The following is a 72,089-nucleotide window of genomic DNA, read 5'->3' as shown; positions in this document are numbered from 1 at the left end:
CAAGTCACGTGGGCAAGCCAGAGGCCAGCACGGGAAGTGAATGTCTTGGTCAGCGCTGTCCTCTTCTGTGGCCATCCTGCCTGGGAAGGGACACTCCCACTGCCCGGGAACCCTTCCCCCTGTAGATTCTGGAGGCGCCTGGCCTGGTGGGTGCCCCACAGGCATCCATTTTCCCCAAGGTCCAGAGGCCTGCAGATGATGGGGTGCCCTGGTGAGGAGGGTTTGGGAAGCACTCGAGTAAACAGGTGTCTTCTCCAGGAGCCCCTCTGACCTGAAGCATCAGCATCAGCCTTGAGGGAGGACATGGTCAGCAGGGTCACTGCTGGGGCCTTCCTGGTCAGTGTCTCAGGTTGCAGCTCCATGCCAGACACCCCTGGGGACCTGGAGGAGCTGTGTGTTGCCGAGCTGCACCCTGGGGTGGGGGTGGGCACAGCGTATGTGTCCACAGAACTCACTGGGGATTCAGCAGACACCTGTGCAGGGCTGCAGCTCTACAGGTGCCTCACCCAGCAGGCCACATGTCACCCATCATGTGTGAGAGTCAGCATCCCCTATGGGATACTCTCTGCCTCTCCATCACTTCCCTGGGGTCTCCCCCAACCCAGGAACGGGGAGACATTTATTGGCTGTGCCTCCCTGGGATGAATGACCTTTTCTCTGACCCCTGCTGCACCATGTGATGTGGCTGGCAGGGTGGAGCTCCAGTTGCCCATGGAGGCCACTGGCTGGACATCACACCTGTCATTGGCCACCCCGTCCCTGGTCCCCTCCTACCCCTGCAGGTTTCTCTGGGATCCTGCACCCTCACATCCTGGTTGCAGGCTCTGCTGCAGGCAGCTGGCAGGGTGAGCCATGCACCTTAAAGACTTGACCCCAAATAGCCAGCATCCTCTGAGGAATGGCAGTGTTGTTACCTCTGACAGCACAGGAGATGGGTCAGATGTGGCCCAGAGGAGGTTTTACCTGGACCCCAGGTGGTTTTAAAGTAGTTTAAAGTAGTTTATCTGGAATCTGTGTCACACATTCCACCGAGGACCCCTGGTGTGCACATTTGGCAAGAGGACCCCCCCCTCAGCAGGGGGGCCTCAGGATGTACTTGACAAGGGGCAGCTTATGAGCAGTGCTGGATAAACTGAGGCTCCTCAGGAAGTGAGAGGCAGCTGGGCTCAGCTCTGGCCTGCAGTCTGATGAGGCCAAGGCTGCCCATTTGCTCTTTGTGTCATCAGGAGCCCACCCTGCACTGGGACAGTGCTGGGCCAAGCAGGGCCTGGCAGGGCCAGGGTCTGGGGAGCCCCAGGCCACCGTGCAGGGGTGGGTGAGGCTGCTTTCAGACCTCCAGGGCTCACCTGCTAGGCTCTGTGCACACCACTCCCTAGGTGGGGGAGACCTCTTGCCAGGTGGCGCCCACCTGGTCCTCCAGGGCAGAGGACCAAGGGATGGCCAGGATGTGGCCCCCAGATTGTGGGGTTTCCTGGAAGACACAGGGGTGGATATGGGGGCCATGAGTCATTGCCAGCAGACAGAGGCTTTGTCTGCCTGACTGAGCTGCAGGCCATGCAGCCAGGGAGAGGGCTCTCATCGAGAAGCAGGGCTTTCTCACAGGAACAAAGTACAGCTTGTGTGGCCACAGGCTCGGTGGTGCCAGGTGGCGGCTCCATGGTATCAGGCAAATCCTGCCTTCCCCACAGCTGGGGCCAACAGCAGGAAGCCACAGGGAGGCTCGGAACAAAGGCAGGAAAATGGGCCACATTTATTCATTCACTGACTGGACAGGCCTGGCTGGCCCAGGGGCCCTATCTCCATGGTGACAGGCAGCCCTCAGGGCTCCGGGTTGGTGCCTGACCACTGCCCCTCTGCAGCTGCACCCCCGACACACAGAGACACAGCATCATGGGGGCAGCTGGGGGCAGCCTGGCTCACTCTGGGAATGTCTGAGACACAGCTATTGCCAGGGCAATGAGAGGAAGGCAAAGGCCCAAGCTCAGTGCCAGCAAAGCACCTACTGTGCGCTGGGCGGGCGAACACACACACAAAGTCTCTTTCATGACTCTGTGCCCATTCTGGTTGAGTTTCTCTAACACAGAGGCCCATGGAAGCCCAGTGACAGGGTCGGACAGGCAGGCTTCCCAGAGGAAGGGTCCTGATGCACGTGTGGGAGTTTACCAGGCAGAAGGTGCTGCTTGTGCAAAGGCCCTGGGGCCTGAAGGAATGTGGTGTGATTGGCAGGTCACCGCAGCACAGCTGCACTGAGGCAGGGATGGGGGTGGGTTGGCCCCCTGCTCTCGAACCTTGCTCTGGATGTGCATCATGAGTCTGGGAGGATGTGGGCAAGGGGACGTTTCATGCTCCAATGTTTGCAGAACACACTCATGCATTTTATACTACCTTAGTCCCACAGCTTCCAGGGCCTGCATAGGGGGGAAACTGAGGCCCGGCAGGGCCTGGGTCAGCCACCCATATCCCAGCCATGTTCCCTCACACACCCCACCCACAGTGTCTGCAGCCCAGAGACATTGGTGCCCTTCAGATGGGCTCTGAGATGCTGGACAGGGACTGGTGCCCTGAGGGACAAGTGTGCCCATGTGCAGTGCTCTGAAGTTCTGGAACAATTACGGGGATGAAGGCACCATGTTTCCTCCTTCCCAGCCCCTGCAGAGCTGTGTGGGTGCTGGGAGGGGATGGGAGTGGGCACAAGAGAGGCCCACAGTGGCCAATGGTCAGACAATGAGAGCAGGTGACCTGGGGACCCCGGAGCTGGCGGGAGATGGGTGCCACCAGGTAGAGAAGCCAAGACTCAGAGCCACACAGCAGGAGGCACCCTGAAAGCCATGAGTGTGAGCCCTGGGGCCCCCGTCTCTGGCCCCAGACCCAGTACTGGATCGGCCAGACTTTCACCAAGAGGAAGGGGCTACCCCTCCTCCACAGCCTGGCCCTGTGGCCATCGCTCTTCTGAGAGTGGTTTTGGCTTCAGCTCAAGAAGAAAAGAAGACAGTGATTCTGTCCAGGAGCCATACAGAGGCCGGTGCTATGGCAGTCTGCAGTGCCAGCCTCCCATATGAGCACCAGTTCAAGTCCCAACTGCTCCAGTTCCGATCCAGCTCCCTGCTAATGTTCCTGGGAAAACAGCAGAACATGGCCCAGGTGCTTGTGCCTGGCCTTGCCCTGGGAGTTGCAGCCATTTGGGGAGTGAACCAGCACATCAAAAATCTTTCTGTCTCTCCCTTCTCTGCTCTGTCTCTCTGACTTTGAAAATAAAAGAATTTTAATAGAGAGCCATTTCAGAGAGAAATGTCAAACATGCACAGCATAGGTGTGGCTGCCTCCACCTTGCACTGATGGCAGGCCATCACAGAACTCTTTCTGGCTCAGCATAGCCTCTGCTTCAGAATCCTTCTCAACACAGTGGGCAGGCAGTTTGCTACCAAGCAGAGCTGACGTCCAAGGGAACTCAATGTGTAACCCCTGGCCTGTTCCCTGGGCTCTGCACGGAGCCTGTTCACTACGGAACCTTGTTTTGTACTGGCGCATCAGGGCAGGTGTAACTAACAGGTGAGCCTGCTGAGGTCCAGAGCGGCCGAGTGACAGAGCTGCTCACGGCCAGGGCCAGAGTCCCAGAGCTGTCAGAGTGAACAGATTCCTGCATTCCTCTGCCCTTCTCCTCCTCCTCCTCCTCCTCTTCCTCCTCCTTGTTCTTTTCTTCTAGGCCCACTTTCCACTCCCTTGGCCAGGCAGCAAGGGCCTGGTGTCAGCCAGGGACACTGTGCATCACTAGATTGGCTGCCCCCGCAGCACCTGGCCTCGCTGACTTCCGGGGCACGGATGGACACCACTGACACAAACACGCTGTGACAGCTGCTGACCAGGGGTGGCCAGTGATGTGTGGGTAGTGCAGCTCCAGTGCCACGAGGCTCACCCAGGGTGGGCTCATTGCCCCCTGCCCCCTCCTCCACTGACTCTAGTTCTGGGGCATGGATGGCCTGGCTCTCTGAACTTGCATTTGCCCTTGGCTGCTAAATTTACCCGAGCCCCATTCTGAAGACCCAGACCTGTGCTGTGCCCTCAATTTTCCTTTGTTCTGTGCTTCCCTGGCCCCAGCCCAGCACCTCCTATGCACCTGCCCAGGTGTGTGTGTGTGTGTGTGTGTGTTGGGTGGGGTCGCTGACTGCCTGCCACCTGCTTGCCCAGGGCCTGCCATTGCTTGCTCCTAGGATGCTGTGCTCTCCCACTTGCTGACTGGGCCCCTTGTCCCAACACCCAGGCCCACCTGCCTGGCTTCCTGTCCCCCAACACCTGCACACAGGCATGGCTTCTCAGACACACCTGGCCTGCTCCATCAGGTTGGCATGGCCAGACCCTCACCCTCTTCTCCCAGGCTCAAAGCCCTGTCTGAGAAAGCAGCACCTTTGCAGTGGTCAACACCTGGATTAGCTGCTGTGTGAGGTGACACACCCTTGGGCCCGCACCTGTCTCAGGTGCTGGCTGCTGGCTTCTTTAATTCTGCGTCAGGTTCCATGGGCTCGGCTCACACCCATCCTCCACCTTCAGGGCAGTGGTGCTCACAGTGCCAGTGCGAGTTGCCTCATTCTGAGCACCTGCTCCATGCTGGGCCCTGTGAAGGGATCACCTGCATGGGCTCATTGCCTTGGCAGCATTCCAAGCACGGGGCTCCCTACATTACAGGTAGGACACACGAGCTCAGGAGATGCAGGGCCTTCACCCAGGGTCACCCAGCCCTGAGTGGTAGAGCATGATGGAAGTCCCAGCCCATGCTCTGACCACCATGCAGCATGACCCTGCCCTCAAAGAGATGATGCCATAGGTGGGAAACAGAGCAGCTTATGCCACCCACTGGGGTCTTTCCAAATTTCTGGTCTGGGGAAAAATGGCAAAGCGGGTTCCATTTCTCCTGCCAGCACTGATGGTTGAGTGGCACCTGCTTGACCAACTTCTCTGTGGATTGCATCGGGCAGCCATGAGCTTTGTTGGGGGAAAACATTCAGCCATCCATTACTAATGCCTGCTCAGGGTGCAGGGGTGGGTGGTGGAAGCCCATGGGTCCTAAACTTCATTGTTTTATTTCTGCACGGTGGAAGACATGTGCATCACAGCTGAGCTCCTCCAAATCAGACCAGAGAGCAGAGACAACTGCGGGCGTGGTAACAAGAGCCTGTGTGGAAGGAGGCATGGGGGGGGCAGTGTGGGGTCTGAGGCATCATGGAACCAAGCTGGGTTTACGGGGGTTTCATTCCACCCTGTGCCTTAGTTCCTCTTCTTTAAAGGGGTTTGTTCTGACAAACTGAAATCTGGAAGATTCTCTCTGGCCACAGCCTTCCCAAATGTGAGGGCAGAGTTGGCCATGCCCCCTCTCGTCTCATACCCGGCAATGCTTGGGCCTCCCAGCGAGCCCAGGAGAAGGCTGAGAACACATGGTGCCAGGTCTTCCCTGAGCCCTGCTCTCCCGGCACTGGGCACCCCCGTCCCACAGGTCATGGGCACATGGGAAGGGGTCATGTTTCTGAGTTCCAAGGTGGCTCTGGCTGCTGGGAAGTGAGCTCCATGGCCTATTTCAGGGGAGCAGACCGGGGCTTGGGTGAGGTCATGTGGCTTTGCCCAAAGACTCATGGTCAGAAAACAATGGGGCAACCTGGGGTGTACACAGGCTGACTATGGAGCCCCCGGACCTGCTGGGGCTGTACTGTGTAAACCTCCGAGGAAAAGCACCCAGCAGAGTTGTGGAGCTCTCCAGAGGTGGCCTCGTGTGGCTGCTGTCATGACTGGGCCTGGGTGCATCCATCAAAGTGCATCCACTGGTCTCCTTAGCAGCTGGCTCTGAGAGGCCAGGTGCTGGGTAGGCATTCGGCCACAGTTACGGTGATGCCTGGGCCACCCATGGCCCACATCAGAGAGCCTGAGTGCAGGCCCCAGATCTGCTCCAAATCCCAGCTCCCTGCCCCTGTGCACCCCGGGAGGCAGCAGTGGTCAGGAGCTGGGTCTCAGCCACTGACATGGGAGACCTGGTGTCCAGGTTCATCCTGGTTCAGCCCTGGCTGGGGAATGAACCAGAGTATGGGAACCCTCTCTCTCTCTCTCTCTCTCTCTCTCTCTCTCTCTCTCTCTCTCTCTCTCTCTCTGTCTCTTTATCTCACTGCATCTGAATAAATTAATTTTGAAAATGCAGGAGCACAAATGAACACTGGTTTGGGTAGTCATTTAGAGCAGAGGTGCAGTGAGGTCTGCAGTTATTTGGAAATACCTGGGGATGCCTAGACCATGAGGAAGGCTGGCCAGAGGGTCAAGGGGCAGCCCCGAGATGGATGTGGGCTCTGGGAGGTGCACCGGGCCTTCCCTCAGCCCCTCTGCAGGCTTCGGCATGTGGCTTCATGACATGATGTATGTTGCATGTCACATGTTGGACCATGGGCTCCATGTGTACAGCAACTCTCACCTGTTCTGTGACTGCTGAGGTGGGAACAGGAGGGCAGCAAACACCTGCTGAATTCAGAGTGAGGGGAGGCACCCAGCCTGTGGCTTTGACTCTGGACTCAGTATCTGTGTTACAGAGCCTCTGACAGGGGCTGTGGGCAGGGGGCGGGAGGAGGAACACAGACATGGGCAGGTGGGCAGGTGGGTCAGGTGTCACAGGGAGGCAGAAGATCAGGTGGGATAGGTGGGCAGGTGGGTAGTGTGGCAGGTGGGTAATGTGGGACAGGTGGGCATGGTGGATCAATGGGCACAGGGGATCAGGCCAACAGGTGGGCAGGTGGGTCAGGTGCACAGGTGTGACGGGTCGGCAGGTGGGTCGTGTGGGCAGGTATGACAGGTGGGCAGGTGTGACAGGTGGGCATGGTGGATCAGTGGGCATGGGGGAATAGGCTGACAGGTGGGCAGGTGGGTCAGGTGCACAGGTGCGACGGGTCGGCAGGTGGGTCATGTGGGCAGGTGTGACAGGTGGGTCAGGTGGGCAGGGGTCCACATGCAGGTTCAGCTACCTGCCCATCCCCGGGACTCTGCAATCAGAGCTGAGCTTTGTGCCCTCATGCGGACACAATGGATATTGCACTGGTGTAGGAGGGGGCCTCTGCCCTGGAGTTCCCCTTGGTGTAGTTTTCCAGATCCCCTGTAGCTCAAATGGGGCTGTAGGCACTGGTCTGCTCCGTGTCAGAGGTCCTCAGCTTCCTGTGCACACACGTGTTCATCAGTGTCCTCCCAGGGGGCTGGGGTCACGGCTGTCCTGAGATGAGAGGGAGGGGCTGTGGTCAGGCACCCTCTGCTGCTGCCCCTGCCCCCTGCCATGTCACTTGGTAATGGCAGTGGCTGGGCCAGGCAGACACAGGGTCTCCTTCACAAACAAGGGAGCCGAGTCCTGGAGACAGAGCCACAAGGCAAATCAGGGGACGGAGGACATGTGCATCCCTGGGTGCAGGAGGCCTCCAGGTTCTGAGCATTGCCTGGCCAAACCCTGCAGCCAGCACAAAGGCCCTGTGTGTGGGGGTGGCACCCACTCCTTCAATCCCCTCTCCACCCAGCTGTGTGGACCTGTGCATGGTCACTGGGCTGCTCTGAGCCCTGCCTCCGTGTGTCCACGCATATGAGTGTATGTGAAAGCATCAGCCTCTGCCTGGGAGAGGACCGGTGTGTGTTGTGTCCATTCCCATAGCCCTGGCCTGTTTGTGTGGCTCAGTTCTCAGAGACCAGCACCATGTGGGGTCAGGGCAGCGTTTCTGGAATCAGATGCCTGGGTCATCTGAGTCCTGGCGCTGCCAGCTCTTCCTCCATGCAATGGGCGTGATACCACATGCTCTGGGGGTCAAGCAGTTGAGTGGGCCAGTGCAAAGAAAGTGCCCAGCACATGGTGGGAACAGAAAGGGTTCAGAGGCTGCATCTGCCATAGCCGGCAGCTGTGTTCCAGGAACTGAGTCCCTGCTCACGTCTGCTTTGGAGGCTTCATCTGAATGCCCATGTTGGGGGCGTCCTCCTGGGCTCCTGGGTCAGCAGTACAAGGTCACATGGCCCCCAGCAGTGCTGGGCACAGAGAAGAGATGGGGCTGTGGGCTCGCCCTGGCCCTGCCCAAGGACCATGGGCTGCCAGAGCTGATGGGGACCTGGGTCTGGACCTCAGCTTGGGGAGCCATCCTCTTCCCACCTGGCAGCCTGCAGAGTGGGAGGTGGAGTCTGCTGCACATGGTGGGATCCATGGGGCTTCCAAGGCAAATGGCAGGTGAAAGCCATGGCCCCACCCTCTGGTGCTGGGCTGAGGCCCAAGGATCTGCATCCCTGGAGCCCCTGGCCACCCTGCACATCAGGAAGGGAAGCCCGTTGGGCTCCCTGAGCAGATGTCCCTTGAGGCTCCTCACCAGGGAGATGGAGCTGGCCCAGGCTGCTTTGCTGAGGGAGGAGCTGGACCTGCCCTGGTGACTGTGGCATGAGGCCCGTACCTCTGGCTTGCACCTGTTTGCCCCTTACCAGCACAAAAGCCGAGGAGCAGCACCTGTCTCATTGAGCCCCCGGCCAAGGTGCAGGTACACAGGAAGCAGTGCCTGCAGCACCTGGGGGGCACCAGCCACCTGCTCCTGATGCCTCCCAGGTGGACTCCATAGGTTCCTGGTCCTCTGATGGGGCCAGGCTGGGAAGAGCCACCTGCAACCCTGTTCCTTTCTCTAGTCTTCCTGCTGTCTCTTCATGGTCAGCACAGCAGAGTTGTGGGGACTTCAAGTTCCTGTCCCAGGAAGGCTGTGATTCCTGCCCTTTGCTGTGCTGACATCAGTTGAAGCCCTGGAAGCTACTGAGGCCTGGGTTGGTCCCCAGAGACCCCAATGCTGGCATTTGGGGCAGGCCTGTTCTGGGGTTCTTAAATCTCCGGGGAATTCTCCTAAGCCTAAACCAAGGTGTGGCTGCCCGCAGGGCACTGATGACAGTGAGGGGTTGGTGGGGGTGGGGGTGGGGCCAGGATGGGAGCTGCCAGTCTTTTGGATGCTGACTGGCTTGCCATCCAGAGCTAAACCTGTCATCTCCAAGGGTGGGATTTCTGACCTTGTCCCACCTGAGGACAGGAAACTGTTTTTATGCCCCTTGTAACCTGTACACTCAAGGGTATACCTGCAAAGGTTAATGGGAAAATGGAACTGGGGCCACCATTGTGGTGTAATGGGTTAAGCTACTGCATACAACAGCAGGATCCTATATGGGTGCCGGTTCAAGTCATGGCTGTTCCACTTCCCATGCAGCTCCCTGCTGTTGGCCTGGGAAAACAGTGGAAGATGGTCTGAGTCCTTGGGCCCCTGTACCCATGTGGGAGACCTGGAAGAAGCTCCTGGCTCCTGCTTTCAGCCTGGTTCAGCACTGGCTGTTGCAGCCATTTAGGGAGTGAATCAGTGGATGGAAGATCTCTGTTTCTGTCTCTGTATCTGTCTCTGTCTCTCTCTCTGTAATTCAGCCTTTCAAATAAATTAAAGAAAAAATGGCATTAAAAGATGAGTGTTTTGGAACAAAAAATCTAGAATCTGCATGGTTTTTGCAGAATACACATTTTTCACGAACTTTTTGAAGCACGCTGCCATAGGAGTGGCGTGCAGACCCTGGACACTGGGTCATGAGGCTGAGTGATGCCTGCACCAGGATCCAGAACACTGGAGGCTCTTGTCCCCATCACAGCTCTGGGTCCCATGTGTTTGCTATTGACCTGGGTCGAGGAGCTTCTCCCCTTGGAGAGGGGTCATGATTTCTGCTTCACAGTAGCATGGGGTACAGAAAGCACATGGTGGGGCAGCCCAGAGAGATCTGAGCCAGACCAGGACCCAAGCGAGTTCTGGACAGCACACACTGGGTTTTACCTTCTTTGAGGCAGGGGGGCAGGGGAAGATCCAGCCTCTGTCCAGGGAGACATGACAGGCACAGCTGCTAGAAAGTAAGTCATTGCTGGTTTAGAAGTCATTCTTCCATTGTAGGTTTGCTGCTGGGGAAAGTGGGAAAGCTAAAAATACTGCAAAACCTGATGTCTCTGTGGCCCAGTGCTGCCCTCTGAGGCGGAGTCGTAGTCTAGGAGGTCTCCAATGGCCCTGCACAAATGCTGCCCCTCGGAACATGTGTTCTAGAAGACCGCACACACGACACAGAAGTTGTCCACGAGGATGCTGACGGGTGAGAGGCAGGTCTGAGGTTGGACTCTCAGAGGGAGATCAGCAACGGCCACTTCTAGCCCCCATGAGCTTCCCTGCTCATTGTCCTCTGCACTGTTGGTCAGCACAAGGAGTGGAAGTCTCCAGCCCTTTAAGGTCAGATGGGAGCTGGAGGGGTCAGTGCTGTGGTGCAGCGGGTTAACCCTCTGCAGCACTGGCATTCCATGTGGGCCCCAGTACGAGCCCTGGCTGCACCACTTCCTATCAAACTCCCTGCTGATGCACCTAGCAGAGCTGCAGAGCATGGCCCAAGTCCTTGGGCCCTGCACCCATGTGGGAGACCTGGACGAAGCTCCTAGCCTGGCCCAACTGCACCTGTTGTGACCATTTGGGCAATGAACCAGCAGATGGAAGACCTTTCTCTCTTCCTCTGCCTCTCTGTAATTCTGCCTTTAAAATAAATGAATGAATCTTTGGGAGAAAAAAAAGAATAAGGGGGTTGCAGGAAGGAGATATCTGGGGCCCTGAGGTGCTGGCTCGGAGCTGTCCAGGCTGCTGGCCTGACCCTGGTTCAGGTTCTCTGTCCTTGAGGATGATTGTCTTATCTGTGGATCTGTGGGGTCTGCAGGCTCAGGGGGAGCTTGGCCCATCACCCTGGTCAGCACTCAGAGACCTGCATCCCTGTGGGTGGCTCTAGAAACAGACACATCCCTGCCCCAGACACACACCTCATGCATCTGAATGACGTCCTGGACAGAACTGCTTTGTTCTCTTCTGTCCTCTGCCTTGCTCTGCCCCTCCCCACACCAGGTCTGGCCTCTGTTCCCTCTCTCCTCCTTTTCCTCTCTCATGAGACCAAATGTCATCTTCCTCGAGGAGGAAAAGGAACACCCTTGGGTTGTCAGAATGAATGGTTCTTGTTGACTTCATTCTTCTCACATTTTGAACTTGAACTTGAACTTGAATGCTCCTGAGACTTTGGCCTGGAACCCTGATTGCTTCATAAGCTGCTGCGCTGTTGGGAAAGCCTCGGCTTGACCCAGAATGGCCCTGGCCCCATTTCCTACACCACTCCTGGGGGGCCCTGTTCCTGAGTCTGCTGGTTTGATGGCTGTATGCTGGGCCCTCTTTGAGAGGAAGGTGTTCCATGTGCCCACACCCGTCTCATGGGATGCCAGCCCTGGGTGCTGCTTCAGGTTCTCCTCCTGGTGGGGGTGGGGGTGCCCAGCAGAGCTAAGCTGATAAAGCCCCATGGGGCCAAGCATTTTTCTCTGAAGTCCTTTGCCTGCTCCAGGTGTCCGAGAGATGAGACAGAGAAAGGTACAGATTTGGGCCAAGGGAGAGAGGGTTTGAGGTCATCACTATGTCTGGGGAACCTGGCTTGTCCCCTTCCATTCACACCTGCACCCCGCGCTCCAGACTGTGACCTCTGTCTGACAGGGTCCTGGATATTCCAGGTGGGCACTGATGGCCATGGCCCATCCCCAGAGTGTCCTCCCCAGCTCTGTGCATGCAGCTGGGAAACATGGCGAATCCTCGGGGTCGGCCCTGGGCCCATGAAGATGAGAAGTGTACATGCTTCCTGTGAGGAGCCAGCTGTGGCCATTCATGCTGGGAGACAGCTTCAGGATCTCAGGGCAGAGGGGCCGGGAGTGTTGTAAACAAGCCAGGGGAGTCAGTTTTGTGGGAGACTAGATTTACCACTGGTGACAAGCACAGGGCCTGGGTGCCATGTCTCCAACATGGCACAAGTCACCCGCTGCTCGCCAAAATGAGGAAACTGACTTTCTGGAGTAGAAAGGACTTCCTGACACCATAGCACAAAGGAGCTGTGTGGACCCAGATCTCAAGCTGCCCTCAGGTCCAGCCCCCTCTTTCTCAGTTGGGATCTCCCATGGCAGCCTGTGCATCACTCAGAGTCTGAGTTCTGGGGATGCAGGCAGGACACCAGGCACCGAGTGGCTGTCTGCTTCAGGGGTCTTTCAGCACCCAAGACCCCTGCTGAGAAGGCCTGGGTGGCTTGGAGCTCCTGGGTCTACAGTGAGGCCCTGACACTTGCTGCTGGCTTTTCACAGAGAGACAAGGGCTGGGGCAGTGGGGGCCCAGAGCATCCAGCAAGCAGCCTTGTTTTTTGTTTTACTTACATTTTAATTACGTTTTTATTTTATTTATGCTGCTGCATTCTGACCTGGGGTGGGGGAGTGGGGTCCCATGGATTCCCATTCCTGATGCTTCCATAAGGTTTCCTTGAAGATCTGCTTTATGTGAATGAACAAGCTGAGTTGTTTTAAAGAAAAGTATTGGATTGAAGGAGGAGTGGGTGTGAGGCTGTGAAACGGGGGACGTGGGAAACGGGCAGCTGCTGCCCAGCCCCTGCATTGGGACAAGGGGTGGAGCTTCCTGCCGTGCCAAGGGAGCTGAGCCAAGTCTAGGTTTCAGTGAGGGACAGGATGGAAGAGCAACAGAAGGTTTGAAGGGTGCCCCGGGGGCAGCAGATCAGCCTTAGCCATGAATGGCAGGTTTGTAGGCAAGAGGTTTGAAGGCCTCAGGGGTGAGGTCAGGGGTAGCTGGTTCTGGGGTCAGGGGTGATGTCAGGGGGAGCTGGTTCTGGGGTCAGGGGTGAGATCAGGAGGAGCAGGCTCTGGGGTCAGGGGTGATGTCAGGGGGAGCTGGTTCTGGGGTCAGGGGTGATGTCAGGGGGAGCTGTGTCTGGGGTCAGGGGTGAGGTCAGGGGGAGCTGGTTTAGGGGGAGCACCATTGATATCTCTCTGCCCAGCCTGGCTGCTACAGCACTGCACCCACCGTGGTGCTGGCAAATGGCACTGCTCCAAGAGCTGAGGAATCTGGGTTCAAGTGAGTTGTTCCCCTCACTCAGGGACCAAGGACAGACTTGGTCCTGGGGCCCATGGGCTGGAGGCACAGGTTGTCAGGCCCCAGAGACAGAGACAGACAGAGACAGAGACAGAGAGAGATTGATCTCCCATCCACTGCTCCACTCCCCAGATGGCTGCATCAGCCAGGCTTGGGCTAGGCCAAAGCTAGGAGCCAAAGAGCTCAATCTGGGTATCCTAAGTGGATGGTGGGGACTAAGTGGTTGATCTGGTCCCTGCGGTCCCCCGGATGTACACTAGTAGGAGGTGGGGAGTAGGGGCAGAGCCAGGGCTGAAATGCAGATGTGTGCGAGACACCCCCTGTGCCAGACACCGGCCTCCAGCTTGGTTTCCTGTGTCTCACTCCTTTTGGTTATTCCTGGGCAACAAGGCTAATCTAAGAGGCAGATCCCTACTCAAGTATTATGGTTGGGAGCCTGCCAGCCCACCTCCCTGCACCCAATGCCCTGCACCCTGTGAAATGGAGGCCCAGAGAGGGGAAGAGGCTTGCCCACCTGGTGTTGGGGGAGCAGTCACGGAGGGCTGTGCAGAGAGGATGACCCTTGGGCCGAGTCTGGAAGGGAGCATGGGTCTGAACCAGTGATGAAGGGCAGGGGGATAGCAGCAGCTCTCAGCCATCCCAGGTGAGGCCCGAGGGGTGGGAGATGCCTGGGGAGTGCGGACTGGGTCCTGTGAGGCTGCAGCAGAGCCCAAGGGAGCTTGAAGCCACTCACTTGAGGCAGTGCAATTGGAGCGTGGATGTTGGGGCTCTAGATCTGGGTTCTCTGGCTGTAAATCCACCCCTCCCTCATAGGGGTGGTCACAAAGACAGCTGATGCTGAGTGGGAACCACATGCACGGCTGCTCCACAGGCCAACGATGATGATTGTCGACCTTTGCATTGTGCCTACTGCCCAGTCAGCTTTGGACAGTGTTGTCCAGCAGCAGGGCTGGGAACAAATGGGCAGACCAGATCAGGACTTCCGTGATGACCCACGTGGATGTGATCACCTGTGGCTCTCAAGCCAAATCCAGCCCAGTGCCTGTTGGAGTCAATAAAGTTTTATTGGAACAGGGCCACACTCATCTGCTGACACACAGGGCTGCATCAGGAGAAAGGCCCCAGGAACCCTGTGGCCCTCACAGCTGAGAAAGTTTCCTGGCTGGCCCCACCCCCAGAGAGCTCATGACCCCTAGCAGGAGAGCTATGTTGGTGTTCATTTGGGGTGTTCCTACTCAGGTTGTGTGGATCCTCTCCTGTTGCTTCATTGTTCTTTTTTTTTTCTTTCTTTCTTTTTTTTTACAGGCAGAGTTAGCCCGTGAGAGAGAGAGACAGAGAGAAAGGTCTTCCTTCCATTGGTTCACTCCCCAAATGTCTGCCAAGGCCAGCACGCTGTGCAGATCCGAAGCCAGGAGTCAGGTGCTTCTTCCTGGTCTCCCATGCCAGTGCAGACCCAAGCACTTGGGTCATCTTCCACTGCCTTCCCGGGCCACAGCAGAGAGCTGGACTGGAAGAGTAGCAACCAGGACAGAACCTGTGCCCCAATTGGGACTAGAACCCAGGTTGCCAGTGCCACAGGCAGAGGATTAGCCTAGTGAGCCCTGGTGCTGGCTGCTTCATTGTTCTTTTGCAAATTAATTCCTGCATCTTCAAATCTGCCAAGGAAAAAAAATATTGAGAGCAGCCTGTGACCTTTGGCGGCTTTCACTTTCTGCCCCCTTCATTTTTAGCCCCGACTACCCGCAGGACAGCATCTAATTATTGCGTGAACAATTGTGTCTCCTGGGCGCTGGGCGCTCAGGGCAGCTGCCTCCCCATTTTGTCTCTGTCCTGTTCCCAGTGCTTGCCTTTTTGTCTTTTCATCTGGGTTCAGCCAAAAATAGTCCTCAAATTGAGCCAGGACTTCCCTTCAGTTCACTCCCCTCAGGAAGCTCTTCGGTTTTGCAAATGAGGTCTCTGCTCCTGAGTGGCTGGGCCCTTGGGCCACTGCACTGAGCTTACCTGGAGCTTCCAGTCCTGTCTCCGACCCTGAAGGCTGAGGGCCTGCTGCAGCCAGGCTTTGTGGCTCTGGAGCTGAGGAGTGCTAGGTGAGCTGACCTTACTTCTCCTCCCCACCCCTGGTTAAATGGGGGCATTGCTTCCCACATAGGGGAGCATACTGGTGCATTCTCCATTTTACTGGTGAGGGACTGGGGTCTCCTGTTGGAAGAATAAACCAACCCCCTCCCCCCTTCTTGTCTCTGCTTGCAAAGTCTCACATTTTGGGGACTGAGCCCTTGGCCAGCAGCTTGCCCTACAGGAACCATTCAGAGAGGGACCCTCACAGCATCCCCCACACACAGCGTCTCTGCAGCTCACAGGTTGCATCCACACCTGGGATAAACTGGACCAAGGCATGGACCCATTTTACAGGTGAGGAAGGAGGTCCAGAGAGATGGACTTCACTCAGGGTCACTCGAGGTCACACAGTTGCTTGGGGTGGTGTCCCTGAAGACGCCATGTCCCTCCTTTTCCTGATCCTTCTGGAGGAAGTGTGATGGTGCAGCAGTCCCCCAGCCAAGACTGGCCCTGCCTGATCTAGGAGTCTGGACAGGATGGTCCAGTGTGGCCTGAGCTGTGGCTCCCCTGGAGCTGGGTCACTCTCCCCTGCCCTCTTGCTGCCACCCACATGCCGGCCTCCCCCAGAGGTCAGAGAGCACCAGGTGAACTCTGCACAGGGAGTTGTGGGGATGGAGTGCAGGCCATGCTTCTGCTACTCTGAGCTGGAGGCCTTGGGAACAGGTCCCTCTGAGACACAGGGTCCTCCATGTAAGACCCCTTAAGCAGGCATCCCACAAATTGACCGGACCCCAGAAACACAGACTCCACTCCAACCGATGCAATAGCAAGAGGATATTTATTAATACGTTTGCGCAAACAGGCTCCCCAGCACCTCAGGCAGTCCAGAGAGTGAGAGAGCCCCGAGCAGGGGTTACAGCAGTTTTTAAAGACAATAGCCACCTGATTAACATATGCATGTGGGGCGTTTGGTGATTGGCTATTTTGAAGGGCAAACTCTTGTTGCGATTTTAGTGAGGGAAGGGGTAAGTTTATACAATGGTCACAGAACCTTATTGCAACTCTGTCGGAGGCCACCTGACAAACCACATGGAGACACGCAGCACTCAGTCAATTCATCACCACGTTTATTGCCTCATCACGTTCCAAGCCAAAGTAGGGGGCCCGGCGATGAGGGACTGGAGGCAGTCTCCCTAAGGAAACCCTTCAGTCTCCAGCCCCGAGCACACAGAAAGACAAGGATATATACCCCAGACCCCATACAGATAACATTCATTGTGTGCAGTCATGCATAGCACAGGAATAGAGCAAGTTTACAAAGTAGCAATGATCAGGGTACAAGCTCTGCAGATAGAGCAAAGAACATCATAAACCTTCATCAGAAGTCACATCCTGCCTGCAGGAATATGGGATGAAAAGTCTTGGAAACAGGATTAGATAAGAGACAGCCTCAGCCTGCTGCATCTCATGTCGGGCCAGGGCCACTGGCCCCGACAGAACTCTTTTCCGGACTCCTGTAAGTGTTATCGCGTGAGACAGTTACACAGAGCAGTTTCACAAGGCAGTTTCCCAAGGTTATTCTGTAGGCAGGTGGAGACACAGTTATCTTAAGGAATGGCTACTATTAGCAGCCAAACTTTTAAACCCTTGCTAAAATTATTTTAATATTTACTTTTAGCAGGGGTCTTATATTCCCTCCTCTTCTTTTTGTACTAATTTTAATCTTAAAATTTTAGGGGACACTCGTGCTTCCGTAACCTGTCTCCGTGTTATCTTCTGTTTTTAGGCTCTGATATTGCTGGGTTAGTATTAGTGCCTGAGTGATAGACAACCTATCTCGGATGAATTGTAGAAGTCTATTGAGAATGCAGGGCCCGAAGGTTAGGATGAAGAGAAGTATGATTAAGGGGCCTGCAATAGTGCAAAGTAAAGTAGCTAGCCAAGGGGACTTATTGTACCATTCTTTAAACCATTTTTGGGCCGCATTTCGTTCCCTTCTCCATTGGTTGAGCCTTTCCTCTAACTTTTTCATGGTGTCCTTAACCACACCTGAATTATCAATATAAAAACAGCACTCTTCCCCTAAGGCAGCACACAAACCTCCTTCCTTTATAAACAATAGATCTAAGCCCTTCCTGTTTTGCAAGGCCACCTCAGACAGGGAAGTAAGAGACTCTTGTAGGTCCAAAACACTTTTTTTTGTAAGTTTCAAATGTCCTGGTCTACAGCCCTTTAAAGAGCCACCAGCTTAGTATTTCCCTGAATGAGTGCAGTAGTCCCCGTACCTACTCCCGCAGCCACCCCTCCAGCTAGCAATACTGCCACCGTTACCACCTCTCGGCGGTGCCGAGTTAGGGTGGGATCAAATTGGTCCTCTACTTTTTCGGGAGGGTGGTATGTCACTTTAGGGAGCACTTGGACTAGGACACAGAAATCATTAGTCTGACTCAAAACATGAGCTGACACACAGGAGGTGAGTCCCTGTGTGCACGCCCACCATAAACCGTCAGGCGGTATCAGGTATTTGTCTGAGTACAGTTGAGGCTGGGGGTTTTTAAGGAGATGGGTCTTGCTTCCCCACCTCTGCTCCTCTTGGAACAAAGGGCTTTTTGGGTGTAAATAGAAAAACTTCTCTTGAAGGTCTGAAACAAAGGAAGGGAGCAGGGTGTTTGAGATGCAGATGCATATAGATGTCTTCTCTTTAGGCCTGTCACACACACATAAGCTCATAACTGACTTTCTACCTAACATTTTTCCCTTAAGAGGAATACCCAAAATTCTTTTTGGGATTATGGATGGAGTTCCGTCTTCTGTAACTTCTTCAAAGCTGGCATGTGGGCATCGAGGGAGATTTGGGTATTTCCTCTTGCTATCTGTCTTATGGTGTGTGACAGTGGCCTTGGAAAGACTGTCCTGCTCAGTCCAGAGGGCTGCTCAGGTCGTCCAATGGAATGGGCTGGAAGCCTTGTCTGACGACCATTTGGAGTTTGGCAGCCTTTAGTCTGTTAGAGACAAAAGGAACAAGGGCATTAAAAACACACAGTCCAAAGAGAAGCAGCAAGATTACAGACGTTATTGGGCCAAGGAGAGGAAATAGTCAGGATTTCCATGACCAGATTTCAGGCCAGAACTCCCAGCCCTGCTTGGCCTGGCCCTGGAGCTGTTTGGAATTGTCCAGGAAAAGTACAAATTTGGGTTTGTACCTGTCCAGTCTGATTGACCCAGAAACAACATTCTTCCTGGAGCATGGCAGAGATACCCCCTGGAGCAGCAGTTAGCATGTTTAATACTTTTTTTTTAATAACCTTTTGTGACTTTTACACACCCTCTTTAACTTACTTTAAACATTTTACCATTTTTATTTTATTTTAGTTTAAACTAGCCATCAGGATAAAGTCACTCTTACAAACCATGTCCTTTTTTTATTTAGAAAGCTCTTTTCTTTTTAACCCTTTTTACCCACAATACTCTTTCCTTTTAAACCTTTTTTATCAAGTACGCATTTTTATACTTGATGTTTTTTATAGAGCCTGGTTGGCTCTTCTTACCTTACCAGAAGACTAAGGTCTCCATGCAGAGTGAAGATGCCTTAAAAATCCCTTGTGTGATCTAGAGCTCTGGTTAAGGCAATTAGTTTTGCTAGCTGAGCAAAAGTTCCTGGGGGCAGAGCACGTTTTAATAATGTGCCATGCTGTAACTGTTGCATACTCTGAGAAGCAGGTCCTGTCTGACAAAGCTGCTTCCATCTGTGAACCAAACTTTATTTGCATTAGTCAGGGGGCTGTCTTTTAGGTCCCTTTTGCTGGCATAGATCAAGTCTATAGCCTCAGTACAGGAGTGGAGGGGACCACTTTCCCCTGGAACTGGCATTAAAGTAACTGGGTTTATCTCATTTTTACCTGAGGGTTTTCTAGAAGGAGGACCTGATACTTTAGTATTTTACTATCTGTGAGCCAGTGAGAGCCCTTTTTCTCTAATAGAGAATTTATTTGATGTGAGGTATAAAGGGTGATATCTTGCCCCAGTGTAATTCTAGATACCTCCTGTCAGCAAGGCAGCTGCTGCCATTGTCTTTAGGCACTGAGGCCATCCTTGTGTAACCATGTCTAAAGTTTTAGAAAAACAGCCCACAGGTTGCTTAACAGGTCCCAGATCCTGAGTTAACCCTCCTAAGGCGGCTCCCCTGCCTCCCAGTGATGTACAGCTGGGAGGGTTTCTCTGGGCTTGGCAGTCCTAGCACAGGGGCTTTAGCCATAGCATCCTTTAGCTGAGCGAAGGCTGTGGTTTGCTCTTTCCCCCAGAGGAGGGGGCTCTGCTTTGGCTGTCTGTTAAGAGCCTGGTTTAGGAACTGTGCTATTTCCCTGTATCTAGGAACCTGTAACCTGATAGAGAAAAGCTGGGACTGCCTGAAGTTTGTGGAAGTAGGAATTTGCTGCATGGCCCATATCCTCTCTGGGGCTGGTTTTCTCTCCCCAGGGGAGAGGATAAGGGTTAAATAATTAACACTTTAATGGACTAGCAATGCTTTGTTTTCCTCCAGATACCTAATAGCTAGTTTTGCTAGGAAGTTAAGACTCTAGACTAGAGTCTCAGACTGGGAAAGGAGACAGACTACAAATCATTTACATTTAATTGTTTACATTATGGATTATTGTGCACTCCCCTCAAGAGGTAGTCCCTTTAAGTCCTCAGTGAGGATCTGTCCAAATAGGTGCAGGACTATCTGAGTCAGCTATTACTGAAAGCCCTGTTTTTAGGAACAGGCAGGGAGGGCTTTCTCTAAGCTTAATACTATTGGATAGATGTTTAAGGCGTGGCTGGGTGTGTGAGGCCCAGACCTATGCAGGGGGTGCTGGAAGAGAATTTTAAGAGATGTGAATCTCCGTTAAGGGAGGCACCCTGTTGACTTGCATTACCTGGCTGGACTAGGAGGAGAGCTTTAATAGGAGGCTAGTAGAAAGAGGCAACTTGTGTTTCACTGACCCTAGGCCATCCCCTCAATAGCAGTGGCTGGAGCTAGAAGCTGGGCAGAGCTAAAGGCATTTTAGCTTGGGGCCACAAGGTCTGTGGTTCTGAACCAGGAGTCCTTCAACACCCAGGGCAGTTCCATGTCCAGTGGCCATGCTCTTGGCAGAGCTGACAGAAGGCAGTTTCTGTCACGACAGCTGCTTGCCCAATGCCCTGGCTCCTTATATCAGCAACAGGTGCTGTTTGGGGTGCACTGGCCTTGCTGGGTCTCCTTGATGGCAGATCACCATGCAGAAAGCCATTGATTGGCCTGTTGCCTATCCTTATATCGCTCCTGCTGCTAGCTTGCTCCTCATTCTCCTGGTCTCTAATAAAGTGGACCAAGGAGGCAGCCTCTATGATGTCAGTCAAGGGGGTGCTCAACCCAACCCTGATTTCTTTAATATCAGGGTGAGCTAAAAAAACTATGGTCATGGGCAAATTCTGACACTTAGTATTTTTCTGCGAGTTAAGACCATGCCCATGAGGAGAACTATGACCTTTTAGGTAAGATCAACTGTGGTGACCTGCTTGCATACTTTGAGGTCATTAGTACAACTTTTTATTTATTACTCAATTTGGTTTAAAAGGGGAGTTCTGCCTATTTACCACGTACACTGAAAAATTAATTTATCTGTCACATTACTTTATAGTTTAACCTCTTATTTTGGCTATGTTGTTTGGTCCTCCATACTGTGGCCAGGCATTATTACAGAAAAGGTCAACCATTCCTTACATAAGGTCTGGGGATCAAACCGTACATCACAGTGGAGAGTCCTGCAGAACTGTAGTAACTTCCCTTCTGGAAGAGAAAAGAGGAGAAGTGAGGCAGCTGAGTCGGGTCTCCAGACTGACTTCCTGGGCTTTCAGATTTAACTGGCAGTTTAACCAGTGCTTACTGCGTAGCCTGACTTAGAGGAGAAATTGTGGCAGACGTCTCTGCCATCTTTTGGCTTCTGGATTATTTACCATGTAGCCAGAGGGTTATGGGCCTGGGTTTCCGGGTTTAACTAGTCTTACCATGTAACCCATAAGATTTTGGGCTTCCGGGCTTTCACCGTGTAGCCTGTGGACACTAGAGTTTTCTTGGGCTCCTGGAACCTGGTTCTCTAGCACCTGCCGCATAACCATCTCCCATCGTTTCCAAGTCTCTTTTGGAACACTTTTTCCCTTTTGTCTAGACCTCCAATTTGATCCACATTTAAACTAGCAATACATTTTAACTAGCAATGCCTGGTTGTTTAGCATTAGCTGGACAGAGACTTCGTTAGTCCCTCTTTAAAGGATCTGGCTTCTGAGCCAGAGACTGGAGCAGCTAGAAAGAAACACGTTTATCCTGAAATGATAGCCATCCATTAGTCAGGGTGATTTTTACACTTTTAAACCAGATCTGATCATAATACTTAACAATGCTTTTCATTAATCTGAACTTAACAGAGACAGTAGAGTAACATGAATTTTATGTCTCTTGTTTGTCGAATAAACCAGAAATAAAAACCTTGAACATAAGGGTTTACATAATTTAGAACTATTTAACAGAGTCAAAAAGAGCTTACAGGACCTAACTCTAGAAATGGCAGAGCAACCGATTAAGCAGACACTGTTAAAATAGACATTACAGTTTTTGCAAAAACAGATTCCAAGATTTACGACTTAGACCATTTTTAGATATTTACTAACATTAGTGTAATTTTTTTTTTTAAAAAAAAACCTCATTGTTGTAACAGAAGATTAGACTTTAACTTTAGGTCAATGTAATTTTGGCATTAGCACTCAAAGAAAACTCTGTAAACAATTTTAAAGTTGTAAACCTTTTAAAACTTTTTATGACTTGCTCACACCTTTTGAAACTTTATACCTGTAGTTACTTTTACATAGTCTTGAATTGTCATGTATGGACAATCTATGAGAATACATGCTAACAAACTTAAACAGTCTCTCTTATCGAATTTAGGATGTGAAAAGTACAATACATTTTCCCACATTTTGCTTAGCATTGATGCCTAGATGGCTTAAGACACTGAGTTATTAATGAATACCACACCATTATCTGAATTAAAAGTCAAAATTACATTTCCATGCTTTTAAGTAACATAAGAATAACTCCTCCTGGACAGCAAACATGGACACAACTTTGAAAAGATCTTCATCGTTAAGAGAAACGTGTTTAAAGCATATCAAAGACATGTAAAACCGAGCAAGTGAGCTACCAAGCAAACCAAAGTGCTTTGGCATTAACTTAATTTTCTGGACCAATGTTAACAACATAAAGGCTTGTATACACAGAATTTACTCTTATTTTTATAAGACCACTCTAGCTGGAAAGCAAAAACATGAAGAAAGCATAGGTCTGACACCATTTACAACATTTTAATACATTTTACATAATCTGAATTGACGTAAGCAGCTGTTACTTTAACAAATTTTAGAGTCTCATTTTTTGAGAGTTCCAGGGATCCGACTGGAAGCCCAAAGTTGGAAGACTCGGTTTAGAATTAAAGCTGTCAGAGTCAAGTGGTTTAGCCAACAATTAGTACACTTCTGATCAGTTGGGTAATCACTCAAACACTGAAAACAGATAAACAACATAAACAACTTTGCGTTGCAGTTTTCCCAATCAAGACTCATAATGGCAATAGAAAAACGCGAAACCTTCAAGGCACGTGAAGGAACACTCTCATCAGATAAGTCAGGGACAGCAGCACAGAAAAGAACTAGACATCAGCATATGAACCATTGCTTAGGCTTCCATTAACTGCAAAGAGAAAAACCCATCAGGTTGGAAAGGGTTAATGGATTAAGGTTCTTGCTCTGGCTCCCTCTCAAAGCCCCAAGGACAAGGGTGGCTCATTGCTAAGATTTTAGGCAAGCAGTGCGTCCGGTCTCGGATCTTGGCCAGAGAGCCGAGACACGAAGCATGCCCACCTGTTTATCAGAAACATTCCTTTATCCTCCTCCCCGGGAACTGGCCAGGCTCCCACGGAGCAGGAGAAGGTCATCTGGCAACAAAGTTACTTGTCTACCAGAGCTGAACCTAGATACAAGCCTCTCCATCCCAAAAATCTGTCCTTACGTTTGGCCCTAGGGTTGCATTGAGAGGTAGACATAATTAACACATTATAAGAATGCAATACAAATTTTTTATACAAGTATACATTTAGCAAACACAATAATATTTAAGGCATTTTAAGGATAAATTGAAACATATCTGAGGGGGAATTAGTTTCTTGGGCACCAATGTCAGGGACATAAAAAAACAGTACCATTTCAATACAACAACTCAAGCTGCTGCAGACAGCCTAAGAACTGGCTAGACAATCCCATGGCATGGAGATCTGAGGCACTGTTACTTGTTAAACAGACATGTTGAGGCGCACACAGTCCAATTAACAAATGCGCTAACATTTTGCATTACTCTGAAATTAGTGATTTGGGTTTCATTAAATATTTGTAACATCTCTTTTTGATAAGACAACAAATTTTTTAGCGGATGGAACACGGTGGGTAACCATTTAGCCATAATGATAGTAGCCTATTACTATTTGTAATTGTTACATTCTTATAGGTTTGTGCAATCTTAATTATTTGAAGCATATTTTGATTTACAATTTTTTGTAAAGCAAACCAAGCATAATCTGCTCAAGCATTCCTATTAATAATAGGGTAGAGTTAACACATAATACAAAAATAGAATGGGTAGTCCGGACACTTTGTTACCACAATTTCTCATTTTACATAGTAATATTAATTTTACAAAGGTAACATTTACTTTAAGTAAAATATTTAAATACAGGGTGAGGGCTGTCCAGTGTACACTGATTTATATTTTTTTTACTCCCAGTGTTTCTTATTTACAACACCCTCTTCAGCAAACCAAGGATAAATTTTTTTAACAGCGCTGATAAATTGCTCTACGGTTTGTTTCTTTAACCCTATCCTCTACATCTGCAGTAAAGTTTTTCCAGCCTTTGTCATGGCTTGTTTTGTTTCTTTAAATGCACATTTAAATCTTTTTTGAGTACATTTTAATGTTGCTCATCCACGACTCCTTCTGCGAACCAAGGACTGACTATTCCTATGGCTCAATGAACTGTTCTATGGCTCACCTTTTTTTAACCCTATTTCCTGCATCTGTAATGGAGTCTTTATAGCCTTGACCTGTGAGATAATAGAAGAGTCAAAAATTCCATCCCATGGCCACCCGACATTGAAGGCTGGCCAGTCGGAGGTACAGAAGACCATCCAATTTTTCTTCCGCACCTCCACAGACAAGTTTTGAGCCCGCTCTCGGACCTCCTTCCAGTGATCTAAAGTGAGGCTCAAAGGTGTAGTTAGATCTTGTCCCATGTTAACGACAAAAGGCAAGTAAACTATAACACAGAAAACAATCACAAGACACACAAACACACTGTGCGCAACAATGGAACAAGACAAAACTGAAACCAAAACTCCAGATGGGAGCGGCTGCCTAGCCAGCCCCTTCCCGGGGAAGGAGGAAGACGAAGTCCTTCCCTTCTTCCCAGCCAGGTGGGAGAGCGGCCTAGCCAGCCTCTCCCAGAACACCGCTGGAGCATCCTCCAGGGCTTGAGCCAGGGGTCCTGGACACGTCTGTCCCTTCCTACTACTGGCTCTACTCTTTCGGCGCCTAGCGCCCGGACGCCTAGCGCCCGTACAGACAAACAATAGAACACACAAAAATACACAGAACAGAAAAGACTTACCTCCGATTGGGAGATGGAGGGTGGATCTGGGGTTCCAAATCCCGGACGAGCCCCCAAGAAATGTAAGACCCCTTAAGCAGGCGTCCCACAAATTGACCGGACCCCAGAAACACAGACTCCACTCCAACCAATGCAATAGCAAGAGGATATTTATTAATACGTTTGTGCAAACGGGCTCCCCAGCACCTCAGGCAGTCCAGAGAGTGAGAGAGCCCCGAGCAGGGGTTACAGCAGTTTTTAAAGACAATAGCCACCTGATTAACATATGTATGTGGGGCTTTGGTGATTGGCTATTTTGAAGGGCAAACTCTTGTTGCGATTTTAGTGAGGGAAGGGGTAAGTTTATACAATGGTCACAGAACCTTATTGCAACTCTTTTCTGGACTCCTGTAAGTGTTATCGCATGAGACAGTTACACAGAGCAGTTTCACAAGGCAGTTTCCCAAGGTTATTCTGTAGGCAGGTGGAGACACAGTTATCTTAAGGAATGGCTACTATTAGCAGCCAAACTTTTAAACCCTTGCTAAAATTATTTTAATATTTACTTTTAGCAGGGGTCTTATACTCCACACAGGGGAAATTAGACCTTTTCCAGGGGATAGCAGTGGGGCTCAAGCAGGAGCCTCGTCTGTCCCTTACCCGGAGCCTGGGGAACCTGGCCCTGCCTCTGTCCAGCGGCTTCTCCCATCCTTCCATAATGCTTTTTTGATTCATTGATTAGGATATTTTTGTTTAAGAGTTATTATATTTATTTGAAAGTCAGAGTTATAGAGAGAGAGAGAGAGAGAGAGAGAGAGAGAGAGAGAGAGAGAGAGAGAGAGATTTTCCATCCAATGGTTCATTACCCAAATGGCCACAACAGCTGGGCCTGGGCTAGGTCAAAGCCAACAGCCAGAGCTTCATCTGGGTCTCCCACGTGGGTGCAGGGGCTCAAGGACCTGGACCAACTTCCACTGCTTTCCCAGGGCATTAGGGGGGAGCTGGGTCGAAGCGGAGCAGCCAGGAATGGAACTGTATCTGTGATGCAGGGGTGGGCTTGACCTGCTGAGCCACAGCCCAGAGAGTTCTAACAGTTGAAAGGAAGGGATGAGGACCCTGGGAAGGAGAGAAGGGTGGTGACAGTGAAACTGCTTCAGAGAGAGGGAGAGGGAGGCAGTGGGGGTGGGAGCAGAGGTTGCCTTGCTCTGCTCCTGGTGGGTTTTTCTGCCCCTCTCCCCCATTTTTCTTCTCTTAAAATCCCAGAGCATGTATAGCAGTGGTGGGGAGCTTGTCCTGCTGAGGGCCATGTGGCCATTCCTAATGCCATTAGCGGGCTGCACTTGAAAATCAGCCTGTTGCAGACTTGTTGAATCTCGAGTTCCACCTGTGGCTGCCTTGGCAGGACTGGCTGAAAGTGTTCAGTCCTCCAGGAAGGCCTGGACCTCCGGGGTCTGTGCTGATTGGTTGGCATGGGGCATGGGCGCAGGGAGCAGGGAACCTGGGTGCAGATCTTGTGTCTGCCTTGGGCTGCCCTGCCTGTCACTTTGGACCAGTGGCCTCCCCTCCCCAGGTGTCGGCTTCCTCACCTGTAGGGTGAGGACAGAATGCAGATGTGAAGAAACCTAGAGAGATCTCATTGTAGTTATGGTCACGTGTAACTCAGCTAGGATGCCTCGTGGTGTCCCAGGATACCTGTCTTCACACTCAGCATCTTCACTGGGTGCCTGGTTCCCAGGCTGACCCCACCATGGCCACATGACCCCTTTGCTGCTGTGAATCACTCCTGCTGTCACACCCTCACTGGGGATACAATGGTGGACATCGGCCAGACCTGGCTGAGCTTTCCTGCCCTTTTCATTTTTGTAAGAGGGATTTGATAGACACACAGGAAGTGCCGCCCCTAGGGGAATGTCTAAGACATCCCCCAATGACACATGCCCACCAGCAGGCATCGCATGGCCACACTGCATTTAACCTACCACAGTCACCATCACACCTACACCCTGCACTCTGCAGGTGAGGAAGCTGAGGCCCAGGCAGGAGGTGTCTGGGCCAGGGTCACAGGCTGGGCATCCCAGACCCAGGATTTGCACCTATGTTGGGGGGCAGGGGTGGAAGGCCATCCTCTGAGGACCTGAATCAGGGGCAGGCAGTGCTGTGCTAATGCCACCATGCATGACAAGCAGTAGGGAGCCAATGGAGCAAGGGAGCAAGGGGAAGAGCTGGCCAGGCTGGCCTCACACATGGGAGGGGAGAGGGCAGACAATCCAGGGTGCACATTTGGAGGCCCCTTCTGCCCACCCCGTGCCTGCCACTGACCTGGGCTGGAGCCTGTGACAGCTCCGTGTCGTCTGATGTTAAGCAGACACATCATGCCTCAGCCAGGTTGGGCCCAGATGCAGGAAATTGCCAGGAAGGCAGAGAAGTCAGACAGCAGACCTCTAAGCCCTGAGACCCAAGAGTGACCTCATGAGGCCTGGCCTGCAGCTGCCTGGCCTATGATCTCCCAGAACTCTGACCCCAGCAGTCCCCAGGTTCCTCCAGCATCCCCAGGCCCAGCCAGTGGGCTCAGGCACCCTGGAGGCTAAGCACACATGGTGAGCAGGGATGAAGGCCAAGGACTCCCAAGCCACAGCCCGGTTCAAGTCCGATGGTGACAGGTGTGGTGAGGACATTGGTGGAGGGTGAGGGATGGTGGGGGTGGGAGCAGAAAGTGACTGGGCCCGTATTTAGGAGAAGAGCTGCAGGTTCTGAGCAGGACTCATGCCGGGGGAGCTGTGGCAAAACCCTCCCAGACCGGCCCCCAAGTTTTTGGAGTTGAAAACTAAGTTGCTTCAGAAAATAAAAATAAAAAAAAGACTGTCCTAGTTTTGTAATTGGTTCCCAAGACTCGTCCATGGTTATTAAAACAGTGACAGGAGACCACATGGGAACGGGCCCAGGCCCTATATTTATCATATGCATTGGCTGCATGAGCTGAGACCTTGCGTGGGGCCTTCAAGGTCAGATAATTAACTTGGTGAGGGTGTAGTCAGATTTGCACAGGGCACTGGGAACTGGCTTTGAGGGAGCTTGCTGAGTGGACTGCCCAGCCTAGCCTGAACCACAACACTGCTGGGCCAGGTGAATCTCCCTGTGAGGCTCTGGACTGCAGACCCAGAGGCTGTGGCAGAGCAGGGGCCATCAGGAACCACAGAGAGATGTCTGGGCTGCTCACAGACGTGTGGCACAATTCGTGGTTCTTGTGGTACGGGGCCAGCAGCAGCTGCCTCACCCAGGAACATGTCAGAAATGCAGATTCCCAGGCAATGACCAGACCCACCGAGTCCCAGCTGTGTGCTCACCATGCCTGCTGATGCCGCCTGTGCACCCCGAGGCTGGGTTTTGGAGCCAAGGGGGCCTGGACAAGGCACTGCTCTGGCCCTGCTTCATCCCCCACCTCTAGCCTGGACATGAGCAAGACCTTGGGATGCTGGGGGACTCATAGCATTACACTGCTGATGGACAGGCTCATCATGTACATCACACAGTGGTCGTCATGGTAATGGTGGTGCCCACACTGCTGAGATGGGGCCTGAGCAGAAGTGTGGGTGGAAAGATGACTGCATTGCAGGATTCTAGCCCCAGCAGAGTCCCCGGTCATGAGAGTGGCAGCAGGGAGAAGGGTGAGGGGTGGGTGGGGAAGGTCGAGTGTTTGCTGAGTTCCTGTGCTCAGGGTGTTCAGGGCCCAGAATTCGTGGGACACTTGCGTGGACCAGGCAGTGTCTGGACGTGGGGACCTACTGTCTCTGCAGGACATCCAGTCTCCAGCAGCAAGCACAGCAGTGGTCCAGGGTGCAGGGTCTGCTCAGAACCCTGGGGGGGGGATGGGGTGGGGCAAGGCTACCCAGGAAGTGGTGGTCAGCTGAAGATTCCTGATGGAGTGGAATCAGCCAGGAGGTTCCAGGGGAAGAATGAAGAGGAGGAGGGGTAAGCGCGGAGGTGTGGGGGAGCAGGAGGGAGGCCAGGGCCTGGGCATTGGGTCTGGGGCACCTGGGGAACTTCAGGGGCTCAGCCTTCTGAAGCTGCACTGGCCACCAGGTGGACCCCCCTGAGGAGCCATGGGAGGAGCCACATCTGGCCCATCATGGCTCCAGAAAGAGGTTCACCACTGCCCCTAGTGGCCAGCTCTGTGTCCCTGGAAGTGGCACGGGCAGATTCCAGCCAAAGGTGGATGAGTGTGGGGGATGAGAGTCACGGTGCCTTTGGACCCACAGGGAGCTGATATGGGAGGCTGTGTCCTGCAGGCAGCACATGTCCACCAAGCATCCCCAAGGGCAGAGCAGTGGGATTTCAGTTAGAGGACATCCCAGCCCCGAGTGCTGCAGCATCCCCCAGAGGGGAGATAGAACATCCCTCCAAGACTGTAGTTTGCCATGATTGTGGGTGGACCCTCAGAGGTGACTGGGCTGTCAGGACTCTGCCCCCACTGATGGGCCAATGCCATCACAACAGTCATGGCTTGGTTATGAAGGAGAGGATGGCAGTGCCCCAGCCACAGGGCAGACAGGAAGAGCTTTGGGGAACTGTAGGCTGGCAGCATCAGAAAGCTGAAAGGAGACCAAAGGGGTCGCCTCCTCCTGGAAGCCTTCCTTGATAATCTGTGGTGCCTTTCCTCCAGGAAGCACAGCACCTACCTTGTTCCTCCACTGGACTGAGCAGTCCTGGAGGCTAAAGCTTGGGAGCAACCCATCCTTGGGCTTCCAAGGGTCAGGTCGGTACCCGCTATGCAGTGAGTGCCTGAAAGAACAAGTGAGCAAATGCGAGAATAAAATGATGAAATGAACAGGGGTGATAGGCTGGCTTGTGGAACGAGGAGGAATTCTGGGGTGTGGGTGGGGTGATGAGCTGCACTTCTCTCTCTGGACACAAGGGGGCGCCGTCACTGCAAGGCCTGGCCTGGGGAGACAAGGACTCAGAGGCCTGAGAACCTGGGGTCAGGGCACAGGTCAGCCCTATCTTGGGACTGAGTGTGGGTCACAGCAGTGGCATCCCCACCCAACACGGGCGGTGAGCTCGGCCTTGCTGGTGGCCCAGCAGAAGCGGCTCCAGCCGCGTTCTGTAGAGCCCGTCCAGGCCTTCCCCGAGGTATCTACGGTCGCTGACCTTGGGGCTGTCTCCGGGAGTGGGGGGTTAGGGGGGAGCTGCGCCAGGGCTGCACCCACACCTGACTGAGGTAGGGGATCCAGGTCTCTGCGTGTTTCCAGGAACAAGGACAGACCACACCGCCACAGGCACCCACATTGTAGTTCGCGCCAGTGCCTTGTAGCTCCCTGGTCCTCAGAGCACACGCGTGCTCCACCCAGCACCCGCAGCATCACCTCTGAGAGCCTGGGCTCCTGTCCCGGCTGCACAGAGCCCCTCTGTGTTCTGGAACAGCCACTGCGTCTTCCGCAGAGCTGCGTGCCCCCAGCATGGTGGTCACAGGCACCCGATCCCTCTACGCTGTCCCTGCATTCAGGGGTCCAGGCTGGCCGCTTGGGGTGGGGACACCATGGAACAGATGCACGCGATTGCTGGTTGTCCGGTCCCTGCTTGCGTTCACTTTGCTCACTTGGGGCAGTGGCTTCCCCACTGGGTCACCCTCGTGGGCGAAGTCTCTGGGATTACCGGCCCGTCTTTCCATGCCAGACTCCCACCCGTGAAGTTTGAGTTTTGATGACGTTTGCCTGAATGAAGTGCAGGCGCTCCTTGATGGGCGTCCGTCCCAGCGAACTCACTGTGAGCTCAGAGCATCACCAAGTTGCAGGTGCTTCCAGGGCGCTGGGCAATGGGGAGCCAAGGACCGGCCCCGCCCAGTGCCTCCAAGCTCCTGGCTCGGCCCGCCCACTACCACTCCCCCTCCTGACTTGGCCCTGCCCCCAGGCTGCCTGCTCAGGGTTCAGCCCCGCCCACCATGGGGCCTGCAGTAAGGCCTAGGGTTCCCCTGCAGCACAGCACCTGCTTTAGGACGACGTGTGGGCCGGCTCCTGCAGGGTGGCTGCATGGGTGTGCTGTCGCATCATTGCTTTAGGAAATATCCAGGCAGGAAGCGGCAGAAACCAGGGGCTGCTGTGCCAAGCCGTGCTTTTCTGGTCCCACCTGCCCTTCGAAAATCACCAACGGGCAGATTCCACCACCCCCCACCCCGCAAGGAGAGCCTCCCCTTCCCTGCATCCATTCCTTCCACGGACTCCTGGGTTCCAATTTGCTTCTGTTGGTTATGACCCAGTGCTGTGAGAATTTATGTTGAAACTCCACATGCTGAAGTTACCTCAGGTTTGACTGGTCACCTTGACTGTCCCAGCGATGCTTAGAGCGCCTCCTGGCACCAGATGTTCTGAAGGCACAGGCTGGGCGGGGGTTCAGATCCCGCTGCCCGATAACAGCCTCCATTTTCCTCATGTGTGCAATGGGTAAGATAGCCCTGCTGCCTCACTGGGGAAGGAGGAGGCATTTCCTAGGCAGGCTCTCCTGGAGCTCCTTCTGATGCAATGTTTTTTTTTTTAAGATTTATTTTATTTATTTGAGAGACAGAGAGAGAGAGAGGTAGAGAAAGAGAGAGAGAGAGAGAGGAGAGAGATGTCTTCCATCCGCTGGTTCACTCCACAGCTAGCTGCAATGGCCAGAGCTGCACTGATCCAAAGCCATGAGCCAGGAGCTTCCTCTGGGTCTCCCATATGGGTGCAGGGGCCCAGGCACTTGGGCCATCTTTCACTGCTTTCCCAGGCCTTATCAGAGAGCTGGACTGGAAGAGGAGCAGCCAGGACTAGAACCGGCACCTATATGGGAAGCCAGCATTTCAGGACAGGGCTTTAACCCACTGTGCCACAGCACCGGCCCCTGCTGATTTTCATGTTCTCCCTGTGGCACTGAGCACCCAGAGCGCTGGCAACTGGCAAGGGGCACCCCCACATCAGCCACAGAGGGAGAGGCTGAGTCAGGGACTCACCGGCAGGCCCACAGGTGCTGCAGCTCTGCCTGTCTGAGTCTCCTCCCCACACCTGCCCACGGGTCATTTCTCCCCTGGATCCCCACAGCTTTTCAGCATCCAGGGAGGGGCGTGTGCAGAGACTGAGATACTCCCTGCAAGCCTCACAAGGCGTCAGGGGAGGGGGTGTGGGAAGTGCTGCTTTCCAGAGGCTCCCACGGCAGGTGGGACTGCACAGACCTGGTCCAGCATCCTGGAGGCCATGCTGTGAGCCCTCTTTTCTGTACTGCCCCAGAGTCAGCCACTCAGGGCTGTCACCCAGCAGGTGCATAGCGCAGGTTCCTAGAGTCAGTGCGACACCCCCCTCCCCAACCTGACTCTCCTCACACCATCCTCATCCCCCAGCTTCATGCGTGGCTCTGTCTCTCGCGGGGCCTCTGGCTCACATTTCCCCTTTGCTGTCCAGTCCCCCAGGGACCACCCATGCCCAGTGGCCCTCCTCCAGAGTCTCATCTCCAGCCCACAGCACCATCCTTGGGCATGCACGGGCTGCAGCCCAAACCCTCCTGGGACCCACCCCCTTCCAGCTCCTCAGCCTCGTGCTGGGGTCCACACACCGACAGTCTGTGAATGCCCCAAGGACCTGTCCCCCAGAAGTGTTGCAACACCCCAGCTTTGTTCAGGTATCACATGATGAAGAATCCCATCCCTTCCCTTAAAACCAATTTGTGTCTAGATTCCAAGTGGGTTAAGGGGTCAGCATTGTGGTACAGCTTGTTAAGCTGCCACCTCTGATACCTGCATTCATATCAGAGCCCAGGTTCGAGTTCCAGCTGCTGTACCTTTTTTTTAAGATTTATTTTATTGATTTGAAAGACAGAGTTACAGAGAGAGGTAGAGACAGAGAGAGAAGTCTTCCATCCACTGGTTCATGCCCCAGATGGCTGAATTGCCCAGAACTGCACCGGTCTGAAGCCAAGAGCCAGGAGCTTCTTCCAGATCTCCCACGTGGGTGCAAGGGACCAAGGACTTGGACCATCTTCTACTGCTTTCCCAGGCCATAGCAGAGAGCTGGATCAGAAGAATAGCAGCTGGGACTAGAACCTGGCACACATATGGGATGTCAGCACTTCAGGCCAGGGCTTTAACTCACTGTGCCACAGCGCCAGCCCCTGCTGTATCTCTGATCCAGCATCCTGGGAAAGCAGTCGAGAATGGCCCAGGTGCTTGGGACCCCTGCATCAATGTGGGAGACCCTGATGGAGTTCCTGGCTCCTGGCATCAGCCTAGCCTGTTTCAGCCATTTTGGAAGTGAACCAGTGAATGGAAGATCAATTCTCTCTGTCTCTGTCTCTGTATCTCTGTCTCTGTCTCTCTGTCTCTGTCTCTCTCTCTCCTGCCTTTCAAATAAATAAATTAAATCTTTAAAGACAACAATAACAAAAACCACAAAGTGGATTTATTGCACACAGCACATATCTGGGTCTTGCTTTTCTCTCCTGTGTGCCTTTTCACTGGGGAATTAACACTGTGCAAATGCAACATGATTGCTAACACAATTTGATTTAAATCCAACAACTTCCTGGTGCTTTCTTCTTGTCAATGCTGGTCTTTGTTCATTTTATCTCTTCTTCTTCCTGTTTTTTTTGGGGGGGGGGGCTGTTGATTGTTTTCTATGACTGTCTTTCCTATCCTGTGCTGCCCCGTTACATAACACAATTTTTAGCTTTTTCTTTAGGGTGTGCATCCTACACCTGCAGATAACAACTCTGCCATTGGGGTCCCACGTGGGCACTACAGCTACTTTGGAGGTTTAAGAAGTCTAAACAAGAACTCCAGCTTCTCTCTGTGCTCTTTTGTCCAGTAGGCTGCCACACACTATATTTCTACTTACATTATAAACCTCACATTCAATTATTTTTGCTATAAATAGATGATGATAGCCTTAAAGAGATAGCCTTAAAGAGATTTTATTTTGTGACCTGCATAAGAAAACCTCACAGCCATGCCTGCTCTCCAGCCACTTGGACCGCCTCGACTCACTCCCCAACCCTGGGCAGCCCCAGCTCTGCCCACTGTCTATGGTCCTGCCTATTCTTGGCACTTCCTGTCATTGGACTCATGCTGTGTGGAGCTACTGCCTTGCTGTTGTCATCCGCCATGTTGCAGCTGACTGTGACTCGGTCTTTCTGAGGGCTGAGTCATATTCCACCATATGACTGGATGTGCTGTCCATTCCCCAGCTGCTGGGGATTAGGGTTTTGATGCTTCAGCTGTTCTGGACACAATTCATGTGCAAGTTTCCCAAGGAAATGTTTCTTCAGCTACCTTGGGTTGTCTTCTGCCCCGTTGTGGAGTTGCCAGGTCCAGCAGAAGCTCTGAGAGACTGCCAGGCTCCTATGCACAGCAGCTGCCCTGTGGTACAGCCTCACCAGCAGTGTTTGAGACTCTGCCATCTCCTGGTCTTCACCAACCCCTGCTGTTCACTCACTTTCACCTTTGAAAGTCATTTCCCTGCTGTGCAGGATTCTGGGTTGACACTTTTTCTTTTCAGTTCCTTAAAAATATGATTCCACTTCCTTTTGGCTTTTATTGTTTCCAGTGAAAAGTCTTCTGTTCTTCCTCTCATTTCCATAACCTCTGCTTTCTCTCTGCCTACTTTTTTTTAACCAGAGAGACAGAGATCTCACATCCACTGGTTCACTGCTCAAATGTCCACATAGCTGGGACAGAGACAAGGAGAAGCTGGGAGCCAGGAACTCCATCCAGGTCTCTCTCATGCATGGCAGGGACCCAGCTTTCTGAGCCATCACCTGCTGCTTCCCTGTGTGCACATTAGCAGGAAGCTGGAACCAGGAACAGGGATGATACTTGAAGGTCATAGCCTAGTTTTATAATGTTCCCTGTACTTGCACTGATCAAGTTTCTTGCCTGTGCATTATTAGATTTTATCATTTTCAGAAATGTTTGAACAATACTTCTTTGAATAAATTTTAGCTGTCTTTCTTCCTCCTCCTCCTTCTTCCCTCTCCCCACTGAATCACATTTTGGGGTTTCTGTACCTTCTCTGCTGTTCACAGAGCTCTGTAATGTTCGTATTCTGCTCTGCTTCCCTGACTGGCTGCTAGACCCATCCACATCCCAGGCGTTGCACTTTTCATATCTCGATGTCTGATTTGGCCCCTGTCATCCCTGACAGAGGAGCTCCCCCTGAGTGCCTGTTCTTCCCATGCCTTCCCCAGCACACACAGGGCTTGCTCACTGGCTGCACTAGTGTCCTGCCACTCACTTCAGCACCTGCATCCTGTCTGGGTCTGTTCCAGTCCATCCGTTCTGGGTCACATTTTCTTGTTTCTGTGCATGGCTGATAATTAAAAAGATTATTGTGCATCTCATGTTGGGTAATGGATTTCTTTCATGTTCCATAGCTGTTTTTGAACTTTGTGTGAGATGCAGTCATGCTCCCAGGGCAGATTTTGATGTATTTTTTTAGTAAATATTTGTATTTATTTGAAAGAGTTGCACAGACAGACCTAGAGACAGAAATCTTCCATCCATCAGTCACTCTCAGATGGCTGCAATGGCCAAGGATGGGCCAGACCAAAGCCAGGAACCAGTGGCTTCATCCAGGTTTTCCATGTGGGTGGCAGTGACCCAAATACTTGGGCCATCTTTCCCTGCCTTCCCAGGCCATTAGGAGTGAGCTGTAATGGAAGTGGAGCAGCAGGAACAGGACCTGGAGCCCCTATGAGATGCTGGAGTTGTGGGCAGCAGCTTCAACCACTGCACCACAACACCAGCCCCACGGTTTGGTAGTTTTGAGGCTATTCTGCTTTGTCAGGTGGGAACAGAGCATCCTTTGGTCAAGCCCACTGACAAAGCCCCCTTCAAGTAGCCTCTTCAGTACTGTGGGCTATGGGAGGTTCCCTGCCTGGCTGGAGTGAATGTCAACCACAGCAGGTCCTCTAAGAGTTGGAAACCCTTCCCAGTAGTTCCTCCCCAAAGCTTTACGAGCTCCCTCCCATGCCTGGGCTGGTCTGAGCCCAGCCTCTCCCTGAGAGCACAGCTCTGCAGCACCCACTCTGGCTGACCTTCAGACTCTGACACCCTGCTGCTCTGTCTTGCTCCTGCTAGATTCTCCCAGGTCTGTCTGTTCTCAGCTCTGCCTGCAGCTTGAGGGGAGCCCTGCTTTCTGCCTGAGCTCCCCTCTGTCCTGTGACCTGGAAACTCTCATCTGGAAGTAAGCTGGCACCCCAGGGCCTCATTACTTCTCTTCTTCCTCTTAGAGATCACTGCACCATGCTCCTGTTGCCCAGTAAAGCCATGATTTCCTGTGATTATTGCCTGTTTTTTTTTTTTTAGTTGTAGAAGGTCAGGTGTGTGTGTGTAAATTGAGTCCCTGTTACTACTATGGTCAGAAGCAAAAGGCCTTGTTTGTTGTCATTAATTGTCAGTTTACTTAGTTATATTCCTTTTTCATTGGTTTAAATTTTCAACTTGTTTCATTACTACCAATATGAAAGATCTGTTAGAGCTATAGACAAAGCCAGATGGGCCAAGACAACCATGCCACATCAGTTACTGCCAGTTGATGGCAGAGCTCCTGGGATGCTTGCTGTAGCCTTGGTCTCTTGTTGCCCGTGGTCACAGCCCTGCCTTTCTCATGCCCAGTGAAGCTGTCTATTCATCTTCCATGGCTGTGAGGCCAGCTGCTCCTCCTCACAGGCCTGAAAGCTGGTGCTGCTGAGCAGGGCCGGCCTGGAGTCTTCTACTGCAGTAACTTCCCAGTGCTCAGGCCAGGAATCTGTTCCCCTACCCTTCCCCTGCCCATGTGTTTCTGGGCTGAGACTTGATGCTGATGAGGCCAGGTTAGGATCTCCCCTTGCCTCCTACTGGAAGATGCTGAGCAAGTTGCTCCTCTTTCTAGATTTAGCACCTAAACTGCAAGGTTACTGTGAGCATTGGATGAGGCTTTGCAACATGTGTAACACATGCAGTAATTGATTGAGTTCATTGTCATTATCATCACCACCACTATCATCATCACCATCATCATCATGATCACCATCATCATCATGATCATCATCATCATCACCATCATCATCCTCACTACTACCATCATCACTTTCATCACCACCATCATCACCATCATCACCACCACTGCCATCATCAACACCATCATCATAATCACCATCATCACCACTACCATCATCATCACCATCATCATCATGATCACCACCATCATGATCATTGTCATCACAACTACCATCATCATCTTCATCACCACCATCATCATCATCATCACCACCACTACCATCATAAACACCTTCATCACCATCATCACCACTACCATCATTATCACCATCATCACCATCATTATCACCACCACTACCATCATCAACACCTTAATCATCACCATCATCACCACTACCATCATCAGTACCTTCATCATCACCATCATTATCATCACTATCATCATCCTCATCATTACCATCACCACCATCATCACCACCACCATCAACATTATCACTACCATAATCACCATTATCACTACCACACCATCATTGCCATCACCATCATCATCACCGTCACCACTCATTACCATCATATTCACCATCAGCACCATCATCATCTTGTTGTTCCTGTTACCGCCAGAGGACAGCCCCTCAGCTGACTATCACATATCTTTACCCTGTGGGCTCTCCTGAGAGGTGGGCTTAGCCTTCTTCTTGGGCCACACTGTGCTGTACCTATCACCCCCTCTCCCCAACACAGTTCCAGTGGCACAGCCCTCGGCCCGAGACTCAGGATTCATCTTCCTCCATGTGTTGGTCTCCAAGATGGAGGGAAAGTCAGCCCCACAGGGAGGCTTTCTCTGCCTGAACCCCTCCCATGCCTATCGTGGGACCCACCCCCTCCCTTTCTGCTTTATTTTTCTTTCCAATATTTAGTATGTACCATGAAATTATATATTTTATTCTTTGTAAATCTTTATCACCATTAACTACAATGAGGGCTATGTCCACAACATCTAAAACCATTCTAGAACATCTAGAATACCTAGTAGGTGCTCAATAAATACCGTTTGATCAAATGGATGGATTCTGGATGCCTGTCCTAAACTGCAGCAAGCTCTGCCCCCTAGGCCAGCAACATTGACCTGTCAGTTAGGTGCATATCTACTGAGCACCTGTTGTGGGTATGGCTCTTGGCACCCATGATGGGTTGAATTGACTGCAACCTCCTGCACTCCTTTTGCCTGATGGGACCCTGAATTCCCAGCTGTGCCTGAAGAGCCTCTGCTCAGCCAACATTCTTGGTCCCCAGTGATGGAATCCAAGGGAGGACTCAGAAAGAAAGACACCATGCCACACATGGAATCCCCTAGAAGGGTAAAAAGAGGATCTCAGAGAGTGCACTGGGATCAAGGGTGGGAGATGCTAGAAACAGCCCAAACCCATGGCCAGCACCTGTCAGGGACTTGCTGGACCAATTATGAGGTGGCTCCCATGGTTTCCCAGTTCCTGGTACTCACACCTACTAGGGTCTTCTCTCCCTGAATGTATACTTGGCCTGGTGGCCCACCCATAATGACTGTAGTACTTCACAGAATAACAGCAATTCTGGTGCTTCATAATAACGAGTCTCTGGCTTCCATCTCCCTTGCCTCTTGTAACCTCTTGCTTGTTTATTCTGATGGAAGGCAACTGCCATGTTGTCAGCTTCCTATGGCAAAGAACAGAAAGAGGTTCCAGCCAAGATCCAGCAAGAAACTCAAACCCTGTGCCAAGACCCCAGTTGGGACCAGATCCTGCTGAGAAGCACATGAGTGAGCTTGGGAGCTGATCTCTTCCCATCGGAGCCTTCAGATGGGACTGCAGCCCTTACTGCCTCCTGGTTGCAGCCTTGTGAGAAACCCTGAGCTAGAGGATGCAGCAAATCTGTGCCTGCATTCATGACCTACAGACACTGGAGGGTCACAAAGGTCTGCAGCAATTTGCTCTGTAGCAACTGATTACGAATGCAGATGATGACCACTGTGGGGAGCCCTGGTCGCTAGACTGACAGTGAGTGCTTACCTCTCACAGTCCCTGCTCCTTTATCACTTCTCCATATGTGGAACTCCCTGGTGGAAGTGCTTGGCTGGCTGCATTTAGGTCATGTGAGGGAGGAGAGGGATCCAGGTGCTATATGGCCAAGTATATGCTTGTGGTAACCTTGATCTTTACTGCTTCCTGGCACTTACTAATTAATGATCAGTTACTGACTCATTACAGACTTGTCCACTGGACTTTAGACTCTGAAAGGCTAAACATTTTCTTTGCTCTTCCTTCTCCTCCACTAAACACAGAGCCTGACATGTAGTTGCCGCTCATTAAATGCTTAATGAATGGATGGGTAGATTGATGGATGGACAGGTAGATTGATGGATGGATGGATTGACAGATCCATGAATAGATGAGTAGAGGTGGATAGGTTGCTGGATGGATGGCAGATGGGTAGATGGATGCATGGATGCTTGGCATCACATGTTCCACATTCCATATATTTTCTTTCTTACATGTGGCAATTGTTCCCAAACTTTCCCTATCATAAAAATCAGTTGGGATGTTTCCTCAAAATCCAGAATTGTGTGCTCCCTCGCAGGCCTGCAGTAAGACCTGGGAAAGTGTATTTTAACAGGTGCTCTCTGCTGTTCTGATGCGTGGGCAAATTTAGGTAAGCTGGTGCTATAACACAGTTTGTCTTTAGACCTTGTCTCTCTCGGAGCATCTGAGTATTTTCTAGCCTTCTTCCTGGAGACATACGAGCTTTATTTCTTCCCCCCAGTCACCTGGGTGGCCTTATCTACATCCTGCCTGCTTTTTCCATGGCCTCCAGGCACTGGCCCTGCCATGGACACTGGGGACCCTTGTGAAGGGCTGTGCAAGGTGCCCCAGCCTCCTCAGCACAAGTGGAAGCCCTGAGTTACTGAACCCATTCAGTACTGGGCTCTGGGGATGGTGAGAAAAGACACGGCCCCCAAGAGGAGTTTCACAATGATCATTAAAGTGACTTCTGCTGCTGTGTGCCAGACGAGCAGGGCGGGGGGGATGGTGAGTGCCGTGAGAGATGAGGTTGGGCATGAGGTCAACAGCTAGCACTTCAGGGGGGCTGCATGGAGCAAGAGCAACTTCAACTGGGCTTCAGCGGCAAGTGGCCGAGTTCAGTAAAGAAGAGATAATTACCTAAAGAGGGAAAATAAATCAAAGGAAGAGGGTGTCAGGCAGGCAGTGAGACTGAGGACATGTGTGGAGTGGGCAGCGGCTCTTCCAGGAGTCCCAGTTGTCCATTAGTGCATCATCAGTCACCTGCAAGGTTTGGTGGCTTGGATGAGCGATCACCATTTTCTTGGCCATAGTTGCTGTGGGTTCGGAGAGGCTCAGCTGTGTGGTTCTGCCTCGCGGTGTTTCACCAGATGGGAGTGAATCCCAGGAGACCTGAGTGACAGGCTCAGCAGGGCATCTGTGCAGCCTCATGTGGTCTCAGGGCGCCTCTGTGTGCCCTCACCACACCGCAGCCCTTGGCTCTCATAGTGCTGGGCACAGTGCTGTCATGGCACCTAGGGCATTTCTGTGGAACAGGGGAGAACACAAACTCCCTCTCTCAAAAGAAGCGCTGTCAGAAATCACTGCTTTCTGCCTTGGAAAACCTGCTCAGTGGCAGCGAGTCTGAGGGGCACATGGGGCCATGCTGCCCCTTCCAAGGTGATCCCAGGACCTGGAGGTGCGGAGGCCAAAGGGCTGGGCTCAGATTGGGCTTGAGGCAGGAGGGGCAGTAAAGGGCAGTGAGCTGGCCTGGCTTTGGGGAGGGAAAAGTTGCTACTGTCAGTGAACAAGTGAAGAAAGGAGAACCACCCAGGGATGTCAGCAGCACCAAACTGTGGACTCAGCTTCTGAGCACTTGGGGACCCTGGGGTCTTTCTCATCCATGCCATGACCCCATTGCTTCTCCATCCATCAATGTCCACATTAGTGCTTTGCATCTGGCAGTGTCCTGGTTCTCCACCAATCAAATTGTGGGCTCTCCCCCCATTCTCCTATGGCTGCAGCAGCAGCAGCTACAAGGAGGGTGATTGTTTTTAGTTAGGTACCTCTAACTGTTATATGGAACCAGGTGGCAGGTGCACAGGCCTTCTCTCCATCACCTTTGCACCTTCCTATGAGTATATGATTATTTAAAATGGAAAGTGGGGGGAAATCCATGTTACATTTTTCTTTTCTAGAAGTGCTTGTTGGCTGTTTCATGCATGCACTCACCATGGTCATTTATGCCTGTAAACATGTACCTCCGAGTACTTGATAATTCTGGAATCTCACATCCTGCCTGTTTCTATTAGGGGTTGCATTTTCTGTCTCTCCTTCACAGTGCTCTGTCTCTGGTACACTCTGTGATTTTTAACTCCAAGATGTTCATTTCCCTTAGAGTTGTATTTTTGCTCTATCCCGAAGTCTGGGTGAAAATCCAGTTCTTCTGGAGCAATTTTCAGTTTGCTTCTGCAGTCTGCAAGGAGTGATTCCAAACTTGGACTGTGTAAGATTTAGTTTTCCTTGGGGGGTATTTGGGCCACCCAAGTGGTACGGATTCCAAGGCTGTGTTTCATGATGTTGTCACCCAGCGGCTGTGACAAGCTGGACAGGTTTCCTTCTGCCCATCCGAGGAGGCTCACCTGTGGTTCTGGTGAGCACTCTGGGTACCCTGCTCTGAGCGTGACATAGGCTCGCTGGGCACCGGCTCTGATCTCCCAGGCCTAGGCTGATGCCAGGTGAGAAGCAGCTCCTGCAGATGGAGCCCTGCTGCCCCTCTCCCATGACTCAGCTCCCTCACACCATGGAGACCACCCTGCTGCCCGCCCTGAGAACTGTGCCAACAATATTATGAGGAGTGCTCAGGCCAGGGCCCAGGCTCTGGCAGCCAGAGCCTCTTTCATTTGTGGATCCGGAGGGTGCCAGCAGAGGCAAGATGGAAACCCTACAGGGTGCAGCAGAGAGGAGACAGGCTCTGCAGGCAGAGCTGCGGTTCAAGGTCTGGCCTGCACATCGGCCAGCAGCACACTTTACACATCCACCCATGCACTCCCTCATCCATCTGTCCATGCTCTCACCCACTCATCCATCCACCTACCAAAGCATCCACCCACCAACCCATCCCCTCATCTATCCCTAATCCACCCACCTACCTACCATTCTACCCATCCACCCACTCACCCATCCACCCAACTTTCCACTCATCCATCTACCCTCATCTACCCCCATCCACCCACCTACCTGCCATTCCACCCACCTACCCATCTACCCACCCATTCACCCATCCACTTATCTACCCACCATTCATCCAACCTTTCACTCATATATCCACCTATCAATGAATTCACCCACCAACCCATCCCCTCATCTACCCCCATCCACCCACCTACCTGCCATTCCAGCCACCTACCCACCCGTCCACCTGACCTTCCACTCATCCATCCATCCATCCATCAACCACACACTCACCAGCACATCCCCTCATCCATCCACCCACCCATAATGATTCCTGGAGTATTTCCTCTGCCTGGAAGTGAGTCAGTGGAGGAGACAGCCCCAGCTCTGTCCTCATGGAGCTGGGCATCTTAGGGAGGCCTGACCACTGTGGCTGGACTACCCCTGCAACAGGAACTGCCAACCCCAGGACAACAGAATGAAGAGGCGGGACTCGTGGCAGCCATCACTGCAGGATTGATGCTGCTGAGAGCAGGGCATCAGGCTCTGAGCCTGGGGGTTTGCTATGTCTTGCTGGCTCTCATGCCCCAGGACACTGCAGGGCAGCATGAAGACCCCCACCTGGGCAGTCTCTAGATCCTGACTCTCTCAACCCCAGAGCCCTGAACCAAACTCGTCTGTGTTCTCCAGTGACCCAACTGTGGTAGTGTGAGCAGCAGGGCCCTGACCAAGGAAAACTTGAGGGCCATGTGTTAATTAAATTCCTTTTTTATCATTATTTTAAAGGCAGAGTGACAGAGACAGAGACAGAGAGAGAGTTTTCATTCTCCTATTCACTCCCCCAGATGGCCACTACAACTGGGGCTGGGCCAAGCTGAAGCCAGAAGCTTCATCTGGGTCTCCCATATGGGTACAGGGGCCCAAGCACTTGGGCCATCTTCTGTTGCCTTCCCAGGTGCATTAGCAGGGAGCTGGATCGGAAGTGGAGCCAGAGGGACTTCAACTTGCACACATATGGAATGCTAGTATCATTACATAATGTTCTCATTTGTCTTTTCGAATAGAATTTCTATTTTGTCTGATATGAGGATGGTAACTCTTGCTTGTTTTTGCTTCCCATTAGAATGGAATATATTTTCCGTCCTTGTTCTTCAATTGGTTTGTATCTTTGTTGATGAAGTTTTTTTTAATGCAGAAAATAGATGAGTTTTGCTTTTTTGTCCACTCATCCAGTCTGCATCTTTTAATTGGAATATTTAGACCATTTAAATTTAGGCTTTTGTTTATACATAATGGCTTGACGTGGCATTTTCCATAAATTTTCTTATTGTTTGCTTTGGAATTACTTTTTACTTTTTCTAGTACAATTCTGAGTTCAGGTTCTTTCATAATGATGATTATCTTTCTCTGTTTCTGTGTGTAGCACACCTGTAAATATCATTTGTAATCCTGGAGGAGTGGTGGGAGATTCTTTCAATTTCAGTTTGCTTTGGGACATCTATTTCATCTTCATTTATAAATTAGAGATTTTCTGAGTATACTATGCTAGGCTGACAGTTTTTACTTTTTTTCTTTTAGGACTTAGGCTATGTCTTTCCATTCAGTCATAGGTTGTAGAGTTTTTGATGAGAAATTAGCCTCAGTGGAATTGGATAACATTGAAGGTAATGTGGCATTTTTCTCACACATAATTTAGAATCTTTAGGTTTTACTTATTTTTTTCTTTTTCTTTTTTCTTAATTTATTTGACAGATAGAGTAAGACTTTGAGAGAGAGACAGAGAGAAAGGTCTTCCTCCTGTTGGTTCACTCCCCAAATGGCTGCCAAGGCCAGCGGTGTGCTGAACTGAAGCCAGGAGCCAGGTGCTTCCTCCTGGTCTCCCATGTGGGTGCAGAGTCCCAAGCACTTGGGCCATGCTTCACTGCCTTCCTGGGCCACAGCAGAGAGCTGGACTGGAAGAGGAACAACTGGGACTAGAACCCAGCACCCATATGGGATGCCGGCAACACAGGCAGAGGATTAACCAAGTGACCCCAGTGCTGGCCCCAAGATTTTACTTTTAAACATTTCACTATGATGTGTCATGGTTAAAATCTTTTCTGATTTTGTCTATTCAGATTTCTATGTGCTTTTCGTATTTGTGTGTCCCTAGCTTTGTGCAAATTAAAAAAAAATATTTCTGTTATTAATTAAATAGACCTTAGAAATCTCTTCTCTTTCCACATCTTCAGAAACTCCTAAGGCACATACATTAGGTCAATTGATAGTATCACCTAAATTGTGAACACTATTTTCAGTTTTTCTATTTTTTCTTCTTTTTTCTCTTGGTCTGAGATACTTCCAAATATTTGTCTTCTAGCTCAGATATTCCTTATTGCTTGTTCTGTCTCAACAAGTCTATTGTTAATGATATGAATGTATTTTTATTGCATCTATTGAATTATTTGTTTCTGAAATTTCAATTTGATTTCTCTTTAACATCTCTGTCTCCCAGAAAAATTTTCACCATATCATGCATGGATGTCTTTAAGTCATATATTTGCTTTTCTATGATTTTGAATAATCTTATAATCATTCTTTTTATTTCTTTCCATGTATTTCATCATTTCCTTCATCTTCCGGTTCTAGCAATGAATCTTAGGGTCATATTGCTTTATTTGCTGACATATCTTGTATTTCTATGTTAATTTTTAGGCATTTGTGGGAGCACTTTTTTTCCCTCTGGTGGCATCTGTCATTGAAATAGGCATCTGTGTCTGTAGAGTATCTGCTTTTCAGTGGATATACAGAGGCATGTGCTGCATGGGAGCTGGGTGATCAGTGATCAGTGCTTGAACATGGGGTGAGATTGCAAGTTGGGTTTGATAGAATTCCTCTGCCATCAACAGGAGGTGGCATGATCCCCTCAGCTGGTATGATAGCCTGACCTTCACTCTCCTTATGTGATTGATGACCAAGATGAACCCACAGTTGTTACAAACCTCTTCCATGCATGTATATGAACCACACAAAGGATCTGTGCAGTCCTCAGTGTGAGCAGAGATCCCTCTTCAATGACATGCCCCAAGCACACAGGGAGTTCTGAGTTTCTTAATCCAGACACAAAGATTGCTCAGAGATGTAGCTACACATCATGCCCTATCATTGTTGTCGTTGAATTCTCTACAATGTTGCAGTGGGTTCGTTTCTGAGAAGAGCAGCGTGGTGGGGGCAAGAGGCACGGAGTCAACACACAGACCCCGGGAGTCCGGTGAGAGCAGGCTTGAGGTGAGCAGCCTGCAGACTCGTTTATTACAGTTGGCACAACAGCTTATATAGCCAAGACCAGCCAATCTGGTCTTTTTTTACCCATATTTATTTACAAACATTTATTTCCACAGTGGAAACAAAAATCATCAAAGTCAAAACTGATTCTCAAAAGTGCAGTCACTGCCCTCCAATTTTGTTTGCCCAAATACCTTTAATGCAGCAAACCATCAAACCATCTCATGCACTTAAGAAATTGTTCATTAAAAAAATTAATCAAAACCTCTTTTCCATTATTTTCAGGCTCTTATGATATTAAAATTAGTATGTTTCCCTGGCTTCTTTGTTAATAGTAATAAATCCACCACTGGGGAGTACGAATTGTTTTATTATCATCAACATGGCACTTATGTAAATGAAATCTTGTCAAGTACATGGTGACTTGGGTTTTGTTTCTGCATCTGTCACCTGGCGACATACCCCATCCAATCACAGCCTGTCGCCAGGCATGTTAAATTCCATCCAATCACAGCCTGTTGCCAGGCAGTTTCCAAAGCCAGGTGGGTTTCAAAGCCATTCCTGACTAACTGACGATCGCTTGCCAGTGGCTACCTTGGCATGGCCAGCTCATTCCACTACATATCATGAAGTCACAGATTTTCCAGTCATAGAATACAGGTCTCCCACTCTCACAGGGAACAAGAATTCTACTCAGTGTGTGTATCATCCATGTGAGTGTGATCATCCATGCAGAAAGCCAAGGTGTTCCCACAACCAGCTGTCTGTCAGTGCTTCACTATTGCAGTTTGTGTCTCAGTGTCCCTGATGGAATGAGGGGAGAGGAGTGCCTCATGGGACTAAGTTGATGCTCCAACCCATGCCAACCCCGCAGGCCAGACTTAAAATCATTGGGGACTGCAGATTTATCCCTGTGATAAAATCCCTAATTACCCCACATACCCACCCTGGCAAACCAGGTGAGACAATACTCCAGGGCCTGCATCATTGTTGATATTGTGAGAGGGAAAGCTTTGTGAACTGTGCCTTTTTTAGTTTAGCCAGGATTCCTCAGAACAGCAGGGCCACATCCCACCCAGAGTGCAAGAGGAAAGGAAAAAAGGCAGAGTGTCTCTGTATCTACCCCCCTCCCTCCTGCAACAGTGATCTGCAGTCAGATGTGGGAGGTCTAGCACCACTTTTGGACTTCAGGACATATTGGCTGCCACAGACTGTGTATGCACACCCAGCAATTCTTGAAGTCACCCTCACACAGTCAGCAAGGTCACTCACAGGAGTGCAGGAGCAACTGACACACTGGTCTCCACTGCACCAACTTCACTCACATGGCAACAAGAGGAAGGGGAACCAACCCTACAAAGGGAAGTGTAGCCTGTAGTACTCTCCTAAGTGTCCAGCACAATTGTGAAGTGAGCAGAGCTGTGGCTGGCAGGTATTGTGCATGCCAGTGACCCAGATATCTTACCAGAGAGAAAGACCCATATATCTCACTGGCATAGAATCTGGTTGGGAGGACAAGACTCAATCCAGCAGGCTGGAACACACAGAGACAAGAGCTCTGAGAGCACCTCAATTCTCATGCAGTCAGGATGGGGTAGCAGGGTATAGTAGCTCCATCTGCACAGCTTGACCCTGAGAGTCCTGAGTGCTGATACTGAAAAAATAATGTGATCCTGTGAGAGGAGATAGGGTGTAGTGGGGTTCTATGCTGATTGGTTGTATAGAGCAGCTCACAGCAGATGGAACAGTGCTCACATGAGGGGCTGGACATACTATATGTACACTTCATACAGCAGTGTGTATGAGCATTGTATATGTGCTCACTTTGGCTGCACATATACTAAAAATTGGAACAATGAATGCTGTACACACCAGGAGCTAACACTGTGCACTTCTCAGCCTGGAGAAGTGGTCACAACAACAGAGGTGATTATTCTTCTCCATCCTGTTAACCAAAGGAAAGCTACCATGCCCAACTTGGGTGTTATCCCAGTTACTCACATCTTGAAGCACTGGGCAGAAATCCCTGGTTATACGTACCACACACATCTTGGTATTTACAGAATGTATAACACAGAGGCATAGTTTAAAGATAAAAAGCCATCAGTGGGTAAAAAACATTTTAAAAATAACTGCAAAAATCAAGAAAAAAGAAAAAGGACTACACTATGACCTCTGCAAAGTAGTACAACAACATTAAAATACAAAAACATTAAAATGTGAAGGTGAAGAGATTGAAGAAATGCCAGAAATTGAATTCAAAAAAGTAAACATAGGATTACTCAAAACTAATCAAAAGTAAACCCACGAGATAAATAAAACCATATCTGTCATGAATGAAAAATTTTCCCATTAAATTGAGATTTTAGGAAGAAATCAAAATGAAATACTAGAAATTAAGAATTCAATAGATGAAATATAAAAATTCAGTGACAACCTAAACAACAGAGTTGGTGAGGCAGAAGAAAGAATATCTGTTAGAATACAAATCTCTGGAAATTTTACAGGCATAGTAAAAAAGAGGAAGAAATTAGAAAACTTAAAAACAGAGTTGAAGATGTATGGGATACTATCAACTGACCCAACAGGTTCTCCATGCCCAACCTTCAATAGGCCAAATGAGAATTGAACCCAACCCAAAAGAAGTGCTATCTGTGGGGACTCTTCTACATACCCAGAAAAAAAATATGACATAGTGTGTCTGTGGCCAGCAGATATTGTACATGCATATGATCCAGGGATTTTACCAGAGGGAAAAATTCATGTTCCTGACTGACTGTATAGCTTAGAGGCTGCATCTGCAAGGGTAGGACACACAGGCAGTGGCTCCAGGAACTCCTCAGTCACTCCGTGGACAGGACAAGCTGGCAGAGCAGAGTGGACCCACTTGGAATCCTTGATCATGGGAGCACTGGGTGCTGAGGCTGTGAAAACACTGTGACTGGATGAGAGGGGGCAAGGTTTAGCCATAGTTCTGGGCAAGCTCTGGATACAAAGCCACAGACCAGAACTCCTTGGTTGCCAGGGCAGCTAAGTATTGCAGCAATTGTGCTCACAGAGAGGACTATGCAGATCATCTGTGTGGTTCATACAGCAGCACAGATGAGTGCTGAAGACACTGGGGACTAACACCTGGGCATTACTCAGCTTGGAGGAGAGGAGGTGAGAGTGTGATCACACCAACAAATGTGACCACTCTCCTCCCACTTCTTTTAATAAGAGGAGAAGTATTGAGTCCAACTTGGTTGTTACCCTGGCTACTCACCCCTCCCTGGAACACTGACCAGAGCTCCCTAGCCACACTCACCACACAGCTCTTGGTATTCACTGAAAGTACAGAAAATCCACTAAGCCACATAGGCAAAGCTCAAAGATAAAAGCCATTGGAGGAAAAAAAAACAACATTTAACTCCACTAGAGCCTAGAAATAAATGCAGAAATTAAAAAAAATAAGGAGACACCATGACCACTTAAAGGAACACAAGAATATTTAAATATTAGAATGTGAAGATGAAGATATTGATGATGTGATGGAAATGAAATTCAAAAACTTAATCATATGATTACTAAAAAGCAACCAAAAGCAAATCCATGAACTAAAGAAAATGATATGTGACATAAAAGAAAAAAAATCCCATGAAATTGAGATTTTAAAAAGAAATCAATATGAAATATTAGAAATGAATTCAATAGATAAATAAAAATACAGCAGAAGCCCTTCACAACAGACTTGGAGAGGAAAAATAAAGAATATATGAGCTAGAAGACAAATGTTTGGAAATCATTCAGTCAGATCTTAAAAAAAAAGAATGAAATTAGAAAACTGAAAAAAACAATGATGCAGATTTATGGGATACTATCAAACAATCAAATATATAAGTATTAGGAGTTCCTGAAGGTGTGGAAAGAGAGAATGGAGTAGAAGGCCTACTTAGTGAAATAATTACAGAAAACTCCCCTAATTTGGAGAAAGGGACATTGAAGAACAGGAAGCAGACAGGACTCCTGAAAGACATGTCCAGAAAAATTTTCACCTTGACACATTATTGTCAAACTCTCTACAATAAAGCATAAAGAAAACATCCTAAAATGTGTACTAGAGAAATGCCAGATTATTTTCAGAGGATTTCCAATTAGACTCACACAAACTTCTAATCAGAACCCTGTAGGCTAGAAAAGAATGATGAAACATAATCCAAGTCTTAAGGGAAAAAACTGTCAACCAGGAATATTGTAACTTGCAAAGCATCCATTTATGAATGACAATGAAATAAAGACTTTCCATAATAAATGGAAATTAAAAGAATTTGTCACCACACATCCAGCTTTTAAAAAGATGCTGAAGGATTTGCCACACACAGAAATACAGAATGAAACCCACCATTGTGACAGAATGTGAAGACAGATAATCCCCCACTAAAAGTACAAAAGAAACCCAAAGTGATTGATAGCAACACTGATGAAAAATGGCACGGTCAAGTTGTTACTTATTAATAGTTACCTTGAGAGGCTGGTGGTGTGGCACAGCAGGTTAAAGCCCCAGCCTGCAGCACCAGCATGCCATATAGGAGCCAATTCATGCCCCAGCTGGTCCACTTCTGATCCAGATCTCTGCTATATTCTGGGAAAGCAGTAGCTGGCCCAAGTCCTTGGGCCCTTGCACCTGCATGGGAGACCTGGAAGAAACTCCTGGCTCCTGGCTTCAGATAACCTCATCTCTGGCTGTTGCAGTCAACTGGGGGTGAACCAGCAGATGGAAGACCTCTCTCTGTCTTTTTCTATATATCTATCTCACTCTGTAACTCTGTCTTCCAAATAAATAAAATGAATCTTTTAAGAAATATTTACCTTGAATGTAAATGATCTCAACTCTTCAGTTAAAAGATGCTGACTGACCCAGCTCTCTGCTGTGGCACAGGAGTGCAGTGGAGGATGGCCCAAATCCTTGGGCCCTGCACCAGCATGTGAGACTGGGAGAAGCACTTGGATCCTGCCTTTGGATCAGCACGGTGCGCTGGCTGTAGCACATTGGCAGCAACAGCCATTGGAGGGTGAACCAATGGTAAAGGAAGACCTTTCTCTCTGTCTCTCTCTCTCTCTGTCCACTCTGCCTGTCCAAAAAAAGATACTGACTGACTAAATAGATTAAAAACAAGACCCATCTATTTGCTGCTTAAAAGAAACACAACTCAGAAAGATACACATAGACTGAAATTGAATAGATGGAAAAAAGATATTCCATGTGAACAGAAAAAAAGCAGGTGAAGCCATCCTAATATCAGACAAAATAGACTTTAACACAAAAACTATTAAAAGAGACAAAGAAGTATACTATGCAATGATTAAGGCATCAATACAACAGGAAGATGTGATTATAATTAATGTATATACACCCTAATACAGGGTGCCTGGCTATTTTTTAAAAAAAATCTACTAATGGATTTAAAGGAAAGTATAGACTGCAATACAATAGTAACAGGCACTTCAGCACCCCACTTTCATCAACAGGTAGATCAACTAGAACAAAAATTAACAAAGAAACAACAGAGCTAATTGGCATCATAGATCAAATGAACCTAACTGATAACTATAGAGCTTTTCACCCTACAGTTGCAGAATATACAGTCTTCTCCACAGTGCACAGAACTTTCTTTAGGATAGACCATATACTAGGCCATAAAACAAGTCTCAGCAAATTCAAATAAATCAAAATCATACCATGAACCATCACTGATCACAATGGATTGATCTTGAAAAAAAAAACTCAAGAATGTCAAGAACATATGCAAACACATGGAAAATGATTAACATGCTCCTAAATGAACAGTGGGTTATAAAAGAAATAAAAAGAGAAATTTAAAAATTTTTCTGCAATTATTCAAGATGACAATACCTCATATCAAAATGTATGAAATACAACAGAAATAGTGTTAAGAGGGAACTTTATAGTGATATGTGCCTACATCAAGAAATGGGAAAGTAACAAAATAGATGAGGTGTCAATGCATCTCAAGGACCTAGAAAAAAGAAAAACAACAAGCCAAACCTCAAATTAGAAGGAGGAAGGAAATAATTAAAATTAAGGAAGAAATACAATTGAAACCAAAATACCATACAAAATATAAATGAAGTGAAGAGCTTTTTTTTGAAAAAGTAAAGTTGACACATCATTGGCACAGCTAACAAAAAAATAAAAATGAAGAAGATGCAAATCAATAAAATCAGAGATGAAAAAATAAATAATAATACAAATAAAAAGATGCATCAGGAAATACTACAAAGAGCTGTATGCTAATAGAATAGGAAACCTAGGAGAAATGGATATATTCCTGGCACATACAACCTACCTAAATTGAGCCATGAAGACATAAATCATCTAAACAGACTATTTATCAAAACAGAGATAAAATCAGTAATAAAGGTTATTCCAACAAAGAGAAGCCCAGGTCCTGTAGGCTTCAAGGCAGAATTCTACCAAACATTCAAAGGAGAACCAACTCCCATTGCAATTGAAAGGGAGGTAATCTTCCCAAAATCCTTCTATGAAGCCTGCATCAACTTAATTCCTAAGCCAGAAAAAGATAAGACAGAGAAAGAGAACTATAGACTAATATCCTTGATGAATGTAGACACAAAAATACTCAGCAAAATACTACCTGATCAAACCCAACAACACATCAGAAATATCCTTCACCCAGACCAAGTGGGATTTACTCTATGCAGAGATGATTAACATCTGAAAATCAATAAACATGATTAACCACATTAACAAGCAGAGGACCAAAAACCATATGATTATCTCAGTAGATGCATAGAAAGCATGTGACAAAATCTAACACCCTTTTGTGATGAAAACTTTAAGCACATTGGGTATAAAAGGAACATTCCTCAATATAATCTAAGCAATCTAAGACAAACCAACAGCCAACTTTTTACTGAATGGGAAATAATTGGAATAAACTTAACCAAGGATCCCAATGACCTCTGTGATAAAAATTACAAAGCTAAAAAAAAAGAAATGGAAGAAGACATAAAAAGTGGAAATATTTTCCATGTTGATAGATTGGAAGCATCAACATCTTCAAGATGTCCAAACTACTGAAAGAAATTTATAGATTCAATGTGATCCCAACAAAATTTCCAATAACATTCTTCTCAGATCTAGAAAAAATGATGATAAATTGATATAGTAATACAAGAGACACCAAATAGCTAAATCAAATTTATACAACAAAACATGAAGTGGAAGATATCACAACACCAGACCTCAAGACATACTACAGGGCAGGTATAATCAAAACAGCCTGGTAATGGCACAAACAGACATGTAGAACAACAGAGCAGAACAGAAACCCCAGAAATAAATCCACATATCTACAACCAATTTATCCTTGACAAAGAATCAAAAAACAACTCCCGGATCCAAGACAGTATCTTCAACAAATGGTGCTTGGAAAACTGGATTCCCATATGCAGAAGTATGAAACATGTCAACTGCCTCACACCTTACACAAAAATCCACTCAAAATGGATCAGAGACCTAAATCTACAAAGTGATACCATCAAAATACTAGGGAATATTGGGTAATGCCACAAGGTGTTGGCATAGGGAAAGGCTTCTTAGAAAAGCCCCCAGAAGCACAGGCAATCAAAGCCAAGATTAACAATTGGGTTACATCAAACTGAGAATGAAACTCTGTAAATGAAACTCTCAACAAAGGGAAAAGGTGATCAACAGCATGGGAGGAAATATTTGCAAACAAAACAATTGACAAAGGATTAACTTCCAGAATCTATAAAGAGCTCAAGAAGCTCAACAACAAGGAAACAAACAATCCAATTAAGAAATGGGTAAATGAACTAAAGAATTTTTTTGAGTTTCAAGAGAGGAAATTCAAATGACAGATAGACACATGAAAAAAATGTTCAGGATTGCTAGCCATCGTGGAAATGCAAATCAAAACCAAACGTAGTTTTCCTCACTCTTGTTAGAATGACTATCATTTAGGGGCTGGTACTGTGGCTCACTGGGATAATCCTCCGCCTGTGGTGCCAGCATCCCATATGGGCACCGGGTTCTAGTCCCACTAGCTCCTCTTCCAGTCCAGCTCTCTGCTGTACCCAGGAAGGTAGTGGAGGATGGCCCAAGTGCTTGGGCCCTGCACCTGCATGGGAGACCATGAGGGAGCACCTGGCTCCTGGCGTAGCAGCCATTTGGTGAGTGAACCAATGGAAGACCTTTATCTCTGTCTCTCTCTCTGTCTATAACTCTACCTGTCAAATAAATAAAAATAAAAATAAAAATAAAAATAAAAATAAAAATAAAAATAAAAATAAAAATAAAAAAGAATGACTATCATATAGAAATTAAGGAAAAACAAATGCTGGCAAGAATGGGGGGAAAAGAATTCTTTAATCCATTGTTGATGGGAATACAAACTTGTACAGCAACTTTGGAAAACAGTATGGAGATAGCTCAGAAAGCTGAATATAGACCTACCACATCACCTAGCCAACCCACTCCTGGGAATTTATCCAAAGGAAATGAAATCATCATATGAAAGAATTATCTGTACACTTATGTCCACTTCAGCTAAATGTAAAATAGCTAAGATATGGAATCAATTCAGATTTCCATCACCTCAAAGATGGATAAAGAAATAATGACTGATATACATGTGTAGTATATACACATATACTACACAGTGTTTAAGAAAAACAATAAAATCTTGTCTTTGCAACAATGGATTCAACTGGAAACCATTATATTAATGAAATAAGCCAGTCACAAAAGGACAAATACCATATGGTCTTTCTGATCTATGGTAACTAATAGAGTACTTAAAATGTAATCTATAGGAGTGAAATTGACACTTTGAGGCATGATATGTTGAACAGCCCATGCCTTGATTATTGGGGAATACTGCTTTTCTTGTTTGTTTTTGTTCTTTACTCCTTTCTTTCTTCATACTAGTCAGTGAACACTCCACTTGGTGTATGTTGAATCTTATGAGTATAAATATTAATTGAAAATTGATTTCTGTAAAAAATTTGAATGGAAGGATCAGTGATCTGTTGTAGCAAGTAAAGTTTCAACTTTTCTGCCAGCATCTCATATGGGTGCTGGTTCAAATCTTAGCTGCTCTACTTTCCAATCCAGCTGCCAACTATGGCTTTGGAGAGCAGTAAACTGTGGCCCAAGTTCTTGGTCTCCTGCACCCATGTGGGAGACCTGGAAAAAGCTCCTTGTTCCTTGCTTCAGATCAGTGCAGCTCTGGCTGTTGTGGCCATCTGGAGAGTGAACCAGCAGATGGAAAAATGGAAAGTATCTCTCTCTCTCTCTCTCTTCCTCCCTCTCTGCCTCTCCTTCCCTCTCTGTATAACTCTGGTTTTTAAATAAACACATACATCTTTGAAAAAGGTGGCGCTCAGCATTGCACATCAAGACTACAGTGGTTATCACCTCACATATGTAAAAATGGATATTATCAAAAAGTAAAAAAAAAAGATAAGTTTTGAACAAGAGAAAAGGAAACACATGAATTTTAGGAACGTAAATTGATACATCCACTATGGAAAACATGATGGAGGTGCCTCTAAAAATGGAATGAAGGACAAAGCTGTCCCACTAATGGATGTGTATAAAAAAGAAATAAAATCACTATCTTTAGGATATACTGCACATGCATGTTCATGTAAGCATTATTCACAAGTACAAGATATAGAAATAACCACATGATGTGTCAACAGATGAAAAGAGAGAATAAGACACATACACAAGGTGAATCAAATTCAACCTTAAAAAAGAAATTCTGATGTTTTGTCACAACATGAATCCCAAAGTATGAATGTGGACCTTATGCTATTTAACATAACACAGAAAAAATAAATGCCACTTATTTGTGGAATCTAAGAAAGTCAATCATAACCCCAGAATATATTGCAGGTTTCCAGGGGCTAAGTGTGAAATGACTGGTGCATCTCAGGTTGTTGTGGTCAATTGGAGAGTGAACCTGAGGATGAAGACCTCTCTCTATCTCTCTACCTTTGCTTCTCTCTCTGTATAACTCTAACTTCCAAATAAATAAATAAATAAATAAATAAATAAATAAATAAATAAATAAATAAATAAAAATAATTATGGATCCCTGTTAGGAATTTGGAAAACATTATTCTGAGTGAAATAAGCCTGTCCCAAAGGGACAAATATCATTTGTTCTCTCTGATCAGTAACAACTAACCAAGCACTAAAAAGGAAACCTATAAGTGAAATGAACACTATGAGAAATGGTGACTTGATCAGCCCTTGCCCTGACTATTGGTGAACAACTTAATATGTTATCCTCTCTTAGTATTTTTTGTTTGTTCTACTTAATACTTTTGGTTGAATACTGTAATCAATACACAGTTATTATTAAGTGTTGAAACTTAACTGAAAAGTGATCGCTGTTAAATATAAGAGTGGGAATAAGAGAGGAAAGAGATGTGCAATTTGGGACATGCTCAAGCTGACTTGCCACAAACGGTAGAATTAGAAACATACCAGGGGATTCCAATTCAATCCCATCAAGGTGGCATGTACCAATGCCATCTCACTAGTCCAAGTGATCAATTTCTGTTCACAATTGATCATAATGATAGGACTATTGATAGGACAAATGGATCAGATAAACAAGACTACTGGCTGCAAATACTAACGGATAGAATAAAAAAGGGAGAGAACTATCCAACATGGGAAGCGAGATACACAGCAGGCTCATAGAATAGCAGAAGTCCTAAACAGCATTCTGGCCTCAGAATCAGCCCTTAAGGCATGTGGATCCAGCTGAAAAGCCCATGAGGGTATTTCAGGCATGGAAAGCCAAGACACTCTGGCAAAAAAAAAAATGACCTACATGAAAGATCTCTATGAGTGAGATCCCAGTGGGAAGAACAGGTCATCAAAGACGGAGGTACCTTTCTCTGAAGGGAGGAGAGCACTTCCACTTTGACTATGACCTTGTCTAAATATGATCAGAGCTGGTGAACTCAAAAGGCTTCCATAGCTTTGGCCACTTGTGATAAGAGCCTAGGGGGATTACTGATGCCATAAACAAGAGTGTCAATTTGTTAAGTCAACAACAGGAGTCACTGTGCACTGCCGCAGACTGGCTCTCGCGGAGACACAGACCGAGGGAGAACAAGGGCGAAGGCTCGAGGAGAATCAGGAATTGGCAGGGAAATGACAGACAGACACACACGTTATGAGTATGCTGCTGCGATTTATTATAGTAAGGCTTGGGTTTATATAGTAAAGGACAATGCTACAGGCAAATGTTAAACTTTTATCACAAAGGTTGACAAAATGAGTTAAAACAATGATGTCATATGAGTGGTTTTATGAGGAACATAGTGGGGGTATTGTTTTTAGATAATTTACTGAGAATGAGAATTGATCTTTGGGTTAATGGGTAATTTTGTTTTATGAATTGTTTAGGGGAATTACTGCCCAAAGTTTTGCTTGCCTTTTAGATACTTGGAGATAATCCCTGAGCAATCTTAACATTTTTCTGTCACTATAATGGGAACCTAATGATATGTTTTGACTTGCATTCCTGGCTTCCTCGTAAATAGCTTTAGTAAACAGAGGGGCAAAGATTGTTTGATTTTCTCCATAATCTTATGGGAAACGTTAACTTCTTTTTTTTGATTTTCTTGTTTCTGATAATTGTGAGAGTAAGCAGTAAAGTGTAAACACAGCAGGTAGATAATGCATAATGAGATCATCAACAGAGCAGGGACACAGCGTCCCCAGAGCCAGCAAGGGCATGTCTTGGCTTCCATTATGTGAGTCAGGGGTCATTACAACTGCGGACTGCACAGGAACCACCTGAGGCCCCACTTCACAGAGCTCTAACCTCAACCCTGCAGCCTTAGACCCCCAACGCAGCAACATCTTGCTACGCGGGTATCACAGCTGTGGGCGTAGCAGTGCACTTACTCTTCATGTAGGATCTCTGCCCTAATGTGCTGAACATTGTGATTTAATGCTATAACTAGTACTCAAACAGTATTTTTCACTTTGTGTTTCTATGTGGGTGCAAACTGTTGAAATCATTACTTAATATATGCTAAACTGATCTTTATATAAAGAGAATTGAAAATAAATCTTGATGTGAATGAAAGGGGAGAGGGAGTGGGAAAGGGGAGGGTTGCTGTTTGAAGGGAAGTTATGGGCAGGGGGGAGCCATTGTAGTCCATAAGCTGTACTTTGGAAATTTATATTCATTAAATAAAAGTTATATATATATATATTTTATATATATATTTTATATATAATTATGGGTAAAAAAGAGGGAGTATGAAGAAAGGCAGGAGTTTGGATGGGAGGGAGGGAGGGGGAGAAGAAGCATCATATTCCCAACTCCTTATATATTAAATTGATGAAGTTGCATTCCTTAAACAAAAATAAATAAATAGATAAATAGACCTAGTCATGCACATGTGAGCTGCAGAAGCCTTTACTTACCTTATTAAGATGGCACTTTCTTCCTGCTCATCACCAGGAACCTTTGTGGGGGAATAGAGAGAAATCAGCATGCTCTTCTGTCACAGGGTCAGGTGGGAAAACTGTCCCTTACTGTCCTACCAGGCTTGACTCAAAGTCAAAGCTGTCCACATGGTTCTCCCTAAGGTAATATCACAGGTGACACAGGATGTCACAGATAGAGCTCATGTAGCTCCAAGAAGATGGTGTCTCCTCCAGATTCAGCTGTGGGAGTCCCACATGGTATCCCCACCCACTGCTATGTATTTGTACTGTCCCTGCTTCACAGAGTCTTTGTACTTTCCATAGGATTTCCACTGCAAACTTATCTTAAAGTCTGTCCTGGAAATGCAGTTACTTCACCTTCTTCCTGGTATCTTCCTGTGGACAAAATCAGCACATTTTATCTCTATTTAGCCATCTTGGACCTCCCATTCTGCTGTATTTTATTTATTAAACTTTTATTTAATGAATATAAATTTCCAAATGACAGCTTATGGGTTACAATGGCTTCCCCCTCCCAAAAATTCCCTCCCACCCACAAATCTCACCTTTCCTGCTCCTTCTCACTTTCCAATCACATCAAGATTCATTTTCAATTCTCTTTATATACAGAAGATCAGTTTAGTATATATTAGGTAACGATTTCAACAGTTTGCCCCCATATAGCAACATAAAGTGAAAAAAAAATACTGTTGGAGTACTAGTTAAAGCATTAAATAAGAGTGTACAGCACATTAAAGACAGAGATCCTACATAATATTTTTTAAATTAATTTTCTATGCCATTTCCAATTAACACCAGGTTTTTTTTTCATTTCCTATTATCTTTATATACAGAAGATCGATTCAGTATATAATTAGTAAAGATCTCATCAGTTTGTACCCATGCAGAAACAAAGTGTAAAAATACTGTTTCAGTACTAGTTATAGCATCACTGCACATTAGATAACACATTAAGGACAGATCCCACATGGGATGTAAGTACACAGTGACTCCTGTTGCTGACTTAACAATTTGACACTCCTGATCATGGCGTCAGTAATCTCCCTAGGCTCTAGTCATGAGTTGCCAGGGCTATGGAAGACTTTGGAGTTTGCTGAGTTTGATCTTATTCCGATAGGGTCATAGTCAAAGTGGAAGTTCTCTCCTCCCTTCAGAGAAAGGTACCTCCTTCTTTGACGGCCCCGTTCCTTCCACTGGGGTCTCACTCACAGAGATCTTTCATTTAGGTCTTCTTCTTTTTTTTTTCTTTTCCATGGTATCTTTTTTTTTTTTGACAGGCAGAGTGGACAGTGAGAGAAAGAGACAGAGAGAAAGGTCTTCCATTTGCCGTTGGTTCACCCTCCAATGGCTGCCGCGGTAGCGTGCTGCGGTCGGCGCACCGCGCTGTTCCGATGGCAGGAGCCAGGTGCTTCTCCTGGTCTCCCATGGGGTGCAGGGCCCAAGCACTTGGGCCATCCTCCACTGCACTCCCTAGCCACAGCAGAGAGCTGGCCTGGAAGAGGGGCAACCGGGACAGGATCGGTGCCCTGACCGGGACTAGAACCCGGTGTGCCGGCGCCGCAAGGCGGAGGATTAGCCTAGTGAGCCGCGGCGCCGGCCTTCCATGGTATCTTGGCTTTCCACGCCTACAATACTCTCATGGGCTCTTCAGCCATATCCGAATGCCTTAAGGGCTGATTCTGAGGCCAGAGTGTTGTTTAGGACATCTGCCATTCTATGAGTCTGCTGTTTATCCCTCTTCCCATGTTGGATCCTTCTCTCCCTTTTTGATTCTATCAGTTAGTATTAGCAGACACTTGTCTTGTTTGTGTAATCCCTATGATTCTTTGACCTATCAGAGCCATCGGTTGTGATCAGAAATGATCACTTGGACTCGTGAGATGGCATTGGTACATGACACCTTGATGGGATTGAATTGGAATCCCCAGGCACATTTCTAACTCCACCATTTGGGGCAAGTCTGATTGTGCATGTCCCAAATGGTACATCTCCTCCCTCTCTTTTTCCACTCTTAAATTTAACAGGATCACTTTTCAGTTAAAATTTAAACACCTAAGAATAATTGTGTGTTAATTACAGAGTTCAACCACTAGTACTAGAACGACAACAAAAACAACAACAACAACAACAAATACTAAAAAAGATAAAGTATTACATTGTACATCTAGAGTCAGGACAAGAGCCGATCACGTCATTGTTTCTTATAGTGTCCATTTCACTTCAGCAGGTTTCCCCTTTGGTGCTCAGTTGTCGCTGATCAGGGAAAACAAATGATATTTGTCTCTTTGGGACTGGCTTAATTCACTCAGCATGATGTTTTCCAGATTGCTCCATCTTGTTGCAAATGACTGGGTATCCTGGTTTCTTACTGCTGTATAATATTCTATGGAGTACATGTCCCATAATTTCTTTATCCAGTCTACTGTTGATGGGCATTTGGGTTGGTTCCAGGTCTTTGCTCTTATGAATTGAGCTGCAATAAACATTAATGTGCAGATGGCTTTTTTATTAGCCAAATTAAGTTCCTTTGGGTAAATTCCAAGGAGTGGGATGTCTGGGTTGTATGGTAGGGTTATGTTCAGGTTTCTGAGGAATCTCCAGGTGACTTCCATAGTGGCTTAACCAGTTTGCATTCCCACCAACAGTGGTTTACAGTCCCTTTTTCCCCACATCCTCTCCAGCATCTGTTGTTGGTAGATTTCTGAATGTGAGCCATTCTCACCGGGGTGAGGTGAAACCTCATTGTGGTTTTGATTTGCATTTCTCTGATTGCTAGTGATCTTCAACATTTTTTCATGTGTCTGTTGGCCATTTGGATTTTTCCTCTTTTGAAAACTGTCTATTGAGGTCCTTGGCCCATCTCTTAAGTGGGTTGTTTGTTCTGTTGTTGTGGATTTTCTTGATTTCTTTGTAGATTCTGGTTATCAACCCTTTATCTGTAGTATAGTTTGCAAATATATTTTCCCATTCTGTCGGTTGCCTCTTCACTTTCCTGACTATTTCTTTTGAAGTACAGAAACTTCTCAATTTGATGCAATCCCAAATGTTAATTTTGGTTTTGACTGCCTGTGCTCCTGGGGTCTTTTCCAAGAAGTCTTTGCCTGTACCTATATCTTGCAGGGATTCTACAATGCTCTCTAATAATTTGATGGTTTTGGGTTGTAGATTTAAGTCTTTAATCCATGTTGAGTGAATTTTTGTGTAAGGTGAAAGGTATGGGTCTTGCTTCAAGCTTCTGCACGTGGAAATCCAATTTTCCCAACACCATTTATTGAATAGACTGTCCTTATTCCAGGGATTAGATTTGGATCTTTGATCAAATATAAGTTGGCTGTAGATGTTTGGATTGATTTCTGGTGTTTCTATTCTGTTCCATTGGTCTATCCTTCTGTTTCTGTACCAGTACCATGCTCTTTTGATGACAACTGCCCTGTAGTATGTCCTGAAATTGTATTGTGATGCCTCGGCTTTGTTTTCATTGTACAAGATTGCTTTAGCTATTTGAGGTCTTCTGTGTCTCCATATGAATTTCAGCATCATTTTTTCCAGATCTGAGAAGAATGCCTTTGGTATCTTGATTGGTATTGCATTAAATGTGTAAATTGCTTTTGGGAGAATAGACATTTTGATGATATTGATTCTTCCAATCCATGAGCATGGAAGATTTCTCCATTTTTTGGTATCTTCTTCTATTTCTTTCTTTAAGGTTTTGTAGTTTTCATCATAGAGATCTTTAACGTCCTTGGATAAGTTTATCCCAAGGTATTTGATTATTTTTGCAGCTATTGTGAATGGGATTGATCTTAGAAGTTCTTCCGCAGCCATGGCATTGCGTGTGTATTCAAAGGCTGTTGATTTTTGTGCATTGATTTTATATCCTGCTACTTTGCCAAACTCTTCGATGAGTTCCAGTAGTCTCAGTAGAGTTCTTTGGGTCCCCTAAATAAAGAATCATATCATCTGCAAAGAGGGATAGTTTGAGTTCTTCCTTCCTGATTTGTATCCCTTTAATTGCTTTTTCTTGCCTAATAGCTCTGGCTAAAACTTCCAGAACTATATTGAAGAGCAGTGGTGAGAGTGGGCATCCCTGTCTGGTACCAGATCTCAGCGGAAATGCTTCCAACTTTTCCCCATTCAATAGGATGTTGGCCGTGGGTTTTTCATATATTGCTTTGATTGTATTGAGGAATGTTCCTTCCATACCCAGCTTGCTTAGAGTTTTCATCATGAAAGGGTGTTGTATTTTATCAAATGCTTTCTCTGCGTCTATTGAGAGAATCATATGGTTTTTCTTCTGCAGTCTGTTAATGTAGTGTATTACGTTGATTGTTTTGCAAACATTGAACCATCCATGCATACCAGGGTTAAATCTCACTTGGTCTGGGTGGATGATCTTTCTGATGTGATGTTGCATTCTATTGGCCAGAATTTTATTGAGGATTTTTGCATCTATATTCATCAGGGATATTGGTCTGTAATTCTCTTTCAATGCTGCATCTTTCTTTGGCTTAGGAATTAAGGTGATGCTGGCTTCATAGAAAAAGTTTGGGAGGATTCCCTCTTTTTAGATTGTTTTGAATAGTTTGAGAAGAATTGGAGTTAGTTCTTCTCTAAATGTCTGGTAGAACTCAGCAGTGAATCCATCTGGTCCTGGGCTTTTCTTTGTGGGGAGGGCCTTTATTACTGTTTCAATTTCTGTGTCAGTTATGGGTCTGTTTAGGTTTTCTATGTCTTCCTGGCTCAATTTAGGGAGGTTGTATGTGTGTCCAAGAATCTGTCCATTTCTGATAGATTTCCCTGTTTGCTGGCATACAAGTCCTTGTAGTAATTTCTGATGATTCTTTTTATTTCTGTGGTGTCTGTTGTTACATTTCCATTTTCATCTCTGATCTTATTGATTTGGGTCTTTTCTCTTCTTTTTTTAGTTAGTTGGGCCAATGGGGTGTCAATTTTGTTTAATTTTTCAAAAAACCAGCTCCTTGTTTTGCTGATTTTTTGTAATTTTTTTTGGATTCAATCCTGTTGATTGCTTCTTTGATTTTAATTATTTCTCTTCTCCTACTGGGTTTCGGTTTGGTTTGCTGCAGATTTTCTAGATCCTTGAAATGAGTTGAAAGTTCATCTACTTGGTGCCTTTCCAATTTCTTGATGTAGGCAAATATTGATATAAACTTTCCTCTTAACACTGCTTTTGTTGTATTCCATAGGTTTTGGTATGTTATGCTTTTATCCTCATTTACTTCCAGAAAAATTTTGATTGCTCTTTTAATTGCTTCTATGACCTATTTTTCATTCAGGAGCATGTTGTTCAATCTCCATGTATTTGCACGTGCTCTAGGGATTCCCAAATTGCTAATTTCCAATTTCATTCCTTTGTGGTCTGAGAAGCTGCATGGTATGATTTTAAATATTTTGAATTTGCTGAGACTTGCTTTATGGCCTAGTATGTGGTCAATCCTAGAGAAGGTTTCATGTACTGCTGAGAAGAATGTAAATTCTTTCTGTGTAGGATGAAATGTTCTGTAGATATCTGTTAGATCCATTTGGGCTATAGTGTCATTTAAATCTACTGTCTCCTTGTTGATCTTTTGTTCTGTTGATCTGTCTATCTCTGAGAGTGGAGTATTGAAGTCCCCCAGTACTATTGTGTTGGGGTCTAAGTCTCCCTTTAAGTCCCTTAACAAGTCTTTTAAATAAGCTGGTGCCCTGTAATTAGGTGCATATACATTGATAATCATTATATCTTCCTGTTGAATGGATCCCTTAATCATTATATAGTGCCCCTCTTTGTCTCTCCTAATAGTTTTTGTGGTAAAGTTTATGTTGTCCAATATAAAGATGGCTATGCCCGCTCTTTTTTCATTTCTGTTGGCATGGTATATATTTTTCCAGCCTTTCACTTTCAGCCTGTATGGATCATTGTTGGAAAGATGAGTTTCTTGTAAGCAGCAAAAAGATGGGTTTTGTTCCTTAACCCAATCAGCCAATCGGTGTCTTTTAACTGGACAGTTCAAGGCATTAACATTCAATGTGACTATTGAGAAGGAGTAACTTTGCCCTGTCATTTGCCAAATATTTTTCTAATATATGGTTTGAGACTCCTGTGATCTTTTGCTTTGAGGTTTCCTTCCTTTACATTCTTTCATATTGGTGACCGTGTTTCTGTGTTTCTGTATGTAACACATTTTTAAGCATCTTTTGCAGGGCTGGACGAGTGGCGACAAATTCTTTCAATTTCTGTTTGCTGTGAAAGGTCTTTATTTCACCTTCATTCACAAATGAGAGCTTTGCAGGATAGAATATTCTGGGCTGGCAGTTTTTCTCTCTTAGTACCTGGGCTATATCTCACCATTCTCTCCTAGCTTGTAGGGTTTCTGATGAGAAGTCTGCTGTGAGTCTAATTGGAGATCCTCTGAGAGTAATCTGGCATTTCTCTCTTGCACATTTTAGGATCTTTTCTTTGTGTTTCACTATGGTGAGTTTGATTATGACGTGTCATGGTGAGGATCTCTTTTGATCATGTTTATTAGGGGTTCTATGAGCTTCCTGTACTAGGATGTCTCTGTCCTTCTCCAAACCTGGGAAATTTTCTGCTAGTATCTCACTAAAAATGCCTTCTAATCCTTTCTCCCTCTCCATGCCTTCAGGAACTCCTAGAACCTGAATGTTAGGTTTTTTAAAAGTATCCTGTAGATTCCTGACAGTATTTTTTAGATTTCTGATTTCTTCTTTTCTTTGATTTGACTGTTTCCTTTCCTGTTCTCTGTCTTCTAATTCTGATATTCTCTCTTCTGCTTCACCCATTCTGTTTTTAAGGCTCTCTAATGTGTTTGTCATTTGATCTGTTGAGTTCTTCATTTCATTGTGGTTTTTTGTCACTATCACAGTTTCATGTTCTACTAGTTGTTTCATTTCATTTTGATTCCTCCTTAATATTTCATTTTCACGAGAGAGATTTTCTATTTTGTCCATTAAGGATTTCTGTAGTTCAAGAATTTGTTTTTGAGAACTTCTTAATGTTCTTATCAATTTTTTGAGATCTGCTTCTTGCATGTCCTCTATCTCTTCATCTTCATAATCTTGGATTGGGGTGTCTTGTTCATTTGGGGACATCATAGTGTCTTCCTTGCTCTTGTTACCTCGGTTTTTGCGTTTGTTGTTTGGCATGTTGGAGATAATTCATGGTTTTTTTTTTGTTGTTGTTGTTGTTGTTGTTTTTTGGCTGTGGTGTTTTTTCTCATTATACTATGCCTCTAAGTGGGCTGTCTGCTTTGATGGATCCTTAGAGGCTGTGATGGGTGTGGCCAGAGACCTCTGCTTGATTCTTCAGGTTTAAGGCTGTGCAAAAAGCAACTCACCCAGATTGTTCTCTCCCTTGCTCCTTGCTGGATTGCTCTCTCTATCTTTTTTTTTGACTCAGTTGGGAAGTTATTTGGCACAAGTGGGTGGATTTGAGTGTAGTTGAAATCTGGCCTCTGTGAGTATTCATTTGCTCTACCCCTGGGACCATAGAGTTTATGCAGCCCTCAATGTGTTCTCAAGTTTCACCAAAGTTCCAAAGTTATTGAGTTTGTGAACTCCTTGGTGGCACTTTACATATGTAAAATGGCGCCTGCTCTTTGTTTTGCTCAGTGAGTGAATAGAGAGGCCTCTGCTTTCCCCCCCAATATCTCGGGTTTCTGATGCCTTTGTCTTACCTTCTGTTCGTTCCCGCACTGGGGAGATTCTGCGGCTGGTCTCCCACAGTGGGCTCCCTGTAGGTCCTCTGTGTTACATCCACTAGATCCAGAAGCATCCCCTCTGCAGTTTTTTCTTGAATCTTTTCCTGAGGCTACAGTAATTCCACTTTTATGAAACTTTATTTTCCCAAACTACAGCGCACGTCTTCACTATCTGCCATCTTGGCTCTGCCCACCCCCCATTCTGCTGTATTAAGTTCAGAAGTAATCTCAAATGGATTACACCTGAAAATCTTCAATGAATGAGTTATGAATTTCTTTCAAGTACTGTGACTGGGAAATGTTATTTATCTCATTGAATTTTCACTAAAACTATATGTTTCCATTATCCCAATTTCTGCTGAAGATGATAAAGATTACAAAGTGTCATTATATTGCTTGGAAGCACTCAAGATGTTATTAAGAAAACTGGAATTTGAATATAGGTATATCTGATATTGAAGACCAGATTCTTAGCCAATAATATTTTGTTCATATGGTTAATGGGCTTTCATTTTATTGGAGTACACTTTGAAGATTTCCAAAGTGATTGCCTACTTGCTACCTGCATATTAACTTGCTACATCCTCACAATACTGCAATTAAAATAAATCCAACTGTAGAGTAAATGAAATGAGTCTATATGAGTCAATTATTAAGTAGGGACTATTAGCATGAAAAAGAACAGAGGTATTCAGACTATAGTTTAAAATTTTAAATTAAATTAATTTATGAATGAAATATTCATGTGGATGTGGTTTAGGCTTTGCATTTTATACATAATTTTAAAAGAAATTTTAGCTGCATGCTTATCTATAATATAGATAGTGCTAGAATGTTTTTTTAATATTTTGCTTTTGTGTAAAGTAACATAACCATTTTGATGGAAACATGAAAAATAGAAAAGTCAAAAGTAACCATTAGGGGCCAGCGCTGTTGCACAGTGGGTTAAAGCCCTGATCTGCAGTGCCAGCATCCCTTATGGGCACCAATTCAAGTCCTAGCTGCTCCATTTCCAATCCACCTGCCTGCTAATGTGCCTGGGAAATCAAAGGAGGATGATTTGGAGTTTTCCTATTAGAGGAGAGGATTTAAGTAAGAGAATAAGGTGACATCATTTCCTTAATGATAGAACATAATATAACTTAGAACTCTGGTGTCCAGGCATCCATATTTCAAGTGAAAGTCACCATTCAGCTAACTTGATCAGAGACAGTTTTAACAATAAGATATTCTCATGCTCAGCAGTACTTACAGAGGTTGTGGGCTCAGGAGGCCATGGGTTCTGATCTGTCTTTAGATATTAGTTTAGGCCATCATCCCTCTCATGCTTGTTTCCATCTTGTAGTGGGATGACATAGCTGACAGGAGGAGCTATGCTAGAAATGAGAATGAGCCAGCTCAGTCTCATGAAAACAGAGTCGTGTCATGCCACAGCAGAGTGAGCAGAGGGGACTGAAGAAGTGAATTATAGTTATGACAGGGGGAAAATACTGGGAATTATAATGAGAAGCAAAATATGCTCTTTTTTGTTACTTTGTAATTATTCATGTGTTAAGCTCATATGCAGGTCTGATGTGGTTATTAAATGTGACTTCATTTTTTAAAAAATATTAAAATTTTAATGAAAATCTTAGCTGAATTTAATGTTCTTCCCAAATAAACTTAAGAAATGTCAGTGTCTTATATAATGTCTCAATAAAAATAAAGCAGAAATGCTGTGTGCCTTTATAGTCATAAAACATCAATCTTTAAGAATAACTCAAAATACAAGTATTTATATTACAATGTATAAAATTACTAATTTATTAATTTCATATTTGAATTGCAATTTTTGTGAATACCTCTTTATGTGTACATATTTCAGTATATAAAATGATATTCTAGCATACATTTTGATAGTCATTTATCCGAATAGAAGTTAGTTATAACATTATTTCTACCATTATGATTAAATATTGCATTATGAAACTTTAGTGTATTTTCTATTCTTTGAGAGAACTCTAATGAATTTCTAATGAATTATCAAAGCAGGTTGGTCTTTCAAAAAGGTGTATTTTGGGCAAGAAAATGTAGTATCTTTTTACCCAGAATGCCAACATCCAAAATTGCCCTAAAAAACATTTAAACTCCATTTCTTCGCGGAGACCTATAAAGCACTTGAGAAAATATTTAAACAAATCTTAATTCATCTGCTTCATTTCATCTTTAATGTTTTCCAAGGAATTGCCTGTCATTTGTGTTTATTCACAATAGGCTTGCTGTTTTCTAAATGATGACAGGAAACATTTTCAAACTACATTTATCTAATTTGTAGGTCTTCAATATCAAATTTTGCAATGAAATGTCTCTTTTCTACCTCCTACCTCTCTTGCTGGACGGTTTTTTAAACATTTTCCCTAACTGATTTTTCTTATCTTGATGTCCCATATTAGAAATTTTCTTGAAATTTAATGGTATTCCAGATCAAAACTTAACTTATTTTTCTGACATGTGAAAGAGTAGAACGGAGAAGCAGCCAAAACTTTCTGTTTCCAGCTTTATAATGTACTTCAATGTACTTCAGGTTTTGAATCAAACTATTTTCCGGACTGAAATTGCAACATTTGAGAAGCCAATATATTCTTACTATAATTTATACCCTCTGTTATCATACTAAGCTTATTCATTTCTTCCTTTTCTTTTTTTTTCTTTTTGACAGGCAGAGTGGACAGTGAGAGAGACAGAGAGAAAGGTCTTCCTTTGCTGTTGGTTCACCCTCCAATGGCCGCCACGGCCAGCACATCGCACTGATCCGAAGCCAGGAGCCAGGTGCTTCTCCTGGTCTCCCATGGGGTACAGGGCCCAAGCACTTGGGCCATCCTCCACTGCACTCCCTAGCCACAGCAGAGAGCTGGCCTGGAAGAGGGGCAACCGGGACAGGATCGGTGCCCCGACCGGGACTAGAACCCGGTGTGCCAGTGCCGCTAGGTGGAGGATTAGCCTGTTGAGCCTTGGCGCTGGCCAGCTTATTCATTTCTGCATTGAGACTTTGGTAAATATTCCTTTTCTTTTTTATTCAGTAATTAGATCATCCACTTTGTTTTCTAGATCAGAAAGAAAATAGAGGTGCGCGCCCCTTCTTCCGCCCGGCTTCCTTCTGGCTTCCGCCTGCTCCCCCCCACCCCGCCTTCTCCCGAGGCCTGGAAGCTCGCGAAGCCGCGCAGAGCGTGGGGCGTGTACCCCGGAGGTATGGCCTCCGCCTCCGCCCCGGCCTCCGTGCGTTTCCCTGATGTCCTCATTTATCTGGTCGAACCGCGCATGGGTCGCAGTCGCCGGGCCTTCCTCACACGCCTGGCGCTGTCAAAAGGTTTCCGGGTCCTGGATGCCTGCAGCTCAGAGGTGACCCACATGGTGATGGAGCAGACTTCAGCCAAGGAGGCCAAGGGCTGGCGGGAGTGCAGGGCAGCGTCTGTGCCCCCAGGCTGCCCCGGCCCGGCTCTGCTGGACAACGGTTGGTTCACAGAGAGCATGGCTGCAGGGCAGCCAGTCCCCGTGGAACCCAGGCATCGCCTGGAGGTGGCCGAGCTGGAGGAAGAGCCCCCAAGGCTGGGGCGGGTGCCCATCTATGCCTGCCAGTGGCCCACGCCCCTCCCTCACCACAAGACCGCTCTCTCGGAGGCCCTGGAGACGCTGGTGGAAGCAGCCAGCTTGGAAGGCAGCGAGGGCCGCCTCCTGTCTTTCCGCAGAGCGGCCTGGGTGCTCCAGGCGCTGCCCTGCCCTGTCACAGCGCCAAGCCAGCTGCAGGGGCTGCCCCACTTCCGAGAATATTCCTCCAGGGTGGTCCAGGAGCTGCTGGAGCACAGGGTGTGTGAGGAGGTGGAGCTGGTGCAGAGCTCAGAGAGGTTCCGGACCATGAAGCTCTTCACCCAGATCTTTGGGGTAAGGGTGAGGACTGCTGACCGCTGGTACCAAGAGGGCTAAAAAAAAAAAAGAAAAAAAAGAAAATAGATTTAAAATCAGAAAGTACTATAAAAGCCAAACAAAAATTTTCCTTTCCATATATAAAATACATATATATGCTAGCAGGTTTTTTCTTTTATTTTCCTCCATAATATATTATCAATACTGCAATCATAATAGTTGTGCTCAATAAAATGATAATTAAATAAAATCCATTCCCTTTATTACATAGGATACTGTACAAGACAGATCTTCTCTCAGAAATGCAGTCTGTACAATTGCAGAGCACAAAAACTAGTCAGAAATATCAACAATTATTTATAAATCAGAGTATCATCAAAATACAGAAAAGAGACAAACATTTTTGGAAAAAGTGGCTGAATACAAATAAGTCATATTTAAAATACTGTTTTGAAGCTTCCTTGAAGAGTTTTAAAATTTGTTCTATATTCCTAAATATCTATGTTTATTATGTTTTACATGATCTATAACATAAAACTGTAGTTTTTCTTTGGTTGTTCCTATAAAAATAATCAAAATTGAAATAACACAAACATGCACTGATTTCTGTTTCTAAAATCACAATTGGCAACATGTATGGCCGGTTTCTAAAGTCATGAAAACATAGTTTTGCTGCTGCTGTTAAATGCCCAAAGAAACTGTCTAGAACTGTGTACTTCAGGGATAAAGAGAGGCACAGCGAATTTAGGGAAACTTACTAGGGACAAGGTCTTCAGCTTCCTGAAGTTCCAGATCTGAATCTTTGCTTCTTGAAATGTTGTCAGTTGTCACCAGGACCCACCCATTTTGAAAGCAAGGAAGGCCATCGCTCAGAAGTGAAGACCCAGCATAGGCACTGATTATTGGTGGCTGCTGGTCTTCCCTGCGCATGTGCAGTGACTGCCCTCTGCAGGTGCACGTGCACTTCCGTTTAACCTCTTTGCTTGGCTACAGTCACTGTGAGTTAAGACTGTGGGAACTGGAAGGCTGTGTGCTGGGACGTTGAGGCCAGGGCTTGCTCCTCTCCTGGGCTTGCCTCAAGTTTCCTATGCTGGGAAAAGCTGCTAGAAGGATCAGCCATGAAGGAGGTCTTACCACCCCATTGAAGGGGGCGAGTGTCTCTTGAGCTCTTCTGCCAGGTGAGAGATGGGGAATGGGATAAAACCACAGCCCAGGTACCTCTTCCCGACAAGGACAAGGCTGCCAGCGAGAGTGAGGAAGTCTGAGGGCAGCAACTCCGCTGCTCAGGAACAGTGGCCGAGGCCGCCCTCCTGTGACCAGGAACACTGGCACCCAGTTCCCACAGGCCCTCCTCCCCTGAGAGGGAGAAGCACCCAGGCCGCCTTTCAGAGCAGCAGAAGCAAAGCCTAAACCTCAGTCGGTGTCCAAGTTGATCATACTCCCCTCTATGGAACATGTTATTGACAGATGTAAGTGATTGAACAAAATTGATTGTTGAGCCAGCGCCGTGGCTTAACAGGCTAATCCTCCACCTAGCAGCGCCGGCATAGTGGGTTCTAGTCCCGGTTGGGGCACCGGATTGTATCCCGGTTGCCCCTCTTCCAGGCCAGCTCTCTGCTATGGCCCGGGAAGGCTGTGGAGGATGACCCAAGTGTTTGGGCCCTGCACCCGCATGGGAGACCAGGAGAAGCACCTGGCTCCTGGCTTCGGATCAGCGTGGTGCGCCAGCTGCAGCAGCCATTGGAGGGAAATAAAATATTTAAAAAAAAATTGATTGTTTCCCGTAGTTTATTTTTAATGTCTGCGTTTCATTTTACATACTGTATACATTGTGGGGAATTCATGTGGAGAGAAATAACTTAAGGTTCTCACTTCAGTGTCCAGAACTTAGGGATCAGGACTTGTTTTTGAGTAAGGATTCAGTGAAGAACAGACAAAAATTAAAATGTTTAAATAAAATAAAACTTAAAAACGTGAAAATAGAATTTAAAATGGGTAGGGTAAAGTCAAAAATTAAAATGGGTAAAATACTCTCTTTACATAGAATGTGTTTGTAATGCAATTTGTAAAGTGATTTTTTTCCTAGTGATAGTTTCTATGTAAATTAAAGGGCAATGATATTATACAATGGGGATTAAATTAGAAAGAGAGTGAATAATATTAAGGAACAAATAAAAAAATCATGCCACTCATACTAACTCAACATATAATCAAATTTACATTAAGCTTTCTAAGTTACTGATAGTGTTTTATAGAAATAAACCAAGTTTAATATTTTTAAAATTCATTTTCGATTCGCAAGGCAGAGATAGAGAGACCAAGATATATCGCCCACCTGCTGGTGCACTACCCAAATGCCTGCAACATCCAGTTATGCACTAGGCCAAAGCCAGAAGCCAAGAGCTCAATCTGAGTTCCCCACAGCAGTGGCAGGGATTTCAGTACTTGGACCACAATCTATCATTCAGGAAACAGAAAACAGAAGTGGACCCAGAATTTGAACCCAGGTGTTCTAATATGGGGTACAATTATACCAAGTCTTAGTCACTAAGCCAAATGCCCACCCTTAAAGATATTTTCAATAAAAACAAGATTTATTGGTACTGAAAACTATTATTTGTAAAATATTTAAGTTCATTGCAGGACATTCCATGAAATTATTATTATTAAGCATTATGGATTTGTTAAATTCACTTTTAATTCCAACAACAGAATTCTATGACTTGCATAA

At 47.1% G+C, this 72,089-nt stretch overlaps 1 protein-coding gene across 1 annotated transcript; it reads left to right on the top strand.

Moving 5' to 3' along the window:
* The first annotated feature begins 39,700 nt into the window (after positions 1-39,700).
* On the top strand, positions 39,701-69,418 carry LOC133754110 (DNA-directed DNA/RNA polymerase mu-like). The gene is made up of 3 exons (XM_062184687.1): positions 39,701-39,796; positions 41,166-41,273; positions 68,546-69,418. Exons 1-3 carry the CDS (start codon positions 39,701-39,703, stop codon positions 69,416-69,418), a joined length of 1,077 nt encoding a protein of 358 aa, XP_062040671.1.
* The last annotated feature ends 2,671 nt before the right edge of the window (positions 69,419-72,089 follow it).

Source organism: Lepus europaeus, chromosome Y (genome assembly GCF_033115175.1).
Source record: "Lepus europaeus isolate LE1 chromosome Y, mLepTim1.pri, whole genome shotgun sequence".
Lineage (NCBI taxonomy): Eukaryota > Metazoa > Chordata > Mammalia > Lagomorpha > Leporidae > Lepus > Lepus europaeus.
The sequence above is the reverse complement of the archived record's forward strand: the minus strand, read 5'-3'. Positions and strand labels throughout refer to the sequence as shown.

What these genes read in the sequence shown, in the direction of transcription:
- LOC133754110 (XM_062184687.1), top strand. Translation starts at nt 39,701, where the DNA reads ATGGTGAGAAAAGACACGGCCCCCAAGAGGAGTTTCACAATGATCATT. An exon ending in CGAGCAGGGCGGGGGGGATG is followed by an intron (nt 39,797 to 41,165) that starts GTGAGTGCCGTG and finishes CATTTCCCTTAG; the next exon opens with AGTTGTATTTTTGCTCTATC. An exon ending in TGATTCCAAACTTGGACTGT is followed by an intron (nt 41,274 to 68,545) that starts GTAAGATTTAGT and finishes TTTGTTTTCTAG; the next exon opens with ATCAGAAAGAAAATAGAGGT.